Source organism: Oryctolagus cuniculus, chromosome 2, assembly GCF_051225735.1.
Source record: "Oryctolagus cuniculus isolate XC-2025 breed Fujian yellow rabbit chromosome 2, ASM5122573v1, whole genome shotgun sequence".
In the NCBI taxonomy this organism is placed as follows: Eukaryota; Metazoa; Chordata; class Mammalia; order Lagomorpha; family Leporidae; genus Oryctolagus; species Oryctolagus cuniculus.
This window is the reverse complement of record NC_142868.1, coordinates 28,529,196-28,601,284: the sequence shown is the minus strand read 5'-3', so window position 1 is coordinate 28,601,284 and position 72,089 is coordinate 28,529,196. Positions and strand designations below refer to the sequence as shown.

General features: G+C 37.4%; 2 pseudogenes across 1 annotated transcript; one reads left to right on the top strand and one right to left on the bottom strand.

Moving 5' to 3' along the window:
* Positions 1 to 48,750: 48,750 nt before the first annotated feature.
* LOC149127710 (U2 spliceosomal RNA) lies at positions 48,751 to 48,822 on the bottom strand (annotated as a pseudogene).
* A 621-nt stretch (positions 48,823 to 49,443) lies between these two features.
* On the top strand, positions 49,444 to 50,553 carry LOC100348805 (claudin domain-containing protein 1 pseudogene; annotated as a pseudogene). Its single transcript, XR_016229582.1, has one exon. The product of XR_016229582.1 is annotated as a claudin domain-containing protein 1 pseudogene (transcript).
* Positions 50,554 to 72,089: the final 21,536 nt, after the last annotated feature.

The window sequence follows — 72,089 nt, the reverse complement described above, 5'->3', positions numbered from 1 at the left end:
ACCAGACTTCAGGACATACTACAGGGCAGTTGTAATCAAAACAGCATGGTACTGGTACAGAAACAGATGGATAGACCAATGGAACAGAATTGAAACACCAGAAATCAACCCAAACATCTACAGCCAACTTATATTTGATCAAGGATCTAAAACTAATTCCTGGAGCAAGGACAGTCTATTCAATAAATGGTGCTGGGAAAACTGGATTTCCACGTGCAGAAGCATGAAGCAAGACCCCTACCTTACACCTTACACAAAAATCCACTCAACGTGGATTAAAGACCTAAATCTACGACCTGACACCATTAAGTTATTAGAGAACATTGGAGAAACCCTTCAAGATATTGGCACAGGCAAAGAATTTCTGGAAAAGACCCGGGAGGCACAGACAGTCAAAGCCAAAATCAACTATTGGGATTGCATCAAATTGAGAAGTTTCTGTGCTGCAAAAGAAACAGTCAGGAGAGTGAAGAGACAACCGACAGAATGGGAAAAAATATTTGCAAACTATGCAACAGATAAAGGGTTAATAACCAGAATCTACAAAGAGATCAAGAAACTCCACAAAAACAAAACCAACAACCCACTTAAGAGATGGGCCAAGGACTTCAATAGACATTTTTCAAAAGAGGAAATCCAAATGGCCAACAGGCACATGAAAAAATGTTCAAGGTCATTAGCAATCAGGGAAATGCAAATCAAAACCACAATGAGGTTTCACCTCACCCCGGTTAGAATGGCTCACATTCAGAAATCTACCAACAACAGATGCTGGCGAGGATGTGGGGAAAAAGGGACACTAACCCACTGTTGGTGGGAATGCAAACTGGTCAAGCCACTATGGAAATCAGTCTGGAGATTCCTCAGAAACCTGAATATAACCCTACCGTTCGACCCAGCCATCCCACTCCTTGGAATTTACCCAAAGGAGTTTAAATTGATAAACAAAAAAGCGGTCTGCACCCTAATGTTTATTGCAGCACAATTCACAATAGCCAAGACCTGGAACCAACCTAAATGCCCATCAACGGTAGACTGGATAAAGAAATTATGGGATATGTATTCTTTAGAATACTATACCGCAGTAAGAAACAACGAAATCCAGTCATTTGCAACAAAATGGAGGAATCTGGAACACATCATGCTGAGTGAAGTAAGCCAGTCCCAAAGGGACAAATACCATATGTTCTCCCTGATCGGTGACAACTGACTGAACACCAAAAAGGAAACCTCCTGAAGTGAAATGGACACTATGAGAAATGGTGACTTGATCAGCATAGCCCTGACTGCTAATGGACAACTTAATACATTATCCCTCATAGTATTTTTTTTTTGTCTGTTCTACTTAATATGACTGGTTTAATTCTGTAATTATCACACAGTTATTCTTAAGTGTTGAAAATTAACTGAAATGTGATCCCTGTTAAACATAAGAGTGGGAATAAGAGAGGGAAGAGATGTATAATTTGGGACATGCTCGGGCTGACTTGCCCCAATTGGTAGAGTTGGAAACATACCAGGGGATTCCAATTCAATCCCATCAAGGTGGCATGTGCCAATGCCATCTCACTACTGCAAGTGATCAATTTCAGTTCACAATTGATCATAATGAAAGGACTAAGAGTCAAAGGGAGCACATAAACAAGTCTAGTACCTGCTAACACCAACCGATAGAATAAATAAAGGGGAGAGTGATCCAACATGGGAAGTGAGATACTCAGCAGACTCATAGAATGGCGGATGTCCTAAATAGCACTGTGGCCTCAGAATCAACCCTAAAGGCACTCGGATCTGGCTGAAAAGCCCATGAGAGTATTTCAGGCATGGAAAGCCAAGACACTCTGGCAAAAAGATCTCTGTGAGTGAGATCCCAGTGGAAAGAACAGGTCTTCAAAGAGGGAGGTGCCTTTCTCTGAAGGGAGGAGAGAACCTCCACTTTGACTATGACCGTGTCTAAACAAGATAAGAGTCGGAGAACTCAAGGGGCTTCCATAGCCTTGGAAACTCATAACTGGTGCATAGGGAGATTACTGATGCCATAAACAGGAGTGTCAATTGGTAAAGTCAACAACAGGAGTCACTGTGCACTTACTCCTCATGTAGGATCTCTGTCCTTAATGTGCTGTACACTGAGGCTTAATGCTATAACGAGTACTCAAACAGTATATTTCACTTTGTGTTTCTATGGGGGTGCAAACGACTGAAATCTTTACTTAATGTACACTAAACTGATCTTCTGTTAAAAAAAAAAAAAAAAAAAGAAATTATCAATTCCCAACTTGACTCTCACTGGGATTAAACATGACAATAGGTCTGATCTGATTTCATCATCATTTAAAAAAAATCATCTATTATTTTTCACTTTATGTTTCTGTGTGGGAGCAAACTGTTGAAATACTTACTTAAGGTATACTAAGCTGATCTTCTGTATATTAAGATAATCGAAAATGAATCTTGATGTGAATGGAAGGGGAGAGGGAGTGGGAAAGGGGAGGGTTGTGGGTGGGAGGGACGGTATGGGGGGGAAGCCATTGTAACACATGAGTCGTACTTTGGAAATTTATATTCATTAAATAAAAGATTAAAAAAAAAAAAAAAAAAAACAAATGATACTTAAGGATATACTATATACAGAAACTGTGAAGGAGATCAGGATCATAGAGGAATGCAAAGATAAGAAACTTACTAACAAAACAACAACAGAGATTCGAAATAAGTATTAGGAGTCTTTATGTAAAATGGCAGGACCAAGTCATTACTTATCAATAATAACTTTTAATTAGACTAAATCCCCCAATTAAAAGATGCATTCCACTGAATGCATAGAAAACAGGACCCAACCATATACTGTCTACAAAAAGCACACTTCACCAATAAATATATACATAGGCTAAAAGTGAAAGAATGGGAAAATCTATTTCATGCAAATGGGAATAAAAAAATCAGGAGTCACTATACCTATTTCATGGAAAATTGACTTTAAAACAAAACAGAAAAGTGAAAAGTTAAAGATCCAAGGTCACTATGTAATGATCAAGTGATCACAAGATAATTATGAAAATTATATAAATTTATATGCATCTAATGCTAAGGCATAGAGTTTATAAAACAAATGTCAATGGAGTTAAACAGAGGCATAAAATCCAACAGAAGGGACCTGCATGTGTCTCCCAGTCCCCAGGACAGTGGTGGTTCATTCACTGATTACCTGATTACAGCCCAGACTTGGGGGAGTGCTGCGCCTTCTCCTGCACTCACCGGGTGTCTTGCTCTACACCTGAAATTACCGGCAGATTGGGAGCACACACCCATGTCAGACATCCCTTGCTTCTGCTCCTGCTGCCTCTGCTGATACTGGTCCCCCATGTCGGACTTTTCCTGCCCTACAGTCCCCACCTCGCGTGTTCTGGGGGGAGTGGCCTGTCTGTTCTACTTCCAATCCCGCTTACTGGAAATATATAGAATATTCCAAGAAGTAAGCAGAAGATGGCACTAGTTTTTTGACTGCTGCCAACCACATGGGAGATCAACATGGAAATTCTGGTCCCTTGCTTCTTTACATGTATTAGCTTATTTAACCTAAAATGCAAAGGAACTAGGAAAGAGAATAAATGTGTAAGAAAGAGGTAGTGAAAAGAATGAGAGTAAAACTGAATCTAAAACTTCAATGAACAAAACTTCTGTCTTTAACAGCACAAAATTTTCAATCAGGAACTTCTTTTAGTGCTTCATAAATATACTAAATTAGGAATGAGATAAATGTATATCTGAAAACAAAACAATGCATCATTTTACTGAGATAGTTTACACAGCCTCAAAGAGCAGATGTTTTGGCTCTATCAAACTGTAGTTGACAAATTCCCTAGCAGTGGGAGTGGAAAATTAGTTTTCATTTTTGGAAATTATTTGAAACCATTCACAGACCTTTGCCATTTATCATACTGATTAAAAGCTGTCATTTGCAGCATTTATAGTCTTCAAGTACATGTCATAGCTGTTTTGATAGAACACAAATGTTCATCTAAAAAGGCATATAAAACCAAACCAGGGAATATATTTTTTTCATAGGCAACATATCAAAACCACATAGTATGTACTTTCAAATATTGCACTGAGAATTTTGTTGATTAAAACTGGAAAGATTTTTTGTCTGTGACTGACAGAATTTAGAAGATCTTTAGAACCAAAAATAAATATGAAAAGGTAAGAAATACTGCCTTAGAGTGTCATGGTAAGATGTCTACACTTTCCATAAAAGCAACAATACCTCAAATACATTTATCACATGAGAACACATCTTCTTGTCAGAAATAAACCAAGATTGCTGTAGCTTTAAATCAGAAGGTGAGTTTTCATAAGGATTTTTCATGATCACCAAGAAGCTTCTTTTGTAGATGCAAGAAAAATCTGTGGAAGACACACATCTACTGCCCCTTTACTATTTTTTTTAATATTTATTATTTGAAAGAGTTACACAGAGAGAGAAAGAAGGAGAGTCAGAGAGAGAAAGGTCTTCCATCATCTGGTTCATCCCCATAATGGCCACTAGGGCCGGAAAAGAAGTCAGGAGCCAGGATATTCTTCCAGGTCTCCCACATGGGTGCAGAGGCCCAAGGACTTGTGCCATCTTCTACTGCTTTCCCAGGCTGTAACAGAGATCTGGATCAGAGGAAGAGCAGCCGGGACTCGAACTCACACCCATTTGTGATGCCAGTACTGCAGGTGGTGGCTTTACCCACTATGCCACAGTGCCAGACCCACCCCTTTACTATTTAATCTGAAAAGATTTGTCATGAGTTGAAAATGTATGCATTTATTTTAGATAGAAATCTTTAATGCAATGTTTATTTTCAATGTGTATTTTTAGCTTACTGAATAATTGTTATGTTAAAGAAGGGTTGAATATGGAGCTGGAGCTGCTTTTTGTAAAGTCTTGAATGATAATTACATTTAGGGCACAATTTGTAATACAGTGAATTAGGCTGCCACCTGCAATCCCAGCATTCCATTCAGAAGCACTGGTTCAAATCTTGACTGTTCAGTTTCCAACCAGCTCCTTTCTGATGTCCTGAAGGATAAGGAGGATAGTCCAAGTACTTGGGCCCCATCTACCCATGTAGGAGAACCAGATACGGAGTTCCATTTTCTTTTCTTCAGCCTGGGCTAACAACAGCTAGTGTGGCCATTTGGGAAGTGAAACGGTGGATGGAAAATCTCTCTCTTTGTCCCTCTCTCTCTCTCTCCACCTCTTTCTCTCTCCCTCTATCAGTCTGCCTTTAAAATACATAAATACAACTTTTAAAAAGTGACACTTAACAATTACTTAAAAATTCAAATTTAGTAGGATAAGTTGAATTCTGTACTAACAATATTTTAACATGATATAGTATTGAAGGGTTAAAAAGTTAAAAGCCGCTTCCCCCCAACCTCCTCTGGTGAACTTTCCTGACCTTGTTAGATTTGCTCTGCATAGCCATTAGTCAGTAAATTACCCCAATGTGAGCGTAACCTCAGTTTCACCTAAGTGAGATAGAAGAAGTCACCATATATCTCTGCCTCCTGGACCCCTGACTCCACCATGTGTCCCTTATCGCCATTCGGCTGCATTCCTAGGTATCACTCCCTGTATTCATAAATCAACTGGTTGTAAAATCACTTAACTTGTATCAATTGTTTACTCTATACCACTGTCTGCTCTATGCAATGATTGATTTTCTTTGTTTCAATGTGTATAAAAACCCCAACCCAAGACTATTCGAGGCCGCTCGCCTGTACTGGGACGGGGGCCCCGACATGTCGGAACATCAATAAACTTTACCCTTTGTTAATTACATGAGAGAAGGTCTCTTGGAGCGTTTTTGGGGTGGCAAGAGCAATTCAACTCTAATTCGACTGTAACAGTATTATATAAAATGTTTGATAGCTTTTTTTTAGCTTGGTATAGATAGCCCCAACCTTAAAAACAAATTATCAAGTTGGATAATTTTTAAAGATTTATTTATTTATTTAAAAGTCATATTTACAAAGAAAGAAGGAAAGATAGAGAAATAGAAATTTTCCATCTGCTGGTTCACTCCCCAGATGGCCATAATGGCTGTGACTGTGCCAGTCCAAAGCCAGGAGCTAGGGACTTCTTCTGGTTCTCCTATGAGGGTGCAGGAGCCCATGGACTTGGACCATATTCTGCTGCTTTCTCAGGCTTGCTAGCAGGGAGCAGAATCAGAAGTGAAGCAGTCAGTATGTGAACCTGCACTCATATGAGATGCTGGTACTGCAGACTGAGGCTTAACCTACTGCACCATAGCACTGGCTCCTAAAGTTGGATTTTGGCTTGTAGGCATTTTCTAAGTGAGTTCTTTAATGAAGAGTATGTGCTAAGAACATGTGAGGGTTCTTTAAATCAGTATTTGCCAAATCAAACTAAAAAGGAAAAATAGAAAGAATGGATCTGAAAGTAGTCCTTAACAAATAACAAAACTGAATGAAAACCTCTCTAAAATGGGGAAAAAGGAATGTTGGGAGTATGGAAGATATTTCTCAGGATGTGTCAATTTGCAGAAGCTTTCATAAATGAGTTAACCTTATGTTGGATATCCTAATAGTTTTAGGAAACAGATTTGTGTTTAATAAAGTATAAGCTTCATCTAGTCTCTTTTTCTTGCCTTCAATAATGCCTTTGCACATCTCAAAATTTTCTACTGGTCTTTCATTGTTTAAATGTGCTAAAGAAATTTGAAATACACCATCTTTAATCGTTGATCAATAGTGTTATTCCTATTTTCCTTCTCATTATCTTTTATTGATGAATATGTATATTCTAAAATGTTATAAGAAAAAAGTTGATATGGAGTTTGTGTAGGTTTTGCTAAAATTACATACAAAATATGGACATTACAGGATAGTTTAATCTTATGCGGATATATAACAGGAGCTGAGATTTAATTTACTCTCAACTCAAGGAATGTTATGGACAATACATTTTATTTTTTTAAAGATTTATATTTTATTTACATGAAAGTTAGAGTTACACACAGAGAGAAGGAGAGGCAGAGAGAGAGAGAGAGAGAGAGAGAGAGAGAAAAGTCTTCCATCCACTGGTTTACTCCCCAGATGGCTGCAACTGCTGGAGCTGTGCCAATCGGAAGCCAAGAGCCAGGATCTTCTTCTGGGCCTAAGGGTGCAGAGACCCAAGGATTTTGGCTATCCTCTACTGCTTTCCCAGGTCATAGCAGAGAGATTGATTAGAAGTGGAGCAGCCAGGACTTAAACCGGTGCCCATATGGGATGCCGGCACTACAGGCGGCAGCTTTACCTGCTACACCACAGCGCTGGCCCCTATGGACAATATTTTTAATGTGAAGTGATGAATTACTAAAATTAGCACTGAAATTCAAATGTATACATAGGAAAATATATATATGTATATATATATATGTGTGTGTGTGTGGTGTATAAATATGTGTGTGTGTGTGTGTGTGTGTGTAAGAACAGGCAATAATAATATTACAAGATGGAGGATGGATCAAACACTGTTGGTTAACTTTGTATTGAGGGCTATTTTAATGTGACAAGTTCTCTATGTTTGAATATAGAGTATTTAGTATTTATTGATATTGCTGTTATCTTTTAGGAGATGCTTACTTTAATCCATTAAAAAATACCACCCACATTTTTCAGAATCTTCACCATTGTATTCTAAGGTATTTTTACTCAGAGACAATATTAGATACTTAGTACAGGCTGACTGAAAACAGTTTTTTACTTATTTTAAGAATTGATTTAAGTTGAGCAAATAAATGTATGAGAGTTGCCAAATATAGCATAACAAAGATTTTGAAAAATATTTATTATTTATTTACATATTAAAGATTTATATTTTTTGAAAGTCAGATTCAGAGAGAAAAATCTTCCATCTGCTGGCTCACTCCCCAGATGTGTGCAAAGGCCAGGACTGTGTATGTGTAAGAGGCCCAAATACTTGGACCATCTTTAGCTGCTTTTTCCAGGACATTAGCAGAGAGCTAGATCAGAATTGGATCAGCAAGCACAAAAATATCACCCAAATAGGATGCTGTCATTACAGATGGTGATTATACCTGCTATGCCACATGCCAGCCACCTCAATTAAACTTTGATTCTTAGGAAACTTATTTTCTTGAATTATGCTGGATCAAGTGACAAAGTCATGTCTATAAATATCTTTAGGATCCTGGCTACTGTTGTGGCCTACGAGCTTAAGCCACAGCCTGCACTACTGGCATCTCATAAGTATGCAGATTCCAGTAATGGCTGCTCTACTTCAGATACAGTTCCCTGCTAATGCTCCTGGGAAAGTAACAGAGGAAGAACCAAGTCCTTGGGCCCCTGCACCCATGTGGGAGAACAAAATGAAACTCCTGGATCCTGGCATAAGCCTGACCGAGTCCTGGCCATTGTAATGCATTCTCTCTCTCTCTCTCTCTCTCTCTCTCTCTCTCTCTTTCTCTCTCTCTCTCTCTCTTTCCCTCCCTGCCTCTCTCTCTCTTTCTCTTCCTCCCTCTCTCTATAACTCTGACTTTCAAATAAATAAAACAAATATTAAAAAAAAACATTAGAACACATGAATATCTGTTAACTGCATAAACATTCTTTCCTGTGAGTTGTGAGTTCTTTGCCTTTTCTCTCTATTTTCCTATGCATTTGTTATTCCATGAAGATAATAAAAGCAGAATTTTCTTCCTATTTTATTTATTGATAGGCACTCTACATGATTGGCTTGCAGAACAGGAAATTGCAAATGCACACACACATATCTATATACATATATTATAAATACATAGACATGTATATATGTCAGCTTTTCTTCTCTTTAACTTTTTTGGTGTTTTTTTCTTTAATTACAGTCAACTTTGAGAAGAACAGTCTCCTTTCAGCATATAATGGATGCAATTTGTTATATAAAAGCAAGAAAGAATTTAGTTATGTGAATGACAATGAACTGAATCAGAATGCCATCCTAAAGATACATGATTTAGATAACAATCCAAAATGAAATATACTGCATGGATACATCTGGAGTGCAAAGTTAGAATCAGCCTCATTATGCCTCTGCCCTCCAAACAAGCACAACTTTTCTAATAAAACTAAATTATTGGGCCTACTGTTTTTCAAATGGGATATAGATGACAGATGGATCAACAGATTAATAAAGATAAATATTAAACAGATCTACACATGTACTATTTTTGTGCTATGTGATATTTACTAATGGATTTAGTTAACAAATATTAACAGCCTACTTTATGAAAGGTACTAATCTAAGCAGTGGGTATACAGCATTAGATAAGCCAAATCTATTCTTACATGGAAATATTTTGGAGATACTGGTAGATGATAATTAAGCCTATATAATGGGAAGTGGAGAACATTTTTTTAAGCTAGACAAAAATTTCCCTTCAGGAAAGTTAATGCTTATGTGTAGACCTAAATGAAATCAAGGAATAATACTATTTTTTTATAAAATATTGAGGAAGATTCTAAGATGGCAGAATAGGGAAGGGTATACTGCTCTAGGTAGGGGTAAACAGTGAAAATAAATAAATAAATAAAGTGAAGGAAGTACAGTCACGGGGGGAGTTAGAGAAAAAAACATAGTGAAAATCATACAAAAGGAAGACGAATGTTATGCATCGGTGTGCAAGGTAAGGACATGTAGCAATAGTATCCGCAAAACACATGAACTCAGAAGAGGAGAGCCAAAGAAAGCATCAGCTTTGCAGAGTGAGTAGAGTTCATATGTCAGCGGCCTGTGCTACTGGTGACAGCCAGAAGGAGAGCTTCTAACACAGTAAAAAAAAAGGAGGGACATATTTCTCTCTCCCCATCCCCCCCACAACAAGGGTGGCTTGCAACTGGCTGAGAGAAGGCAGGTGCCATTTAAGGGCATAAACAGCCATGTGCAGAAGCTCTTGCTCTCACACCCAGCAACTGGCTGGGAGAAGGTCCTATCTTGGCAGCGGTAGCAGAGGCAGCAGCTTGGGTGCACACACCTAGCAACCAGAGAGAAGGAGCCATTCTAACATTAGTACCAGTAGCAGAAGCTCTTGTCACTGCCCAGCAACTAGCAAGGAGAAGGAAAAATTGTGAAATGAATGGGGCTGTGGCCAGAGCTCTTATACAAGCATCTTATCCAATTATTCTTATCCAATAATTCTACTAGAGGGGAAAATCTGTGTTCCTCACTTACTTTAAGCCTGTTCATGAGGATCTAATATATATATGTATATATATATATATATATATATATATATGTTGTGTATAAATATGTGTGTGTGTGTGAGTAAGAACAGGCAATAATATTACAAGATGGAGGATGGATCAAACAATGTTGGTTAACTTTGTATTGAGGGCTACAGACAGAAGGCTAGGCACCCACATCTCACAGGATTGTGAGATGCCACCGGATTCTCAACATATCACAGGCTCCATGGCTCAAATCACCTTGGTGGAGCAGTCACAGGATGTTCACTCTGGGAACATCTCTACCTCTCTTTGGACAGGCTAGCAGGGCAGAGAGGATCCTCTGCACCACATGACTGTGACAACCTTGCATATTGTGACTTTGGGAACTCTGTGAATGCAGGAGAGGGTGCAGGATATAGCTGGGTCTCTGAAGCAATCAATGTGAACACCTCAACACAGTCAAGCTCTAATTTGGTGGCATAGATCATTACAATAGGATATATACTCACAATAAGAATTGCACAGATCCTTTGTGAGGTTCATATGGCAGTATGGATGAGTTTTGCACCAATTGTGGGCTAACATCTGGGCATTGATCATCACAGAAGAAAAAAGCTGAGGTTGTGATTATTCCAACACAAGTGATTATATTTGCCTTTCTGCTACAAAGAGGAGCTCTACTGTGTCCAACTTGGGTTTCACCGTGGATATTTGTCCTACCTTAGAGCAATCAACAGAGTTCTCTGGCCACACCCAGAACACACCTCTGAGTATTCACTGAGAGAGCAGACACTCCACTAAGGCACATAGTAATAGTTCAAAGATAAAGCCATCAGAGGAAAAAACCAATTAATATCTCCACAAATGCCTAACAATAAATGCAGAAATTCAATAAACAAGAATAAGGAAGACAAAATGACCCCTCCGAAGGATCACAACAACTCTTCAATATTAAAATGTAAAGATGAAGAGACTGATGAAAAATCTGAAATGAAATTCAAAAGATTAATCATAGGAACTCTGAAGCAATGAGAAGCAAATTCAAAAATTAAAGAAATTCATAAATGACATGAGTGAAAAATTCTCCTATGAACTTGTTATTTTAAGAGAAATCAAAAGGAAATATTAGAAATAAAGAATTCAATACATCAAATAAAAATTTGGTGGAAAGTCTTAACAACAGATTTGGTGAAGTAGAAGAAAGAATATATAAGCTGGAAGACAAATCTTTGGGAATTTTCAGTCTGATCAGAAGAAAAAAAAGATAAGAAATTAGAAAAATTAAAGACATTATTGGAGATATATGGGAAACCATCAAATGATCCAACATATTAATCTCAAGAGTTCCTGAAATTCTGGAAGGAGACAATGAATTACAAGGCTTATGCAGTGAAATAACTACAGAAAACTTCCCCATTTTGGAGAAAGAAAGGAGTGTCAAAGTACATAAGGCACATATAACTTCTTACAGACATGATCAGAAAGAATTTTCACCATGACAGATTGTAGTCAAACTTTCAACAAAAAAAATCATGTTTCTAAAATGTGCACAAGAGAAACACCAGATTACTTTCAAATGATCTCTAATTAGACTCACAGCTGATTTCTCATCAGAAACCCTGCAGGGTAGGAGACAATGGAGAGACATAGTCCAAGTCTTAAGTTAAAAAAACTGTTGACCCAGAAATGTGGTATCTTACAAAACTCTCATTTATGAATGAAGATGAAATAAAGACCTTCCATGAAAAAGAGGCACTGAAAGAATTTATCACCACTCATATAGCCTTACAAAAGATGCTTAAGGATGTGCTACATACAGAAACACAGAGCAATAGTCATTATTATGAAAGATGCAACAGAGAAAGAGAATCGCAGACCAATTTCCCTGATGAACATAGAGGCAAAAATCCATAGATGAAAAAATTCTAGCCAATTTAATCCAACAACACATCAAAAATATAATCTACCCAGACCAAGTAGGATTTATCCCTGGTATGCAGGGATGGTTCAACATTTGCAAATCAATCAATGTGATACATCACATTAATAAACTGCTGAACAAAAACCATATGATTATCTCAATAGATGCCGAGAAAGTATTTGATAAAATAAAACTCCCCTTCATGATGAAAACTCTGAGAAAATTGGGTATAGAAGGAATATTACTCCACAAAATCAAGGCAATTTATGACAGACCCACAGATAATGTCCTACTGAATTGGAAAATTTGGAAGAATTCCCATTGAGATCTAGAATCAGACAAGGATGCCCACTGTTACCATTGCTATTCAATATAGTCCTGGAAATTTTAGTCAGAACCATTAGGCAAGAGAAAGAAATCAATGGGATAGAAACTGAGAAGGAGGAAGTCATACTACTATCCCTATTTGCAGATTACATGATTCCATATAAAAGGATCCAAAAGATTCAACTAAGAGACTGCAGGAACTCATAGAAGAGTTTGGCAAAGTGGCAGGACATAAAATCAACACAGAAAAATCAATAGTCTTTGTGTACACAGATAATGCCATAGTAGAGAAAGAACTTCTAATATCAATCCCATTCATAATATCTACAGAAATCAAATATCATTGAATAAATTGAACCAAGGATGTCAAAGATCTCTACAATGAGAATCACAAAATATAAAAGAAAGAAATAGAAGAAGACACAAAACAATGGGAAAATCTTCTATGTTCATGGATTGGAGGAATGAATATCATCAAAATGCCCAATACTGCTGAAATCAATTTACAGATTCAATGCAATACCGATCAAAAACAAGGACATTTTTATCAGATGTAGAAAAAATGCTATAATTCATATGGAAAAACAGGAGACCCTCGAATAGTTAAAGTAATTTTATACTACAAAACAACATTGGGAAAACCCTGCAAGACATTGGCAAGGACAGAGAGTTCTTGGGAAAAACCCCAGAGGCATGGGCAATCAAAACCAAAAATTGACAAATGGGATTTCATCAAATTAAGAAGCTTCTGCACTGCAAATGAAACACTCAAAAGTGTAAAGAGATAACTGATAAAAATGGGAGAAATTATTTGCATACTATGCAACTAATAACAGATTAATAACCAGAATATAAAAGAGATCAAGAAATTCAAGAAAGACAAAAACAAGCAGCTCAATTAATAAATGGGCAATGGACTTAAATAGACATTTCAAAACTAGAAATCCAAATATCCAAGAGACACATGAAAAAATGCTCAGGATCACTAGCCATCAGATAAATGCAACTCACCACTGCTGAAATGGAGTTTCAACTCACCAACAATTTGCACTGTGGTTCATATAGAAATCAACATGCACATACAACCAAAAGCAATTTACAGGAGTCAATGTAATCCCAATAAAAATACCATTGACATTCTTCTCAGAGCTAGAAAAGATGATACTAAAACTCATATGGAAACAAAAGAGACTCCAAATAACTAAAGCAATCTTACACAACAAAAACAAAGTTGAAGATATCACAATACCAAATTTCACAATATGTTATAGGGTAGTTATAATCAAACAGCCTGATACTGCCAAAAATAAACATTAGACCAATGAAACAGAATAGAAACTTCAGAAACCAATCCACACATTTATAATCAATTGTCTTTGACAAAGTGGCTAAAATTAATCCTGGAGCTAGGACACCATCTTCAACAAATGGTGTTTGGAAATTTGGATCCCTGTGAGCTGAAATATGAAACAAGACCTGTACCTTACACATTTCACAGATAACCAGTCAAAATTGATCAAGAACCTAAATCTACAACCTGATAAATTCAAATTATTAGAGAACATTGAGGAAACCCTGTAATACATGGGCATAAGCAAAGAGTTCCTAGAAAAGACCCCAGAGGCAGAGTAAATCAAAAGCCAAAATCAACAAATGGAATCACATAAAGCTGAGGAACTTCTGCACTAGAAAACACTCAGCAAAGTGAAGAGGCAAACAACCAAATGTGAGAAGATATGTGCAAGCTATGAAACTGACAATGGACTAATTTTCAGACTAACTTTCAGAATTCATAAAGAGCTCAAGAATCTCAACAACAACAAAACAAACTATCCAAGTAAGAATTGGGTAAGGACTTGAACAGGCATTTTTCAAAAGAGGAAATTCAAATGCCCAACAGACAGATGAAAAAATGTTCAATATCACTAACATAAGAGAAATGGAAATCAAAACCACAGTGAGTTTTCTTTTATTCTTTTTTAGAAAAAGATTTATATTTATTTATTTATTTGAGAGATAGAGTTACTGACAGAGAGAAGGAAAGACAGACAGAATGGTCTTCCTCCACTGGTTCATTCTCCAAATGGCAGCATTATCCAGAACTTGTCCCATCTGAAGCCAGGAGCCAGGAGCTTCTTCTGGGTCTCCACATGGGTGCAGGATCCCAAGTAGTTGGGCCATCTTCTACTGCTTTCCTAGGCCATGGCAGAGAGCTGGGTAAGAAGAGGAGGAGCCAAGACTCAAACCAGAGCCCCCAATGGGATTCTGGTGCTGCAGGTGGTGGTTTTATCTGCTACTCCACAGTGCCAGCCCCCAAAATGAAGTTTCACCTCATCCCCATTAGAATTACTCTCATATAGAAATAAACAAGCAACAAATACTGGTTAGTATGTGGGGGAGAAGGCATCTTAATCCATGGTTGGTGGGAATGTAAGCTGGTGTAGCCATTGTGGGAAACAGCATGGAGATACCTCAGAAAGCTGAAAATAGATTTGCCATATGACTCAGCAATCTAACCCCTATGAATTTACCAAAACAAAATGAAATCAGCAGATTTATCAGTATCTTTATGTTTATTGCAGCTCAATTCACAATAGTAAAGATATGGAATCAACCCTGATGTCCATCAACTGATGACTCGATTAAAAGAAATTATGGTATATATACACTATAGATCAATACTCAGTAGTTAAAAAATGAAATCCTGCCTTTTACAACAAGTAGAGGCAATTTAAAATCTTTATAATTACTTAAATAAGCCAATCCCAAAAAGACAGATACCATGTTTTTCCTGATCTCTGGTAACTAACTGAATACATAAAATGCAATATATTTGAATGAAATTGACCTTTTGAGATTCAGTTATCATTCACTCCCTTGTCTTTAATGTTGAGGAGCAGTGTTTTTCTTTCTTCATGCTGTTTGTTGATCTCTTTACTTATTGTAGCGTTAATCTTAGGAGTATAAAGTAAGCTGAAAATAGATCTTTGTAAAAATTAAGAGTTTGAAATGGGAGAGGGAGGAGGAAGAAAGGCTTATTTGTGGGCAGAAAGGAGGGTAGCTTCAGAAGAATCACTTTGTTCCTAAATCTGTATATATGAAATAAATGAAATTTGTATACATTAATTAAATTTTAAAAGAAAATATTTATTTATTTAATCCATTTATTTGAAAGTCAGGGTGACAGAGGGAGAGGGAAGACAGAAAAATCTTCCAGCAGGCTGTTTATTTCCTCAAATGTCTGCAAGAGCAGAAAGTAGGCCAGACTGAAGCCATTAGCTCATAATTTCATTTGTGTCTCACATGTGGGTGTCAGGAACCCAAGTACTTGTAGCAGGATGCTGCTTTGAAGACATAGAATAGCCTGTATGTGAATTATGCATTCGAATATAGGAAAGGACATCCCAAGTTGCATCTTGACCTGCTTTGCCACATTGGTCACCTCAGGGAATAATTTCTGATTTAATAAAAAATAACATGATAGCTATTGTCCATATATGTCTCTCAGCAAATTATTTCTCCCAGTGTGGATGCCTTGGATTGAACCTAGCAGGATCTGTGACAGTATTCATCAATGGAACACAGTGGCAAGGACAATTGTCATATTGTCACATGATAGCTTTTTCTGCTCTCTTTGAAATCTTGTTATTGAGAGCTCCAGGAAGCCCTGCCACCTCAGAAATTGCAATTTTATTCTTCTGGAAAGGCCTCCTGGAAATACCATATGAGGAGGACAGGCAGGGAAGAGAAACACTGGGAAGACACTTAGAAGGAATGAGTGAGGTCCAGAGTTCATCAATTCAGTCGAGCCGAAAGAAGACTCGCTCTCTTGCCAACATCCAGGGCCTGTTTTGTGAGCAAATGACCCGTATAGTTTTACAAGGCTTCAAGCTTAACTTCGCCCGTAGATAGGTCCTACTCTTTGTTAAATGTTTTACTGTTGCAGTCATAAGACTCAGTAATTTTTAACCAGGGTGAGGCTACACTTTCAATGTTATTGGCACTGCAAATTATTTAGCTGACTCTGTCTATAACCCACTGTCATTGTCAAGGTACAGTGGGAGCATCACAAGTACTGGGAAGTAAAATTCAGTCAGCATCCATGGAATTCTATGGAATTCTTAGAGAGAGCATCTTTCCATTTGAATAACCATATTTAACATGAAAGGTAGTTGTGTAACTGTAATAAAAAACCTGAATAGTTTTGATGGAAAACACAGTGTTTGAAACAGTTTCTCATTCTTCATGTCATAGCCTGTTTTTAAACCACAGTTACAGTCATGGCAAGTGAAAGGATCTTATCAAGTTCAAAATTTATTAAGAATTACAATACAAAGCATTTTTTAAAGAGTAAGAACAGAGAAACAATTATATTAAGGTGTTACTTATGTAGGAGCAGACAAGACAACATAATCCTGAATACCAGTAATAGAATTTACAGTCTAATGTCTTTGTAAAGTTGTAAATTTACTTAAACATAAGTGAGTTGTCCTCTAATGCAAGGATTGGCATAGAATCAGAATTCACTAGTGCTAACTGAAGAAACCATATTTTGTTAATTAATCTGCATTGCTTCAGATTTCTTCATGAAGCACAAAAAGTTTATCATATTATATATCATGATTCATTCTAGCCCTAAATTCCTTAATATTTCCTTTTTAAGTTTTATTCCCATATTTATTTTAAAGTCAGATTTGAAGAGAGATCTGGAGAGACAGGGAGAGATGATAAATTTCTATCTGCTGGTTCACTCCCCAGTTGGCCACAAAGCCCAGGACTGGGTCAGGCTGAAGCCATGAGCCAGGAGCTTCCTCCTGGTCTCCCATGCAGGTGCAGGGCCCAAGGACCTGAGCCATCCTCCACTGCACTCCCAGGCCACAGCAGAGAGCTGGACTGGAAGAGAAGCAACTGGGACAGAATCCAGCGCCCCAACCGGGACTAGAACCAGGGGTGCCAGCACCGCAGGCAAGGATTAGCCTAGTGAGCCGCGGCGCCGGCCAGAATAGTCTTTTGTCACTTTCTCTTTATAATTCCTTTATCTGATATCTATTTCTCCACATTTTATTACAACTAGAACTTGGAATATATAAGATATAATGTGATTTAAAATCTTTCAGGAAAATTTAGGCTTCCTTTTAGTCCACTGCAAATCTCTTAATCTTCGTCCCCATCTCCTGAGGCCTTTTACTTTTTATTTCTGCCAAGTAAATGTAAACACTTATAAAAATCATGGAAGTAACTTTTTATCTTGTCAATAGCACTGTAGCTCACGGTGAACTTATTATGTTCAGTGCATTATGATCAAAAACATGCTCAATCCATGAGTTGTAATGTTTCAATTTCCATATACATTTTCTTTTATATTGCTACAGGAAGCTCATCTGTCCTCACTGTGATCCAATAATAACATTTTCAGCAGATCACAGAAAGCATTTTTCTTGTTGATTTAACGATCTATTCCTGGTATAATCACTTCTTCACATTAATTATCAAAGTAAAATAGATTGTGAAAATTATTCCAATAATGAGATTCCCTTATCATATTTGCACCTCTGTTTCTTCGTATGTAGAATGAAAGCAAATATATAGCTTTTTATAGTTACAGTAAATAACTTTCATGCACTCATAGTTACCATATTAAAAACTTACACTATGAATCACCTCCACAGCCCTCTGGTCTCTTCCCCTTACACTAGCTTCTTCACTCACTGAAATATAGGCAGTCTGACTTGCTAAATTTGGAAAAAATAGCATCTGTGTTTCTACCCTAGATGTCTCTTATCTTTCTTCCCTCTGATTGGAAGATACATTCCCCAAATGGTTATCTTGCTTTACTCTAGTAATTCCTCTACTGTATACTATCTTCATCTTTTACTCTCCAAATAATCTTGTCCTGACAACCTCCTAATTTTACATTTTGCCATCCATAATCCAGGTTTATTACTCTTATAACTCCCTAAAATTTGAATTTATATTTATTTTTACTTACTATCTTTTCCCAATAGAAATAATATTGTCTCAAAAATTGTTAAACTCACAACATCCAGCAATAACAATGGATAAATATTTAATATTCATTAAGTATATAAGTGAAATAGAGGAATGTGAGTGTGCAACATAGTTCTTAAGTTGATTCTATTCATGCTTTCAACCCATCTCCTTTCCTGTATCCCATCCCTTTTCATTGGATTTAGCAACTCAGGCAGGGACATTCTGCCCAATTTGACTTTCGACTCAGTCATCTAACTATATTGTCCAATGGAATGTTAGCAAATGTGAATAAGCAGAAGCAAGAATAAGCAGTTACTTATTTGCACTTATTTTTTCTTTAGCTTTTATTATGAGAGCAGACTAACTTGGATCAATCTTCTGAAACGTAAGATATGAAGGAGAGATGAGACATTTTTGCTATTTCAGCTAAAACCAAACATGTGAGTGAGTCCAGGCATGACAAAAAGAATTGCCTACCCTAGCTCATTTACTGGACTACATTGTGGTAGCAATGGATATCTGATTGACTAGCCAACAGACTTAACACATTTATTTTTAACACTTTATAATTTCTTTTTTAAAAATATTTATTTATTTATTTGAAAGGCAGAGTTACACAGAGAGAGGAGAGGCAGAGAAAGAGAGGTCTTCCATCCGATGGTTCACTCCCCAACTGGCTGCAACGGCCAGCGCTGCACTGAACTGAAGCCAGCAGCCAAGTGCCTCTTCCGGGTCTCACACGTAGGTGTAGGGGCCCAGGGACCTGGGCCATTTTCTGCTTTCCCAGGCCACAGCAGAGAGCCAGATAGGAAGTGGAGCAGCCAGGACTGAAACCAACAACCATACAGGATGCCGGCGCTTCAGGCCAGGGCTTTAACCCACTGCACCACAGCACCAGCCCCAACATTTTATAATTTCATTGCAAAAGTATTATATTTCTTTTGTGACAAAGAAAACATGAAATATTTCACTGAAATTTTTTAAATGATTTCAGAACAGCTAAGGTTTCCAAAAGTTTATGAAAATAAGCATGTGTATATTTCAGTGTATAATAGGACTTTGATTTTTTTTAAAAAGGTAGACAAGTTACAATTTTGATTTTCTCATGACTCGTATTTCATGAATGTAAAAATATATATTCATATAAAGTATGCAGAAATTCATCAACATGACAAATTTAATTAAATTTATAAATGATTTATCATGCATAATTTGTTTATATATGACATTTAATTTGTGAATAAATGGTACTTTAAGAAACTTGAAAAATGTTTAAAGCTTATATCAAACTATTTCATCTCAGTTCATTTTGCTGTGCAATTGTTCAACAGTTTATTAGGTTTGTGATGGCTAACTTTAGGTTTGAACTTGTCTCAAGGAATACTTAGAATCCTGGAAAGTATTATGTTGGATGTGTTGGTGAGGGTGTTCGCTAATGAAAGAAGCAGGTGAGACTGCATGGACTAGCTGGGAAGACCTGTACTCAATGAGGGAGGGACCATCCATTGGCTATTGTTCTGGAAAAAAATAAATAGAGAAGGCAAATTAGACTTTGATAGTGGGGAAGCGCTCAGCTGCAGTACTGGATATTAGCTGCTGGCCTTTGGCCTCAGGACTTAACCAGCAGCCCTCATGCTGGTATCCAGGCTTTTAGCCTTGAACTAAGAATTACACCCTTGGCTTCCCTCAGACTTGGACTGAGATTCTCTACCAGCTTCCCAGATTCTCCAAGCTGCAGATGAATTACTGTTGGACTTCTTTCCTACCATAATCACAGAGACCAATTCTTTAATAAACCCCCCTTCATGTATCTATTTCTCAAATAACTATATCTTCATAAATCTATGTCATATTGATACTGTCTATAAAACTCTGGCTAATGCTACTAATTATTAGTCACTAAGCAAAATTGCTGATTAAAAATAGTTCTTTCCTCTACTCTTATAAAACTTTGGATCTACTGGAAAGTGGTTTACAGAAAAAGGGACATGGTAGCCAGAAAAAATTTGGAGCCATGAACTTCAAAATTTACTGGTATTAAAAATCACCTAAATTTAAAAATTCAATGGAAGATTCTATTTCTATAACTGAAAAAAATCAGCTTTCTAACAAATTTCCAGTTTATGTAAACAATGTTGATCTGCATAATACACGTTGATTAAAAAGGATACAGAGATCAAAACAACCTTCCAAAATAAGTCCTGTGTGATATAGATCCCATGAAAAAAATAGTTATTATAAAAAAGGAAAACTAGTTCAATACAGGAACTGAAAGCCTACTAAGAAAATTAAAAGAATATGTAAAAAGAACATCTGGATTATAGATCCAGAAGAATAAGTGGAGAAAAATGGGGTATAATATCTTCGAGTTGTCTTGTGATCCATATTCAGTTCTTTGGTGTAAAGAAAAATAAAGTTTACTCACATTGTCATTAGAGGAGTGACATCAGTATATTTTATTGTGAATATATCCGCTGACTGTACCACAAATAATGAATGGCAAAGAAAGAAAAATTGATTGTAAAATCAAACAACACTTTGAAGGACTGTACAGTAATCCAGTGTCCTTGATATTTCTCTCATGAGATTTTTTTAATAATTTACAAAGTAAAAAACCTTTAGTTCTTTGGTTGAATTTATTTATAAATATGTAAAATATTTGTAGATGTTTTGAATGATATTTCCTTGTTGATTTCTTTCTACACAAGATAACAAGATCATTGCTAATACATAAAAATGCTGCTAGTTTTACATGCTGATTTTGAATCCTGTGACTTTTCTGTATTGGTTTTAAAGGTTTTTTTGTGTTATTTTATTATTCATAGAATAAAATGTCATTTATAAATAAATTTACGGACAATAAATAGAATGATTAGGTTTTCCCGTGTACAAAATCACGTCATCTGTAAATGAATATTTTTATTTCCTCCTTTCCCATTTTAGTCCCCTTTTATTTTAAAAATTTTTTTACTTATTTGAAAGAGAATTATAGAGAAGTTAGAGGCAGAGAGAGAAAGAGAGAGGGAGAGAGAAATATCTTCCGTCCACTGGTTCACTCTCCCAGGTGACAACAATGACCAGAGCTGAGCTGACCCAAAGGCAGGAGTCAGGAGCTTATTCTACTGCTTTCCCACGGTATAGCAGAGAAATGGATCAGAAGTGGAGCAGCTGGGACTAGAATGGCGCCCATACAGGATGCTGCACTGCAGGCCAGGGCTTTAACCCACTATGCCACAGCGCTGGTCCAGGTCCCCTTTATTTATGTCTTGTCTTTTTTTTTTTTTAAGCCTCTAAGCTAATACTTCCAGTGCTATCTTGAATAAGGTGGTAAAAGTGGACATTGTTGTCTTCCTATACATCTGAAGAGTTATGGAGATATTTAGGAGAGATTTAGGAACAATAATCATAGTGATATACATGTGAAAGAAAAAGCATTTAGGGAAAGAAGTAAAACTGGTTCTATTGTCTTTGGCTTCAGTAACAACATATTGTTATACATTCTGATAGGATCACAGAAGAGGCATCAAGTTTGGGAGAATCAGTAATAAGCATAGCTTGATATTTTAGATTTGACATGCTTCTTGTACCCAATTTGGAAGCTCAGTTGTCTCTTACATGTTTGAATTATTTACTCAAAAGAACAGATTTGGGTTGAACATACAGAGACTCATATTCATCTGCATAGTAACTGAAACAATTAGAGCACAGATGACAGTGTATATAGTGTATATTAAGGTGAGACAAAGAACATATTAAAAGACAGGGAAAAATCATGAGTTTTATGGTAACCCAGAGAAGAAACAGTCCCAGAGGTATGAGGAACATCAGAAAAACTATTTGAATTTTTTATTTTTTTAACTTTTATTTAATAAATATAAATTTCCAAAGTACAACTTTTGAATTATAGAAGCTTTTCCACAATATCCTCCCTCCCACCCACAACTGCCCCATCTCCCACTCCCTCTCACATTCCATTCTTCATCAAGATTCATTTTCAATTATCTTTATATACAGAAAATCAACTTAGAATATACTAAGTAAAAATTTCAAGAGATTGCACCCACAAAGACACAGAAAGTATAGAGTACTGCTTGAGTAGTAGTTTTACCAATAATTCTCATAGTACAACACATTAATGGCAGAGGTCCTAAATGGGGAGAAGGTGCAAGTGCACAGTGACTCCTGTTGTTGATTTTTCTATTTTGACAGGCAGAGTTAGTGAGAGAGAGAGACAGAGAGAAAGGTCTTCCTTTTCTGTTGGTTCACCCCCAAAGGGCCTCCATTGACAGCATGCTGCGGCCGGCTCACTGAGCCGATCTGAAGCCAGGAGCCAGGTGCTTCCTCCTGGTCTCCCATGCGGGTGCAGAGCTCAAGCACCTGGGCTATCTTCAAATGCCTTCCTGGGACACAGCAGAGAACTTTTTTTTTTTTAACTTTTATTTAATGAATATAAATTTCCAAAGTACGGCTTATGGATTGCAATGGCTTCCCCCCATAACGTCCCTCCCACCCACAACCCTCGCCTCTCCAACTCCCTCTCCCCTTCCATTCACATGAGGATTCATTTTCGATTCTCTTTATATACAGAAGATCATCTTAGTATACATTAAGTAAGGATTTCAACAGTTTGCTCCCACACAGAAACATAAAGTGAAAAATAATAGATGATTTTTTTTAAATGATGATGAAATCAGAGCAGACCTATTGTCATGTTTAATCCCAGTGAGAGTCAAGTTGGGAATTGATAATTTCTTCATTTTTTTTTTTTACAGAAGATCAGTTTAGTATACATTAAGTAAAGATTTCAACAGTTTGCACCCCCATAGAAACACAAAGTGAAATATACTGTTTGAGTACTCGTTATAGCAATAAGTCTCAATGTACAGCACATTAAGGACAGAGATCCTATATGAGGAGTAAGTGCACAGTGACTCCTGTTGTTGACTTTACAAATTGACACTCTTGTTTATGGCCTCAGTAATCTCCCCATACTCCAGTCATGAGTTTCCAAGGCTATGGAAGCCCCTTGAGTTCTCCGACTCTTATCTTGTTTAGACAAGGTCATAGTCAAAGTGGAGGTTCTCTCCTCCCTTCAGAGAAAGGTACCTCCTTCTTTGAAGACCTGTTCTTTCCACTGGGAACTCACTCACAGAGATCTTTCATTTATGTGGTTTTTTTTTTTTTTTTTTTTTTTTTTTTTTTTTTTTTTTTTTTTTTTTTTTTTTTTTTTTGCCAGAGTGTCTTGGCTTTCCATGCCTGAAATACTCTCATGGGCTTTTCAGCCAGATTGGAATGCCTTTAGGGCTGATTCTGAGGCCAGAGTGCTGTTTAGGACATCCGCCATTCTATGAGTCTGCTGAGTATCTCGCTTCCCATGTTGGATCACTCTCCCCTTTATTTATTCTATCGGTTAGTATTAGCAGGTACTAGACTTGTTTATGTGCTCCCTTTGACTCTAGGTCCTTTCATTATGATCAATTTTGAACAGAAATTGATCACTGGGACTAGTGAGATGGCATTGGTACATGCCACCTTGATGGGATTGAATTGGAGTCCCAGCCGGCGCCGTGGCTAAATAGGCTAATCCTCCACCTTGCGGCGCCGGCAAACCGGGTTCTAGTCCCGGTTGGGGCGCCGGATTCTGTCCCGGTTGCCCCTCTTCCAGGCCAGCTCTCTGCTATGGCCAGGGAGTGCAGTGGAGGATGGCCCAGGTGCTTGGGCCCTGCACCCCATGGGAGACCAGGAAAAGCACCTGGCTCCTGGCTCCTGCCAGGATCAGCGCGGTGCGCCGGCTGCAGCGGCGGCCATTGGAGGGTGAACCAGCGGCAAAGGAAGACCTTTCTCTCTCTGTCTCTCTCTCTCACTGTCCACTCTGCCTGTCAAAAAAAAAAAAAAAAAAAAGAATTGGAGTCCCTTGGTATGTTTCTAACTCTACCATTTGGGGCAAGTCAGCTTGAGCATGTCCCAAATTGTACATCTCTTCCCTCTCTTATTCCCACTCTTATATTTAACAGTGATCACTTTTCAGTTAAGTTTCAACACTTGAAAATAACTGTGTATTAATTACAGAATTAAACCAGTAGTATTAAGTAGAACAGACAAAAAAACTACTAAGAGGGATAATGTATTAAGTTGTTCATTAACAGTCAGGGCTATGCTGATCAAGTCACCGTTTCTCATAGTGTCCATTTCACTTCAACAGGTTTCCTTTTTGGTGTTCAGTCAGTTATCACCAATCAGGGAGAACATATGGTATTTGTCCCTTTGGGACTGGCTTATTTCACTCAGCATGATGTGTTCCAGATTCCTCTATTTTCTTGCAAATGACCAGATTTCATTTTTTTTACTGCTGCATAGTATTCTATAGAGTACATATCCCTTAATTTCTTTATCCAGTCACTGTTGATGGGCATTTAGGTTGGTTCCAGGTCTTGGCTATTGTGAACTGTGCTGCAATAAACATTAGGGTGCAGACCACTTTTTTGTTTGCCAATTTAAATTCCTTTGGGTAAATCTCAAGGAGTGGGAGGCTGGGTCAAACAGTAGGGTTATATTCAGGTTTCTGAGGAATCTCCAGACTGACTTCCATAGTGGCTTGAACAGTTTGCATTCCCACCAACAGTGGGTTAGTGTCCCTTTTTCCCCACATCCTCGCCAGCATCTGTTGTTGGTAGATTTCTGCATGTGAGCCATTCTAACCAGGGTGAGGTGAAACCTCATTGTGGTTTTGATTTGCATTTCCCGGATTGCTGGTGATCCTGAACATTTTTTCATGTGTCTGTTGGCCATTTGGATTTCCTCTTTTGAAAAATGTCCATTGAGGTCCTTGGCTCATCTCTTAAGTGGGTTGTTTGTTTTGTTTTTTTGTGGAGTTTCTTGATCTCTTTGTAGATTCTGGTTATTAGTCCTTTATCTTTTTTGTAGTTTGCAAATATTTTTTCCTATTCTGTCAGTTGTCTCTTCACTTTCCTGACTGTTTCTTTTGCAGTACAGAAACTTCTCAATTTGATGCAATCCCAATAGTTGATTTGGCTTTGACTGCCTGTGCCTCCCGGGTCTTTTCCAGAAATTCTTTGCCTGTGCCAATATCTTGAAGGGTTTCTCCAATGTTCTCTAATAACTTGATGGTGTCAGGTTGTAGATTTAGGTCTTTAATCCATGTTGAGTAGATTTTTGTGTAAGGTGTAAGGTAGGGATCTTGCTTCATGCTTCTGCACGTGGAAATCCAGTTTTCCCAGCACCATTTATTGAATAGATTGTCCTTGTTCCAGGAATTGGTTTTAGATCCTTAATCAAATATAAGTTGGCTGTAGATGTTTGGGTTGATTTCTGGTGTTTCAATTCTGTTCCATTGGTCTATCCATCTGTTTCTGTACCAGTACCATGCTGTTTTGATTACAACTCCCCTGTAGTATGTCCTGAAATCTGGTATTGTGATGCCTCTGGCTTTGTTTTTGTTGTACAAGATTGCTTTAGCTATTCGAGGTCTCTTGTGCCTCCATATGAATTTCAGCATCATTTTTTCTAGATCTGAGAAGAATGTCTTCGGTACCTTGATTGGGATTGCATTGAATCTATAAATTGCTTTTGGGAGAATGGACATTTTGATGATGTTGATTCTTCCAATCCATGAGTATGGAAGATTTTTCCATTTTTTGGTGTCCTCTTCTATTTCTTTCTTTAAGATTTTGTAATTTTCATCGTAGAGATCTTTAACATCCTTGGTTAAGTTTATTCCAAGGTATTTGATTGTTTTTGTAGCTATTGTGAATGGGATTGATCTTAGCAGTTCTTTCTCAGCCAAGGCATTGCCTGTGTATACAAAGGCTGTTGATTTTTGTGCATTGATTTTATATCCTCCCACTTTGCCAAACTCCTCTATGAGTTCCAATAGTCTCTTAGTAGAGTTCTTTGGATCCCCTAAGTAAAGAATCATATCATCTGCAAAGAGGGATAGTTTGACTTCTTCCTTCTCAATTTGTATTCCTTTAATTTCTTTTTCTTCTCTGATGGCTCTGGCTAAAACTTCCTGAACTATGTTAAATAGCAGTGGTGAGAGTGGGCATCCCTGTCTGGTACCAGATCTCAGTGGAAATGCTTCCAACTTTTCCCCATTCAATAGGATGCTGGCTGTGGGCTTTTCATAAATTGCTTTGATTATATTGAGGAATGTTCCTTCTATACCCAATTTGCTTAGAGTTTTCATCATGAAAGGGTGTTAAATCTTATTCAATGCTTTCTCTGCATCTATTGAGATAATCATATGGTTTTTCTTCTGCAGTCTGTTAATGTGGTGAATCACATTGATTGATTTGCGAACACTGAACCATCCCTGCATACCAGGGTTAAATCCACCTTGGTCTGGGTGGATGATTTTCCTGATGTGTTGTTGCATTCTACTGGCGAGAATTTTATTGAGGATTTTTGCATCTATGTTCATCAGGGATATTGGTCTATAATTTTCTTTCAGTGGTGCATCATTCTCTGGCTTAGGGATTAAGGTGATGCTGGCTTCATAGAAAGAATTTGGGAGGATTCAATCTTTTTTGATTGTTCTGAATAGTTTGAGAAGAATTGGAGTCAGTTCTTCTTTAAATGTCTGGTAGAATTCTGCAGTGAATCCATCTGGTCCTGGGCTTTTCTTTGTTGGGGGGCCTTTATTACAGTTTCAATTTCTGTCTCAGTTATGGATCTATTTACGTTTTCTATGTCTTCATGGTTCAATTTAGGTAGATTGCATGTGTCCAGGAATCTATCCATTTCTGATAGGTTTCCCTGTTTGCTGGCATACAAGTCCTTGTAGTAATTTCTGATGATTCTTTTTATTTCTGTGGTGTCTGTTGTTATGTTTCCTTTTTCATCTCTGATTTTATTGATTTGGGTCTTTCTCTTCTTTTTTTAGTTAGTTGGGCCAATGGGGTGTCAATTTTGTTTATTTTTTCAAATTACCAGCTCTTCGCTTGGCTGATTTTTTGTAATTTTTTTTTATTCAATCCTGTTAATTTCTTCTCTGATTTTAATTATTTCTCTTCTCCTACTAGATTTGGGTCTGGTTTGCTGCAAATTTTCTAGGTCCTTGAGATGCGCTGAAAGTTCATTTATTTGGTGCCTTTCCAATTTCTTGATATAGGCCCCTATTGCTATAAACTTGCCTCTCAATACTGCACAGCAGAGAACTTGACTGGAAGATGAGCAACCAGGACAGAATCTGGTGCCCCAACGTGGACTAGAATCTGGGGTATTGGCACTGCAGGCAGAGGATTAGCCAAGTGAGCTGCAGCACAGGCCCCGTTGATGATTTAACAATGGACACTATTATTTATTACATCAGTAATCACCCAAGGCTCTTGTCATGAGATACCAAGGCTATGGAAGCCTCTTGAATTCACCAACTCCAATCTTATTTAAACAAGGTTATATTCAAAGTGGAAGTTCTCTCCTCTCTTCAGAGAAAGTTACTACCTTATTTGATGGCCTGTTCTTTCCTCTGGGTTGTCACTCACAGATATCTTTCATTTAGGTTATTTTTTTTTCTTTTTTCTGCCACAATGTTTTCTTTGCCACATTGTCTTGGCTGTCCATGCCTGCAAAACTCTCATGGGCTTTTTAGCCAGATCTGAATGCCTTCAGGACTGATTCTGAGGCCAGAGTGCTGTTTAGGGCTTTTGCCATTCTATGATTCTGCTGGGTATCCTGCTTCCCATGTAGAATAATTCTCTCCTTTTTAATTCTATCAATAATTTGCAGGCACTAGACTTATTCATGTAATCCCTTTGACACTTATCCTAACTTTTTGATCAATTATGAATGGAAACTGATCACTTTAACAAGTAAAATGGCACTGGGACATGCCACCTTGATGGGATTGTATTGGAATCCCCTGGCACGATTCTAACTCCACCGTTTGTGGTAAGTCCGATTGAGCATGTCCCAAATTGTACATCTCCTCCCTCTCTTATTCCCACTCTTATATTTAACAGGGATCACTTTTCAGTTAAAATTTAAAAACCTAAGAATAATTGTGTGTTAATTACAGAGTTCAGCCAATGGTATAAAGTAGAACAAAAAAAAAAACACTAAAAGGAATAAAATATTAAGTTATTCATCGACAGTGAAGACAAGAGCTGATCAAGTCTATGCTTCTCATAGTTTCCATTTCACTTCAACAGGTGTCCTTTCAGTTGTCACCAATCAGGGAGAACATATGATATTTGTCCCTTTGGGACTGGCTTATTTCACTCAGCATGATGTGTTCCAGATTCCTCCATTTTCTTGCAAATGACCAGATTTCATTTTTTTTACTGCTGCATAGTATTCTATAGAGTACATATCCCTTAATTTCTTTATCCAGTCTTCTGTTGATGGGCATTTAGGTTGATTCTGTGTCTTAGCTATTGTGAATTGAGCTGCAATAAACATTGAGGTGCAGACAGCTTTTTTGTTTGCCAATTTAATTTCCTTTGGGTAAATCTCAAGGAGTGGGGTGGCTAGATTGAATGGTAGGGTTATATTCAGGTTTCTGAGGAATCTCCAGACTGACTTCCATAGTGGCTTGAACAGTTTGCATTCCCACCAACAGTGGGTTAGTGTCCCTTTTTCCCCACATCCTCGCCAGCATCTGTTGTTGGTAGATTTCTGCATGTGAGCCATTCTAACCGGGGTGAGGTGAAACCTCATTGTGGTTTTGATTTGCATTTCCCGGATTGCTAGTGACCATGAACATTTTTTCATGTGTCTGTTGGCCATTTGGATTTCCTCTTTTGAAAAATGTCTATTGAGATCCTTGGCCCATTTCTTAAGTGGATCGTTTGTTCTGTTGTGGAGTTTCTTGATCTCTTTGTAGATTCTGGTTATTAGCCCTTTATCTTTTGTGTAGTTTGCAAATATTTTTTCCTATTCTGTCGGTTGCCTCTTCACTTACCTGTTTCTTTGCAGTACAGAAACTTCTCAATTTATGTAATCCCAATTGTTAATTTTGGCTTTGACTGCCTGTGTCTCTGGGGTCTTTTCTAAGAAGTCTTTTCCTGTGCCTATATTTTGCAGGGTTTCTCCAATATTCTCTAATGATATGATGGTGTTGGGTCATAGATTTAGATCTTTAATCCATGTTGAGTGGATTGTTGTGTAAGGTGTAAGGCAGGGGTCTTGCTTCATGATTCTGTACGTGGAAATCCGGTTTTCAGCACTATTTGTTGAACAGACAGTCCTTGCTCCAGGAATTGGTTTTAGATCTTTGATCAAATATGAGTTGGCTATAGATGGTTCAATTGATTTCTGGTGTTTCTATTCTGTTCCATTGGTCTATCCATCTGTTTCTGTACCAGTACCATGCTGTTTTGATTACAACTCCCCTGTAGTATGTCCTGAAATCTGGTATTGTGATGCCTCTGGCTTTGTTTTTGTTGTACAAGATTGCTTTAGCTATTCGAGGTCTCTTGTGCCTCCATATGAATTTCAGCATCATTTTTTCTAGATGTGAGAAGAATGTCTTCGGTACCTTGATTGGGATTGCATTGAATCTATAAATTGCTTTTGGGAGAATGGACATTTTGATGATGTTGATTCTTCCAATCCATGTGCACAGTTGATTTTTTTTTTCATTTTTTGCTACCCTCTTCTATTTATTTCTTGAATATTTTGTGATTCTCATCACAGAGATCTTTGATGTCCTTGGTTAAGTTTATTCCAAGTTATGATTGTTTTTGTAGCTATTGTAAATGGGATTGATTTTAGCAGATCTTTCTAACATAACATTTTCATAACATTTTCATAACATTGCCTGTGTATACAAAGGCTGTTGATTTTTTTGCATTGATTTTATACCCTGCTGTTTTGCCAAAATCTTCTATGAGTTCCAATAGACTCTTAGTAGAGTTCTTTGGATCCCCTAAATAAACAATCATATCATCTGCAAAGAGGGGTAGTTTGAGTTCTTCCTTCCCAATTGGTATCCCTTTAATTTCCTTTTCTTGCCTAATATCTCTGGATAAAACTTGCAGTACTATATTGAATAGCAGTGGTGAGAGTGGGCATCCCTGTCTGGTACCAGATCTCAGTGGAAATGCTTCCAACTTTTCCCCATTCAATAGGATGCTGGCTGTGGGCTTTTCATAAATTGCTTTGATTGTATTGAGGAATGTTTCTTTCATACCCAGTTTGCTTACAGTTTTCATCATGAAAGAGTGTTGTATTTTATCAAATGCTTTCTCTGCATCAATTGAGATAATCATATGGTTTTTCTTCTGTGGTCTGTTAATGTGGTGTATCATGTTGATTGTTTTGCGAACACTGAACCATTCCTGCATACCAGGGATAAATCCACCTTGGTCTGGGTGGAAGATCTTTCTGATGTGTTGTTGCCTTTTATTGTCCGGAATTTTATTGAGGATTTTTGCTTCTATGTTCATCAGGGAAATTGATCTGTAATTTTCTTTCAATGCTTCATCTTTCTCTGGCTTAGGGATTAAGGTGATACTGGCTTCATAGAAATAATTTCGGACGATTCCCTCTTTTTCAATTGTTCTTAGTTTGAGACAAATTGGAGTTATTTCTTCTTTAAATATCTGTTAGAATTCAGCAATGAATCTGTCTGGTCCTGGGCTTTTATTTGTTGGGAAGGCCTTTATTACTGATTCAATTTCTGACTTGGTTATGGGTCTTTTTAGGTTTTCTGTGAGTTCATAGTTCAATTTAGTTAGGTTGTATTGATTTGGATCTTTTCCTTTTTATTTAGTTGGCCAATGGTACTCTTCATTTGGCTGATATTTTGTAATGTTTTTTTTTTGATAATTTTAATTATTTTTCTTTTCCTACTAGTTTTGGGTCTTGTTTGCTGAGACTTGCTTTATGGCCTAGTATGTGGTCAATCCTAGAGTAGGTTCCATGTACTGCTGAGAAAAATGTGTGTTCTTTAAGTGTAGGATGAAAAGTTCTGTAGATATCCGTTGGATCCATTTGGACTATAGTGTTGATTAAATCTCTTGTTTCCTTGTTGATCTTCTGTCCAGTTGATCTGTCTATTGCTGAAAGTGAAGTATTGAAGTCCCCCAATACTATTGTATTAGAGTCTAAGTCTTCCTTTAAGTTCCTTAACACGTCTTTTAAATAAATTAGTGCCCTGTAATTAAGTGCATATACATTTATAAAAGTTACATCTTGCTGTTGAATCGATCCCTCAATCATTATATAGTGCCCCTCTTTGTCTCTCTTAACAGTTTTTGTGTTAAAGTTTATTTTGTTTTATATTAAGATGGCTACACCAGCTCTTTTTTGGTGTCTGTTGGCATGGAATATCTTTTTCCAACCTTTCACTTTCAGTCTGCATGCATCTTTGCTGGGAAGATGTGTTTCTTATAAGCAGCAAATAGATCTGTTTTGTTTTTTAATGCATTCAGCCAGTCCGTGTCTTTTAACTGGAGAGTTGAGGCCATTTACATCAATGTGACTATTGATAAGTAGTGATATGCCCTGCCATCTTTCCCAAACTTTTCTAATATATGCTTTGAGCTTCCTGTGATCTTTTACTGAGAGATTTTCTTCCTTTACCTTATTTCATATTGATAGCCGTGTTTCTGTGTGTAACACATCTTTAAGCATCTTTTGCAGGGCTGGATGAGTGGTGACAAATTCTTTCAATTTTTGTTTGCTATGAAACATCTTTATTTCACCTTCATTCACAAATGAGATCTTTGCAGGATGTAATATTCTAGGCAGGCAGTTTGGTTTTATTTTTCTCTCTGAGTACCTGGGCTATATCTTGCCATTCCCTCCTAGCCTGTACGGTTTCTGATGAGAAGTCTACTGAGTCTGATTGGAGATCCTCTGAGTGTAACTTGATGTTTCTCTCTTGCAAATTTTAGAATATTTTTCTTTATGTTTCACTGTGGTGAGTTTAATTACAACGTGTCGTGGTGAGGATCTCTTTTGGTCATGTTTTTTGGGGGTTCTATGTGCTTCATGTACTTGGATGTCTCCTTCTCCAAACCCGGGAAGTTTTCTGCTAGTATCTCACTAAATAGACCTTCTAATCCTTTCTCTCTTTCCATGCCTTCAGGAACTCCTAGAACCTGAATGTTGGTTTTTTTAATAGTATCCTGTAGATTCCCGACAATATTTTTTAGATTTCTAATTTCCTCTTCTTTTCTTTGGTTTGACTGTATACTTTCCTGTGTTCTGTCTTCTAAGTCTGATACTCTCTCTTCTGCCTCACTGATTCTGTTTTTAAGGCTCTCAAATGTGCTTTTGTTGTTGTTGTTGTTGTTCTATTGAAATCTTCATTTCATTTTGGTTTCTCTTCAATATCTCAGTTTCATGTTCTACTAAATTCCTCATTTCATTTTGATTCCTCCTTAAAATATCATTTTCATGAGAGAGATTTTCTGTCCTGTCCCGTATGAATTTTTGTAATTCATGCATTTGTTTTTGATAACTTCTAAATCTTTTTATCATAAATTTTATGAAATCCGTGTCTTGCATTTCTTGTATCTCATCATCTTCATAATCTTGTATTGGAGTGTCATGTTCATTTGGGAGTGTCATGATGTCTTCCTTGTTCTTGTTTCTCGGTTTCTGTGTTTATTGTTTGGCATTGTGGAGATATTCTTTGGTTTCTTCTTTTGTTATTCTCACTGTGGTGGTTGTTCTCGTTATACTATGACTTTAGATTAAGTGGACTCTCTGCTTTTGGTGAATCTCTAGAGGCTTGTGGTAGGTGTGGCCAGAGAGCTCTGTTTAGTTATTCATGATTAAGGCTGTGCCAAAGGTGACATACCCAGGTTTGGTGTGGTAAATCTTCTCTCTTTCTCACATTTTTTTTTTTTATTCAGAAGGGAAGTAATTCCACTCAGCTGAGTTCTTTTCTTCAATGGCAATCAGTGCCTGAGTACTAGCCACAGTGGGTATAATATTTGTCTGCTCTGTCCCAAGGACCACACAAAGGATCTATGTAGTCCTCAGTGTAAGCTCAGATTCCCCTGCAGTGAGAGGCTACCCCTCTCAATGGGTGGCCAAGACTGCCTGAATTTGTGGCATCTTCCACTGAGACTATTTACATCTCCACCACACCGTGAGTTTTCCCACACATCCACAGTTTTTTTTGTTTGTTTGTTTGTTTCACAATCCCAGTTCGTAAGCTCCACACATTCACTAGGTCTTAGTCTTCTGTTATTTCTCCTCACCAGAGTCAGGTTTTTCTGTTTGGCTGAGAGCAGGTGCAGCCCCGAACTGGTGCAGCTATTATGTATGTCCAAAATGGTGCCTGCTCTATTGTCTCGCTCGCCTTTATAAGGTGAGTGGAGAGGGATAATCGTGTCCGTACTGGTCCCTTTTATTTTTCTCTCCTCTAGTTAGGCCTGTGTAGCCTCTTCCTTTTCCGCTGGTGTCTTGGGCTACTGAAGTTTTGCCTCACCTCCCTTTCCAGCACTGGAGTGGAGACTCTCTTGGCAGCTGAGTTGCTGAGCCGTGGGTGCCTGTGTCCTCCACATATGTACACCATGTCCCTTTAATTCCAGAAGAGTTTCATCTGCAGTTTTTTCCCTAACTCTTCCCTGAGACTACAGTATCTCCACTTTTATTAAACTATCTTTTCCTGGACTATCTGTGGGCAGCCACAAGTAGTCGCTCCCTTTGTGTGCATGTCTTTAATATGCTTTATTATTTCTCTTAAGGATGTTTCTCTTAAGGATGAAGATCTTTTCAAAGTTGTAAATATGCACTAGTGACTGTTGCTGCTCAAGTGGTGTTATCCTTTTGTTACTTAAAAGCATGGAAATGTAATTTTGACTTTTAATTCAGATAATGGTGTGGTATTCATTAATAGCTCAGTGTCTTAAGTTATCTAGGCATCAGTGCTAAGTAAAACGTGAAAAATGTATTATGTGTACTTTTCACATCTTTGTTAAGAGACTGTTTGAGTTTGTCAGCATGTATTCTCAGAGGTTGTCCATTCATGACAATTCAAAACTATAGAAAAGTAACTACGGGTGTAAAGTTTCAGAAGGTGTGAGCAAGTCATGAAAAGTTGTAAAAAGTTTACGATCTTAAAACATTGTTTACGGAGTTTTCTATAAGTTAAATGTTAATGCCAAAATTACACTAACCTTAAATTGAAGTCTGATCTTCTGTTATAACAATGTTTTTTTTTTTTTTTTAAATGTGTACTAATGTTAGTTAGTAATTATCTGGAAATGATCTCAATCTTAAATCTTTTTTTTTTTTTTTTTTTTTTTGACAGGCAGAGTGGACAGTGAGAGAGAGAGAGAGAGACAGAGAGAAAGGTCTTCCTTTGCCATTGGTTCACCCTCCAATGGCCGCCACGGCCGGCGCACCACGCTGATCCGATGGCAGGAGCCAGGAGCCAGGTGCTTTTCCTGGTCTCCCATGGGGTGCAGGGCCCAAGCACCTGGGCCATCCTCCACTGCACTCCCTGGCCACAGCAGAGAGCTGGCCTGGAAGAGGGGCAACCGGGACAGAAACCGGCGCCCCGACCGGGACTAGAACCCGGTGTGCCGGCGCCACTAGGCGGAGGATTAGCCTAGTGAGCCGCGGCGCCGGCTCAATCGTAAATCTTAAAATCTGTTGTTGCAAAAACTGTAATGTCTCCTTAACAGTGTCTGCTTAATCAGTTACTCTGCCATTTCTAAAGTTAGGTCGTGTAAGCTCTTTTTAACTCTGTTAAATAGTTCCAAGTTATGTGATAATTTTGTGTGCTAATTCCTACATCCAAGGTTTTTATTTCTGGTTTATTCAACAACAAGAAACAGAATCCATATTCTGCCAAAGTAATCTGTGTACTCTATTGTCTGTTAAGTTATGATTGATAAAAAGCATTAAGTCTTAAAAAGTTATGTTAAATAACATTATGATCAGATGTGGTCTAAAAGTGTTAAAATTGCCCTGACTAAATTCTATTTTGACCAGATACTCTAAATTCTCTTGGCACCTTTAACAGACTTTCTGAAAATCAAAGTTTTAAATTTTCTGGACTTTTGATACCTCCAGAGGGCCCCTGGAGATGTCAAAAGATATATCTCTCATCTTGCAGAGATAATAACCAATCGGGCTGTTTAGATTAAAAGTGGTGCCAAGATGTGAAATGATGCTAAACTTCAGTTATAAACGTGTTTCTTTCTAGCTGCTCCAGTCTCTGGCTCAGTAGCCAGATCCTTTAAAGAGGGACTGACAAAGTCTAAAAAGCATCCCGTGGTCATGATTTGCATCACCTCAATGCCCAGACCTTACCAGTAAGATAGGGAATCACCCGGGAACAGGCAAGGCAAATTGTAAAATCCTGCCCTTCCTGTGTCACATTTCTCCCAGTCCCTCATTATGATGTAAATCCTAGAGGTTTTATGCCTAATCAGCTTTGGCAGATGGATGTTACCCATTTCCCTGAATTTGGTAAACTAAAATACATACATGTCTCTTTAGATGTATGTTCAGGTTTTGTTTTTGCCACCCCGCAATCCGGCGAGTCTGCCAAACATCTCTCATTGCCTTCAGGCCTTTGCTGTTCTAGGAACCCCTATACAGATAAAAACTGATAATGGCCCAGCGTATACTTCCAACTCTTTTAAGCGCTTCTGTACTAACTTCCACATCTCTCATCACCGGGATTCCTTATAATCCCCAGGGACAAGGTATTGTGGAACGAGCACATGCCACATTAAAAATTATTTATAAAAAATAAAAAAGGGGGAATACAGGACCATGGCATATTCCCCACAAAAATGGCTATCACATGCTCTTTTCATTTTAAATTTTTTAATACTGGATAATCAAGGGAAATCTGCAGCTGATCGTCACTGGCATCCTGAAACCGAAAGACAACAAGTCTACGTGAAGTGGAAAGACCCTCTAACTGCTCAATGGTATGGACCTGACCCTGTTTTAATATGGGGATGTGGACATGTTTCTATACTCTTGCAAAAAGACAATGAAGTACGATGGTTACCTGAGCGACTGGTGCGGCAAACAATGTCTCGAAGCAACCCCTCGATCTTCATTATGATAACATTGCTGATCGGAATCCCCCTGAAGATGAATGAAGCTTGCTGGCTCACTTCAAGCCAAACCTACGTTACCACCTCTGTTGGTGCACACCAGTAGTTCAAAATTGTTCATGCACTTATGATAATGGAATTAAAATAGCAGAATTTGTACAATGGGTAAGGAACAATCAAACCTTGTTCCGTACTGGGAGGGTTATAGTTGAAAATCAATGGCTTAATGTGACTGATCAGTCGAAAAGGGAGAATACTGATTTTAGCATATCAAAACTGGTCACCTTGACAGATTCCAGTATACCTTTGTCAGTTCTAGAAAAGAGGCCTGGTTGATGTATTGGTCAAAACTGTTAAAGTAACTCTTATGGTCAATTCCTCCTTCTCTGTTGAAAGTAGCAATTTCTGGCTACATTTAGCTGCCATTTACTTACTACTGAAAGGTCTTATAAGCTGTGACTTGATTCCTGGAAGTTGCTGCTTTAATATCTCAAATAATGTTCCTTACATAAAATATCTGGTACAGCAGCTAAAAGGTGAACTTCAGCATATGTTTCTAACTAATCCCCTTTCTTTTGGTGGATCTCAATGGACCCACTGGCTTTTGATGTTGCTGGGTCCTTTATTGCTGCTCCTGCCTTTTTGTCTGTGCCTCCCCTGTATATTCCAAGGCCTCTCTGTGCCATTTGGTACCTTTTGGTCTGAGATTTTAAAGTTGCATTCACAGCTTCACCCCCGAGCCAAAAAGGATGGCATTGAATTCCAATGACGGGTAAGACTCGGTCTCCTTGTACCAACCTAAGACAGGAGCCTCAGAGAATGTCTGGGGTGTCCAATGACGGGTAAGGACAAGAAGAGACACGGGCAACCTAAGACAGGAACAATGCCTCAAAAAATAAAAAAGGGGGAAATGTGGGCAGCCACAAGTAGTCACTCCCTTTGTGTACACTTAAACATATGAATGGAGACTTCCTGGCAGAGACAATTGGGCTAGGGAGATTCCGGGAAGAGGCAGGAAGAACCTAAACCTCTCACAAGAGATAATATAGATAATCAGTCACACCTGAAACCTGCATTTATCACCTAAGTGTTTTATTGTAACCTTAAGAGCCTTTTTGATATGTAAATCTTTTGTGCTCCTTCTTGTAAACAACTGGTCATGTTTAAATACTACTGGATTTATTCAATAAACGAGCCTTGATCAGGACTTGTCTTGGCCCCATTCTTTGCGTCCTTGTCCCCGCATTCCCACTCTCTGTTTCAGGAAAACCCAGTTCATTGTGCCGCAGGCCGGCACAACTATCAGTGAGCTCCCTCCCTCTTCTGCCATCCTGGAGCCCTCTTGAAAATTTATATTTTGTTAAAATATCAAGCATGGTAGAGATTGAATCATCATCACTAATTTAGTAATTGGAAGTCCAGTTAGGATGTTTTGAAAGAAACATTTTGCTTTTTGTTATTGATGTTAGATGCAGTTTATATTTTAATGCTGTGACTTCACTCTTATAATGTAGCACACTTATAATGACGTTTACTCTGTTTTCCTTATAATCTTATGAACTATCCAGTAAACCAGGCACCTATGTCTTAAGTGTGCAACTAATCATTTAGATAAGCTGTTTAATTCCTTTCTTCCTAATATATTGTAATGAAAACTCATCGTATTTAAAAAATGTGTTACAACAAATAAATTCCTCTCCAAAAAAGTAACACTTCTATGTATATTGTTTACTCAAACAATAATTGTGAATGGATGCATGGGTCTTCTTTTTTCTTAAACTATTTTAGTTATTGTTCAACAGTATTACCCAGCAAGTGGTCTACTCTTTTTTTGTCATTAATCAAATACATTTTCATATACATATACTTAAATTTTGAGAATTACAGTTCTAGGGGATGCTCTCTAAAGTAAGTACAAATTAAAAACTACATGCCATAGGTTTATGGTAAATTTATAAATGGTGTTATTTCTTATAAACTAAATACTTCTTTGAAATCATGATTAAGGAGCCAGGTACATATGTATTTTTGTATCACAATGACAAAACTAGTACATTGAATTTATTCTGAAAAGAATTTAATTGGATTATCAATGACATAGCTCTCATTGGCGGTCATCCAAACTCCTGAAATTCATATTAAATATGCACACATTCCATGCATTTTAGTTCATTATTAGCTATCCTTTTTTATTCTTTTGACAAGTAGACATAAATTATGAAATTGCACCTTCTGCTTTTGTCCTTAACACAAATTCAACATCAATATGAATATTTCATTTAAAATGAATTAAAAATGCTTTAAGGAAAAACAGAGGGCAGAAGGACTTCAACAGAGGACAAGCCTGACATCAGCTCTCAAGGACCTCCTGCCAACTGTGTCTGTCACTTAACGTTTGATCCATGAATTAGCAGGAGAGGTGTCACAAAGGGGTGTCCTAGAAGTGAAGAAAGTCAGGCTCCTCCTAGTGCATCTGGATATCAACACATCCATATGTGATTGGCGGACAAGCAGCAGATGAAAAATCAATGAAGCATCTAATCAAAAGATCAAGAGTTGGCCCTGGGCTTCTGTATCTAAGCTGGAAGACCATGATTTTAGTTACAGTCCCTGAACCAGTTTGAGTGTTGGATCAAAAGAACTATAGCATTCATCACCCTTGACTACTTTCCAAGTGTGGAAATAACCTCTTTTGTGGTATTCGGTATGACTCATATGTTTCTTAATATTCTAAGTACCCTTCCATAATCATTTTTCATGTTTTCCTTAAGTCAGTTTACTCAATATACCAATAAAAATTCATGCCATTTTCTTTCAATTTTGTTTTGTCCACTTTCATTTTGCTTATTTATATTCTGGTTTTTGTTAAAGATTTATTTATTTATTTGAAAGGCAGAGTTGGGGAAGCAAAGATAGAAAAAGAGAGAGATTTCCATCTGTTGGTTCATTCCCAAGATGGCTGCAACAGTCAGAACTGTGCCCATCCAAAGGCAGGAGCCAGGAGCTTCTTCTGGGTCTCCCACATGGCTGCAGGGGCCCAAGGACTTGGACCATCTTCCACTACTTTTCCAGCCATAGCAGAGAGCTTGATTGGAAATGGAGCTGCCGGGTCTCAAATTGGTGCCCATATGGGATGCCAGCACTGTAGGTGGTGGCTTTACCTTCTAAGCTGCAGCACCAGGACTATAGTGTTGTCATCATATCAATATATGTGACTTTAACCTCAGAACTGATGCTAATGACAGTCTATACCTCTCTTTAAATTAATCAACTACTTCCAACTACTGCAAACTTCTATGTTTTACCTGAAGACATCTCCAACCTAATTTTTCCAAAATGTAGTTAATCTCTTTCTTACCTGTCTCTTCATTTGCTCTCCATTTTACATCACTGATACTCATTAATAAAATTGCCATTTAACCAAATATATTAGCTAGAAATATTGAAGGTATCCAAAACACTTCTTCCTTGTTCATTTCTCCCAATTCACTTTTTAAGCCCTCCACATGTGTTAAAGCCTAGTTGTTTAGTTTTTTACTCTTTAAAAAACATATATTGTAGTTTGCATTTTTGTGCAGCAGGTTAAGCTACTGCTTGTGACACTGTAATCCCTTATTAGACTGTGGGTTTGACTTTCTCAAATTCCAATGCAGCTCCCTCTTAATGTACCTGGGAAAGCAGTGGAAGACGGCCAAGATACTTGGACCCCTGCCATCCATGTGGGAGACCAGGACGGAGGTCCTGACTCCTGGCTTTGGCCTGGCGTAGACCTGCCTTTTGCAGTCATTTTGGGAGTGAACCAGTGCACTGAAGATCTCTTTCTCTCTCTGTCTCTTCACATCTCTCTCTGTCACTCTGCATTTCAATTAAATTAAAATAAGTTTAAAATGTGCCTTACAGTGATATATTTCTTTATTTTTTATTTATATAAAGAGAACAGGTGTCATGTATTTCATAGATGCAATTTTAAGTCCATAATAATTTCCACTCACCTACTCTCATTTTATGCTTTTCTCTTTCCAATTTTCATTCTCTTTTTTCTCTCTGTAGCTTACCATCAGGAAGTTGTATCTCTGTTCCCATAAGGCACTAGTAAGCTAAAATTATGTGGTTGAAGTTTGGTTAGAAGGCATTCCATGCCACCATTCTCCTGATATAAGTGGGGTCAAACAATGAATTAAACTTACACCACTAATCAGAGACACATAAACAATGATAGCCATGAACTACTTTTACTAGGAGTGTCAACAAAGGCTGGAGCTGTGTTTCTGCCCTACCAATCTGGAATGAGGATGTGTAAATGAGTGTTTCACTTTTCTTAGAGTGATATTGATGAAACTCAAGAGAAGGCCCAAACATACACACCTACCGTGTTCTTGTGGTACAAATCAACAAAGAGAATACATAGCAAAAAGATTAAACAGGATTGAGTGATGGGTAACATAATGTTCAAAATATACAGCATTTCATTTGCTATACCAAGAACCAGGAAAATCACAATTTGAATGGGAAAAATTGATCAACAACAGACAGGACAACTAAGATGAATCAGATGTTGCAATAATCTGACAAGATATTAAGCTATTATGAAAACAATAGAACAATCAGCTAGGAACTCTTTTAAACAAAAAGATGGAAAATGCTTCCAAAGAAATAAAATTAACCAAAAAAAAAAAAAAAACAATGAGAATATACCAATTGTGATATTGCTAGAGCAAGTCTATTTCTATGGTTTTACACAAATCTCCATACTTTTTTTCACAGTGATCACACTAAAATATACCTACAAGACCCTGTTTATAGCAGTACTGTTTTCAGTACCCAAAAAATGGAATTAATCAAGATGCTCATAACCAGATGAAAAGAAAAAGAAAATATATATAAATTTATATATAACACGTAAGAATAGTGGTATACATAATACATAGTAATAATGAAATATTCATCTTTAAAAAGAATGAAATTCTATCATTTGCCTCAAAATGGTTGCAACTGGAGGATATTAAGTTGAGGGAAATGTGCTCAAATATATTTTCTCCTTTATATGCAGTAGCTAAACATTTTAAGAAGATATAAAAAAACACAGATATTGTTTTGTCAAACTCTGTTTTAAATTCTGGTCATAAATTGTTAAGAATTATATACTATTATAGTTTTAATGATCTATGACTGCTTTAAAAATTACTTTATATGAGTGAAGTTGAACATCATTTTATTTGTTTATAACCCTTGCCTATTACCTTGCTCAACTATGGTCTTTTGCTTTTTATTTGTTGAACTCTATGTAGTAGAGCACTACCCTTTGGCTACAATTTAAATTTAAAAATATTATCTCAAAAATGAAAAAAATAATAATTAAAAAAATATTGTGTGAAAGTAATAAAAGAGTCACATTCAAATCATTGTGGTCCTAGAGGAAAAATAGAAAATCAAGTTGAATAAGTATTTAAAGAAATAATGGATAAAACCATCCCAAATAGGAAAAATCTCAAAAGTCTTCAAAAAACCACTTAATACAAAACTTGAAAAAGTAATAGTACAAAAAAATACTAAAATGGATAAAGTATTACATTGTACATCAACCGTCAGGACAAGAGCTGATCAAGTCACTGTTTCTCATAGTGTCCATTTCACTTCAACAAGTTTCCCCTTTGGTGCTGTTAGTTGTCGCCAATCAGGGAGAACATATGATATTTGTCCCTTTGGGACTGGCTTAATTCACTCAGCATAATGTTTTCCAAATTTCTCCATCTTGTTGAAAATGACCGGGTTTTGTTGTTTTTGACTTCTGTATAGTATTCTATAGAGTACATGTCCCATAATTTCTTTATCCAGTCACTGTTGATGGGCATTTGGGTTGGTTCCAGGTCTTAGCTATTGTGAATAGAGCTGCAATAAACATTAATGTGCAATCAGCTTTTTTGTTTGCCAATTTCATTTCCTGTGGGTAAATTCCAAGGAGTGGGATGGCTGGGTTGAATGGTAGGGTTATATTCAGGTTTCTAAGGAATCTCCAGACTGACTTCCATAGTGGCTTGACCAGTTTGCATTCCCACCAATAGTGGGTTAGTGTCCCTTTTTCCCCACATCCTCTCCAGAATCTATTGTTGGTAGATTTCTGTATGTGAGCCATTCTACCTGGGGTGAGGTGAAACCTCATTGTGGTTTTGATTTGCATTTCCCTGATTGCTAATGATATTGAACATTTTTTCATGTGTCTGTTGGCCATTTGGATTTCCTCTTTTGAAAAATGTCTATTGAGGTCCTTGAACCATCTCTTAAGTGTGTTGTTTGTTTTGATGTTGTGGAGTTTCTTGATTTCTTTGTAGTTTCTGGTTATCAACCCTTTATCAGTTGCATAGTTTGCAAATATATTTTCCCATTCTGTTGGTTGCCTCTTCACTTTCCTGACTGTTTCTTCTACAGTACAGAAACTTCTCAATTTGATGCAATCCCAAATGTTAATTTTGGCTTTGACTGCCTGTGCTTCTGTGACAACTAACTGAGCACCAAAAAGGAAACCTGTTAATGTGACATGAACACTATGAGAAACAGTGACTTGATCAGCCCTTGCCCTGACTGTTGATGAACAACTTAATATGTTATCGCTCTTAGTATTTTATTTGTTTGTTCTACTTAATACTTTTTGTTGAATACTGTAATCAATGCACAGTTATTCTCAAGTGTTGAAACTTATCTGAAAATTGATCGCTGTTAATTATAAGAGTGGGAATAAGAGAGGGAAGAGATGTGCAATTCGGGACATGCTCAAGCTGACTTGCCCAAACGGTAGAGGTAGAATCATACCAGGGGATTCGAATTCAATCCCATCAAGGTGGCATGTACCAATGCCATCTCAATAGTCCCAGTGATCAATTTCTGTTCACAATTGACCATAATGATAGGACTAAGAACCAAAGGGAGCACATAAACAAGACTAGTGTCTGCAAATACTAGCTGATAGAATAAAAAAGGGAGAGAATGATCCAACATGGGAAGTGAGATACTTAGCAGACTCATAGAATGGCGGATGTCCTAAACAGCACTCTGGCCTCAGAATCAGCCCTAAAGGCATTCCGATCTGGCTGAAAAGCCCATGAGAGTATTTCAGGCAAGGAAAGCCAAGACACTCCGGCAATAAAAAAAAACAAAAACAAAAACAAAAACAAAAAACAAACAAACAAAAAAAAACAAAACCCTAAATGAAAGATCTCCACGAGTAAGATCCCAGTGGAAAGAACAGGTCATCAAAGAAGGAGGTACCTTTCTCTTAAGGGAGGAGAGAACTTCCACTTTGACCATGGCCTTGTCTAAATATGATCAGAGTCGGTGAACTCAGTGGGCTTCCATAGTGTCGCTCCCCCTCTTCATGGAGGAACGACACTAAACCCTGCCCAGGCTTCATATCCGAATCACGGCACCATTACATTATGTCGCTCCCCATTTTCGTGGAGGAGCGACACTAAACCCTGCCTAGGCTTCATATCCGAGTCACGGCACCATTATGTCGCTCCCCCTCTTCGTGGAGGAACGACACAGGACCCTGCGCTGTTCTTTCGTCTGCTCGGCCCTCCCCGGGTTTGCTGCTGGTTCTTCCCGGGTTGGCTGCTGGTCCTTCCACCTCCGTGGAAGGGCGGTTCCCCCTGCCACATTCCCCACTTCCGCAGGGGAGCGGCACACCGCCGGCCGGCTCTCTCGGGGGCTGCACAGGTGTTCCTTCAGATGTTCCTCTTAGATGTTCCTGGTGCATGCCGTCTCTCTCCTCCTTTATAGTCCTCCTCTGCCAATCCCAACTCGGCTGCCCACACGCCGAGTACGCTGCTCTCCTCCAATCAGGAGCAAGTCCTGCTGTTTATTGGTTGAACTGGAGGCAGCTGTGCAGAAGCTGTTTTCTCCTCTCCCAGCGCCATATTGTGGGAGAGCAGATGCATAGAATAAGTCTTAATTCCAGTAACTTAGTCTAGTCCGGATTGCTCCCCACAGATCCCCCTTTCTTTTTATTTTTTGGCGTTGATACGCGCCTGTCTTCGGTGTCCCACGGCACACACTCTGCTCTACTTGCTAGAGTTGCCACAGGTTCTTACAAGTCCTATCAATCAGGCAAACCGAATCCGGGTCCTCTCTTCGCCATGTTGTGAGGAGGTTTTTAGGCACTGATGCGTGCCTGTGTTCGGTGACCTGCAGCTCACACTCTGGTTGAGCCGCTTGCTGGTGCTTACCGCCTTAATCAGGCAGACCGAATCCAAGCCTCCTAATTGCTGTATTGTGGGGAGGCCTTACTGATGTTAATTCGTGCCTGTCTTCGGTGACCTGCGGCGCGTAAGCTGCTAGCCGCCCGCAGGTGCTCATCGCCTCACTTAATCAGGCAGACCAAATCCAAGCTCTCACATTGCAGTGTTGTGGGGAGGCCTTATTGATGTTAATTCGTGCCTGTCTTCGGTGACCCGCGGCGCATAAGCTGCTAGCCGCCGCAGGTGCTCATCGCCTCACTAATCAGGCAGACCGAATCCAAGCTTTCTCATTGCCATGTTGAGGGGAGGCCTTTCTATTTCTCTATCTCCGGGCATTCCTATTTCTCCCATTTTACTTCTATCTTCCAGCATTCCTATTTCTCTCATTTTACTTCTAAACTTCTGTTTCTCTTATCCCTGCGGCTTCCCGGCGGCGCTCGCCCCGAGGCTGCTTCTCGGCACCTCGCCCCGCGGCAGCTTCACGGCTCTGCGCAGCTTCCCGGCGCCTCGCCCCGCCGGCGGGTTCCCGGCTCTGCGCGCACGCTCTGCGGTCTCCATGCACTTCGTGCCCGCACCACGGCCTCGCGCCAGTCCCGCATTCCCTATCTATTCATGCCCCGTGCTCTCTCTGCACGCGGCGGCTTCCGCGAATGTTTCTGCCACCACCGGCATTCAGTCCAAGTTCCCCGGACTAACCTGGCGAATCCTGGCGGCCCACGTCTCTGCCTCTGGTTCCAGATCTTCGCCTCTTGCTCCCCGGGGTGACTTGAAGAATTCCAAGGTGGCTTATGTCTCCGCCTCGGCCTGCACTCGCAGCTTCATCCTCCCTAACATTTTTCTCTACCCGGTATGTTTCCTTAAGTTTTCTTCCAACAATATTCCTCTCATTTCTCCTGGCTTCTCCCCACAGTCCGTATCCGAGTCCAAGCCTCCTCCAGGTTTCACTTTCGCTTTCAATCTCCTAGCTTCCCCGCCATAGTCCGCATCCGAGTCTATGAAAGCTTTCACTTCCGCTTTCAATCCTAACTTCTTTCCCACAGTCCATATCCGAGTCTATGCCTAGGCTTTCAATAGCTTCTTCCGGCACCTTTTTCGTCCGGCTTTTCCCTAGGCTGTTTGCTAGTCTCTCTCTCCGGTATTTTCCCAGTTCTTCCCGTTTCTTCCCTCCTAGGTTTCATATCCGTCCTAAGTTTCCTATCCGTCCTAGGTTTCCTATCCAAGTCACGGCACCATTATGTTGCTCCCCATTTTCTTGGAGGAGCGACACTAAACCCTGCCTAGGCTTCATATCCGAGTCACGGCACCATTATGTCGCTCCCCCTCTTCGTGGAGGAACGACACAGGACCCTGCGCTGTTCTTTCGTCTGCTCGGCCCTCCCCGGGTTTGCTGCTGGTTCTTCCCAGGTTGGCTGCTGGTCCTTCCACCTCCGTGGAAGGGCGGTTCCCCCTGCCACATTCCCCACTTCCGCAGGGGAGCGGCACACCGCCGGCCGGCTCTCTCGGGGGCTGCACAGGTGTTCCTTCAGATGTTCCTCTTAGATGTTCCTGGTGCATGCCGTCTCTCTCCTCCTTTATAGTCCTCCTCTGCCAATCCCAACTCGGCTGCCCACACGCCGAGTACGCTGCTCTCCTCCAATCAGGAGCAAGTCCTGCTGTTTATTGGTTGAACTGGAGGCAGCTGTGCAGAAGCTGTTTTCTCCTCTCCCAGCGCCATATTGTGGGAGAGCAGATGCATAGAATAAGTCTTAATTCCAGTAACTTAGTCTAGTCCGGATTGCTCCCCACACCATAGCCTTGGCAGCTCATGACAAGAGCCTAGGGTGATTACTGAGGCCATAAGCAAGAGTGTCAATTTGTTAAGTCAACAACAGGAGTCACTGTGCACTTACTCCTCATGTAGGATCTCTGTCCTTAGTGTGCTGTACATTGAGATCTAATGCTATAACTAGTACTCAAACAGTATTTTTCAATTTATGTTTCTGTGTGGGAGCAAACTGTTGAAATCTTTACTTATTGTATGCTAAACTGATCTTCTGTATATAAAGAGAATCGAAAATGAATCTTGATGTGAATGGAAGGGGAGAGGGAGTGAGAAAGGGGAGGGTTGCGGGTTGGAGGGACGTTATGGGGGGGGGAGGCATTGTAATCCATAAGCTGTACTTTGGAAATTTATATTCATTAAATAAAAGTTAGAAAAAAAAGAAAAAAAAACTTGAAATGAATCTTTTGAAACCTAAAGAGAAAGGAAAATACAGATGAATCCAGGGAGAGAAACAATGCATTACTAACAGAGGAATACCGATTTGAATGACTACAGATTTCTTTCTCAGTTAAAATCTTAGGAGTGAAAAGCAAGAGGCATGAAAGATAGAATTGTCACCCATAGATACTACACCCAGTGAAAACATTCTCAAGAATAAAGAGAAAATAGAACCATCTTCAGATGTAATCAAAGTAGCAAATTTTATTATCAAATTTAACTATAATAATGACTAGGGATTTTTTAAATAGAAAAATGATAAAAGAAAAAATGCTTGGAATTTCAGAAAAAGATAAAACATTTTCAGAATGAGTAACATAGACTACACAATTCAACTTCTCATGGATTTCCTGAACCATATTTAAAGGTTGAATTAAAAGTATAGCATGATTAGGCGTGGAAAAATAATTAAAGCAATCATATTTCAAAAGTGTTGAGTTACAGAGGACTGTAAAGGTAAGCAAAGTTCCTGTACTCCACTGTAAGTGGTAAAACCTCACTGCCAGCATACAGGGATAAGCAGAGTAACCATTAAGAAAATTATACAATACAAAATACTCAAAAACTGTACAAACATCAGGATCGAGCCTTCAAAATTTCAAATAATTAGAGAGGAATAATCAAATAGAGGAATAAGCAACAGAAAAAATTTAGACAGAATATTCAAAATAACAACTTCCCTAATATTCTAGGGCCGTTTGGTTTGAAGTGATCATACTTTATACACTTGGACAATTTCATGACTTTGATATTATTTTGAAATTAACTATTTGACTCAAAGTGGCTAAGCTTCAAGAGAGTAAAAAGCACTTTTTTGTAATCATCTCTTTATTGTGGATGCAATATCATTTAATTTCTAGCAAAGGGTCCATCCAGATGACATAAAGAGTGGCTCCTGAAGGGAAAGATTTGTCCTTTCACAATCCTATCATCAATCTGCTTCCACCAATTAATCTAAGTAAAAATATTTTGCATGCTATTCAAATGCAACTTCAAGAGAATTCCCCTAACCCCCTTTTATAAAACAGTGTTAACACCTCGGATTTTCACATATAGAAATCCATAATTCTCAATATGTCAATTAGGTTTTTTTGCATGTGTTCTAGCATGTTTTGGAATGTTTCTTACTTCCTATTGAATGGGTTTTTATAGTGAGTTATAAATATTTTGAGATTTATATCACAAATGACAATCTCTGTTACAAATTTGAAGTTCCTACATATAATATGTGAAAAGATGGATTGCATTACCTAGTTTCACTTTGTTAATTTAGCACTATTTTTTCACTTCTTCCCATTAAATTTGATGAAATAGAATTCATTTATCTATGCTTTTGTCTGAGCTTTTAATATAGGTTAGTAGCTGAAATAAAAACAAACAGTTTGAAGAGAGAACAATGGCCAAAGAAGCAGATGCTGCATAAATTTGGGATGATTGCTGTTAATTTTTTATAGTGCATACTTCTATTGGATTAAAAATGCTTTTTATTATACACTAGCAAACGCTCTTTAACAGGAACTGTATGATGTGCTGTTCTTTGATTTCGTCTTTTATTTAAGATCTTTCCTTTAAAAGCCTCACTATTTGTTTTTCCTTCCATGGCAAAAATTTGTAATTTTGTTATATCTATTGTCTACTGAAACAAGGCTTGAATTTGGATTAGGTTCCTTTAAGCTGCAGATTTTGAATTTTCCTATTAGCTATTTTATTAGAGTCCAGGCATTATGACAAGAGACAATGTACATCCTAGCATTCCATTTCTTGAGTACACCCAGCATGCACTGTCTATAGTTCTTTGTTCTAAGGTCACATCTACAAAATTATCTTTTATCATTATTACACTTGATCTTAGCCAAAAGGCCGAGAAGCAATTCCTTAAATCCTTATTAAAAAATAAATAATTTACCATTGATATCTACGTTTCTGCTTGCCTTAATTCAGTCATATTTGAAATATAATGTATTTCTGTATTGTGTACTTTCCCCCTGTAAAATACAAGCTCTTTGAGATCAGTTACATTGTCTGCATGATTTAGCTCAGTACAAAGAAAGTGTATCTTATAGGTGTCTGATAAATAAATTGTTTAATTGGTACCAAGCCTTTTGAGATTGCAGGAACAAAATTGTTTCCAAGTTCCTTGTTTTATCTTTTTGTTTTCACAGGCTTGGTTAATCTTTATAATTTCTGATGCATACCAATTTGCCGTTCTAAAGAATTCTTCTGCTTACATTTTCTGCCAATTTTGCCCTTTCTAAATCCTCCTGCAATGTAATATTTTTTATTGAGTACTAACCACATAATCAAATAATTGCAGTTCATGAACGTGATTGCTCAATCTTGCATAATGCATTGTTTATACATTTATTAATTTGCATATGAATTCAGTCTCAAATATACACTGAGTATATGCTATGTAACAGTATTAAAAACACTAAGTAAATAGAATTTGAAAAAATGGCATTATAGTTCACAACAGTTGAAAATGAGACATTGGTGTCAGAGGAGGCGCGGGGAGAGTAGGGTGCTGTGGTCTGAGCTAGAGGGTGAAGCTGTTGGAGCAAGAGCGTGGGCGAGCAGTCTGAATGCCAGAATGGATAACCGTGTTGCTACAGCATTTGTAATTGCTTGTGTGCTTAGCTTCATTTCCACCATCTACATGGCAGCCTCAATTGGCACAGACTTTTGGTATGAGTATCGAAGTCCAGTTCAAGAGAATTCAAGTGATTGGAATAAAAGCATCTGGGAAGACTTCATTAGTGATGAGGCAGATGAAAAGACTTACAACGATGCACTTTTCCGATACAACGGCACAATGGGATTGTGGAGACGGTGTATCACCATACCCAAAAACACACATTGGTACAGTCCGCTAGAAAGGGCAGAGTCATTTGACGTGGTTACAAAATGCCTAAGTTTCACACTACATGAACAGTTCATGGAGAAAATTGTTGATCCCGGAAACCACAATAGTGGAATTTATCTACTTCGGACCTATCTTTGGCGTTTGCCAGTTCCTCTTCCCTTTTGTGAGTCTGGGTTTGATGTGCTTTGGGGATTTGACTGGACTTTGTGCCTGTATCTGTCGAAGCTTGTATCCCACCGTTGCCACGGGCATTCTCCATCTCCTTGCAGGTCTTTGTACACTGGGCTCAGTAAGTTGTTATGTTGCTGGAATTGAACTACTTCGTCAGAAACCTGAGCTGCCTGAGAATGTGTCTGGTGAATTTGGATGGTCCTTCTGCCTGGCTTGCGTCTCAGCTCCCTTACAGTTCATGGCTTCTGCCCTCTTCATCTGGGCTGCTCACACCAACCGGAAAGAGTACACCTTCATGAAGGCATATCGTGTGGCGTGAATGGAAACTGCCAGCTTTACAATTGCCATTTTTATTATTTTTTAATACTGACATTTTACCTGGCCTCCCTCCCAGTTTTTAATTTTAATTTTCTTTGTGGATATACCATTTTATCTGGAAAATCCATTGAATTTATACATATATGACACTAGATAACAATACCACTAAAATTTATGTGGTTTATTCTGAGTGATTCCGTCATTTAAACACACTAATCTAAGTTCAGAGTCCAGACACAAAGACATGGATAGAGACTTGGCACAAATTTGTGAAAGAAAATTGGCAGCAGCAAATTGACCCAGAACAAATTCTGCTGATTCCTGTTAGCAAAAAAACTACAAAAACTACATCTTTACAGCTAGAAACTTTTCAGTTTCTTTGGGAGACCTCTTGTTGTTGTTAGAACTTCATGTTTACTTTGCTGCTGTAGATAGCTAGTCAACCAGTGGTATCAGGGTTTTTTTAAGACCTGGGCTCCATAAAGTTGGGAAACTATCTAAAATCCTTTTCCCTAGACATTGGCACATGAGTTCCTTTGAAGTGAGATGTAGCAGCTATTTATACTTACACTGTGTCTGCCTATAAGAAAACGAAAAAATACAGTGTTTACTTACATTTAATTTTTTAAAATAGATTTATTTATTTATTTATTTATTTAACAGATAGGGTTATAGACAGTGAGAGAGAGAGACAAAGGTCTTCCTTCTGTTGGTTCACTCCCCAAATAGCCGCCATGACCAGTGCTGCACCGATCCTCAGCCAGGATCCAAGTGCTTCCTCCTGGTCTCCCATGTGGGTGCAGGGCCCAAGCACTTGGGCCATCCTCCACTGCCCTCCCGGGCCACAGCAGAGAGCTGGACTGGAAGAGGAGCAGCCGGGACTAGAACCCGGCGCCCATATGGGATGCCGGTGCTGCAGGTGGAGGATTAACCAAGTAACCCACAGCACCGGCCCACTTACATTTAATTTTGTAACTGTAAGAATTTCAATTCAGCCAGACAAGAAGGTTGATCTTATTTTATTATTTAGATCTCTTCATTAGGATTTTCAGTGCTACCAAGCCACTTTGAATTTTTGCTCCTTCCCTCTTCACGCTAGGTTTTTTAAGACTGTGTTTTTTTTTTTTAACTTTACATTAAGATTTCAGAGTAAATTCCCCAACTGCTTTTATTTATTCCAAGTACCATACAGAAGTGTCCACCACAAAGACCCTCCAGAGCTGGGTAAACTACCACAAGATCTAAAGCTTTATCCATTAACCTCCAAGAATGGTCTTTATTTCTAGTGGTGAATCTATGTGCCTTTCCTTCCCTAACCCCTTTCTGGTTTGTGTCAACATTATTTAATGTCTTCTAATTGAGTCATTTTTTATAAATATGTCTAAACATTGAGCTTTTAAAAATTTATTTATTCCATTACTGCAGCACTTGACAGATTTAAAAAAAATGTAAGAGTAATTTCTTACCATATCCTAAATCTGTCTTTTTTAAAAAAAAATTAAATTAAAAATGAGAAGAGACTAAAAAAAAAAAAAGAAAATGAGACATTAAGACTGCAAGTGAAACATTTTGAAATTATTATTTTTTCTACTTAAGAACTTGTTGAAGACAGATACCTAAAAAGATGGTTTGGGGACCGGCGCCATGGCTCACTTGGTTAATCCTTAGCCTGTGGCACCAGCATCCCATATGGGCTAGAGGTTCTGGTTCCAGTTGCTCCTCTCCCAGTCCAGCTCTCTGCTGTGGCCCGGGAAGGCAGTGGAGGATGGCCCAAGTGCTTGGACCCCTGCACCCGCATGGGAGACCAGGAGAAATCACCTGGCTCCTGGCTTCAGATTGGCACAGCGTGCTGGCCATAGTGGCAATTTGGGGGGTGAACCAATGGAGGGAAACCTTTCTCTCAGTCTCTCTCTTTCACTAACTCTGCCTGTCAAATAAAAAAAAAAGATGGTTTGACTATTGATATTTAAGAAAACTAGGTTTTCTTTCTCTTTAAGTTTATTATTTGATTTTTAAATAATCAAATAATTGTAAATCTTATAATTTGGAAATAATATGATAAATTTTTAGTACTACTTTGGTTAATATCTACGAATATTTAGACGTGGTCCATTTTATGTCATCTTCTAAACAGGATCTTTGGTAAAACTTCCTTTGTTGTGTTGTGCTAAGTAAACTGCATTTTCATCTATCGACAAGGTATATGTACACAGTTATGCACAGTGACTGTGCTAATGAACTTTTACGGTTTTATCCGGTATTATTTTGTTGCCAATTCTCTGTAACCTCTTAGATTTTCATCTAGCCCGCATTAAAAGTTTATTTTACAGTATAGAATTTATATGTTCACTTATCTATTTGCTAGTGCCATACAACATGGATACTACATGAATCTGAATTTGGTCTTTGTTAGCCAATTCTACATTGTCCGGCAAATTGCATTTAACCACCCTAAAATATTTGTGAGATTAATGAAGAATGCATATGAAATATTTATTTTGAAGTTATTTGGAAAAAAGTGAGTGGTATTCCTAGGAACAGACTATTAGACTATTATGTCCCATTCTTATATTGAAATCAAGCAAAAGTAAAAAGAAAATCTCATTGTTGTTCTGACTGTTGATGTACAATTTAATACTTTATCCCTTTTAGTATTTTTTTGTTCTAGTTAATACTATTGGTTGAACTCTGCAATTAACACACAATTTTTTTTATGTGTTTAAATTTAACTGAAAAGTGATCCCTGTTAAATATAAGAATGGGAAAAAGAGAGGGAGGAGATTACAATTTGGGACATGCTCAACTGGACTTGCCCCAAATGGTGGAGTTAGAAATGTGCCAGGGGATTCCAATACAATCCCATCAAGGTTGCATGTACCAATGCCATTTCACTAGTTCAAGTGATCAATTTCAGTTCACAATTGATCACACTGATAGGTCTAAGAGTCAAAGGGATCACACAAACAAGACTAGTGTCTGCTAATACTAATTGATAGACTAGAAAAATGGAGAGAACAATCCAACATGGGAAGTGAGATACACAGGAAACCCATAGAATGGCAGATGTCCTAAACAGCACTCTGGCCTCAGAATCAGCCCTTAAGTCATTTGGATCTGGCTGAACAGCCCATGAGAGTATTTTAGGCATGGAAAGCCAAGACATTCTGGAAAAAAAAAAAAAAAAAAAAAAAAAAAAAAAAAAAAAAAAAACAGAAAAAAAAAAAAACCTAAATGAAAGATCTCTGTGAGTGAGATCCCAGTGGAAACAATAGGGCCATCAAACATCAAAGAAGGAGGTCCCTTTCTCTGAAGAGAGGAGAGAACTTCCACTTTCACTATGACCTTGTCTAAATAAGATCGAAGTTGGCGAACTCCAGAGGCTTCCATAGCCTTGGCAACTCATGACTAGAGCCTAGGGAGATTACTGACACCACAAACGAGAGTGTCAATATTTTAAGTCAACAACAGGAGTCACTGTGTACTTACACCTCATGTGGGATCTCTGTCCTTAATGTGTTGTCCAATGTGAAGTAATGCTATAACTAGTACTGAAACAATATTTTACACTTTATGTTCTATGTGGGTGCAAACTGATGAAATGTTTACTTAATATATACTAAATTGATCTTCTGTATATAAAGAGAATTGAAAATGAATCGACGTGAATGGAATGGAAGAGGGATTGGGAGATGGGATGGTTGCAGGTGGGAGGGAAGTTATGGGAGGGAAAAGCCATTGTAATCCATAAACTGTACTTTGGAAATTTATATTTACTAAATAAACCTTTAAAAAAAGAAAATCTCATTGTTGTACTTGAAACTTCATTAAAAATTTAAACTTCTCATTCTAAATCTCCTATCTTCTAAAAGTTACCATTCATATATTGTTATGAGTCTAACACGAACTGTGAGAAATGGCCCTCCATTCTTTAAGTCACCGTGTCTATTGCATGTTGTAGCAGTTGCTAGAGATAAGACATATTCACTGTGGCAGTGACTCCAGGGATCCTGTAGATATTCCGGGTGGTCACAAGAGTAGTTCTAGTTATTACAATGTGAATGAATGTGGGAGATCTGACTCTAGGTCATAGTATCTTAAAAAAGGGGGTGTACCTTCCACTTTTCCTCTTTCCTCCCTTCAATTTAATGCCCACTAGCCAGACATGCTTGCACACAAGTAGTTCATTGGGAAAAATTCTCAGGAGCAGTATTTGAAGGAGAATGAAGGAATCATGAGTGACAGTGGAGCTGAACATTTCTCTCTGCAACAGACGCTGTACTGGCGACTGAAGCCAATCCCACAATGAGTTCTCAGGTTGAATGACCTTTTAGAAAACAACAGCTGAGGCAATCCAAAGACCCTTTATAGCTGATTTTGACTTGTCATTGTTTCTTCTCCTCTGAGGCAAACCACTTTAGTTAAGGATTATTTTTTTCAGCCCAGAGCAATTTTTGCGAAATTCTTAGATTTCTGCTTTCAAAGACCAAGATTCCTGTTAACTGGAGAAATTTTTGTACTGCAAAGTTAGAAGACCAGACTATTTACTATCTTTCTACCATCAAGGTGCAGGTTGTACTGGAGCTTGCATGAAGGGTACAATCATGTGACAGGAGACCGGTGGCTGCATTTCTCTGTGGAGGGAAGCAACCCCAAAGCAAGCATTTAGGTCTCACGTGTTTTATCTGATGAAAGGCCTCAGTACAACTATTTATTTGATATGCATGTTTATGATAATTTGTTCAGAGATTTTCTAATATTTTTTCTAATATTTCCTCCCCCCATTTTTTAAAAAATGATTTCTGCCTTTCATGGAAAAGGGGTGAAAAACTGCACAGAGCAATTATGCAGATGGCATAATGTTTACCAATGTTGCATGGAAACTCCTGTGAGAGGCTGTATTTCAGAAACATAATATCTGATGTCATTAATTCAAAATTACTGATCCCTGAGGGGTTTAAAACTACAAATTTTCTACTGGGACTGTTTTCACGTGAGGTATTGAAATGTGATAATTCTATACATGTATTCATTGTCTGAGTGGTATCTAGTTACAAGAATAAATGTTTATTACTAACCACAGCACTTTAAGCTGAAGTTATAATTTAGTCTGAAGTTTTTCTATTCCTCAAAGGGAAACAATGTAGATATAGATATCTATATATATTATTGCTCTTGAGAAATAATTCTTAAACTCTTACAATTTTCATTTAGAGATTTAAAATCAAGATCCGCCACTAAAAGAATAATGTGTACTTCAGAGAAATTGTTCACCAGACAAACATTTCAAGCATCAGAGATAAATTATCATCTTTCTCATGTTGGTGGATGTAGTTCTGAATATTAGATGTGTTTACATTCCATGCCAAGTCAATCAAATGATTCAGAGCTGAACCTTTATCCAAGACATTGAAATGTTTGGAAGGGGGGTGGTGCTTAAGTAACAACTATAGATTTTCTTTCTGAGACAAATTATAAGGTCTCAAGTCTTAAAATGCATAAATATTTTCCAAAATCTAGGAAAATTTAGAGATTTAATTAAATCTTCTGAATTTAATTTAACCTCTTACTAGAATATAAAATGAATACTATCAGCCCATCATACCTACAAGTTAAATATACATGGATTCAAACAAATATGGTGTAAAATTATTCTTAAAAATGAGCCTGTTCTGAATATTATAGACTTTATGTTTTAGTCATTATAGCATAATAATCTAGGATTGATTTAATTATTTAATTAAATGGGAAGATTCTTAAGGGTTATATGCAATATTGCTCCATTTTATTCAAACAGATTTGTGTATCCCTTAGTTTTAATATTCATGAGAGCGTTCTTGAAACAATCTTTGATGGATACCAAGGGGTGACATTAATGATTAGTATTGAGATTAAGCACATGGTTTTTGAAATAAGAGTAAGCCTCGATGGTAATCCTTAATAAAATCCTTATCAGTTTCTTGCAGATTTTTTACATCTTAATTTTCTTATTTCAAGTCCTCTGATAGTTTTCCACCCACTTAAAAGTCCAGTTACCTGTATTCCATCTACTTAAACTTGCTTGCAGTCTCTGGTCACCACCCTTTGCTTGAATCACTCTGGTTGACTTATCTCTCCTTGATAATATCAAGGAACATCTCAGGGCCTTTGTATATGATGACTTTGTATTTAAGAGAAATGGCTCTTCTAATACAGAGATATGTTTACTTCAGGGTCTAATGAAATGTTACTCCCTCAGATATTTCTTCCTTGCTCTTCCAATGGAAGTTACCCATTCATTGTTGAGTATAACTTTTGTGCATCTAACTCTTTTTTCACTCAAAGCACATGCCCATTACTGACATATGCATACATACATATGTCCTCCACAGAAAAATATAAGACCATGGATGGGCACTGTGGCCTAATGGATTAAACTACTGACTGGGACACCTATAACCCGTATTGGAGTGCTCAGATTCGGTACTGCATCCACTTCAATCTAGCTTGTTGCTATTGCACCTGAGAGGCATCAGATGACAGCTCAAGTACTTGTGTTCCTGCTATGCATGTGGGAGACACGGATATTTTCTGGCTCTTGCCATAGGCCTGGCCTAACTCTGGCAGTAGCTTGCATTTGGAGAGTGAGAGAGTGGTTAGAAGACCTCTCTCTCTCTCTTTCCTCTCTCTCACTCTTCTTTCTGTGACTTTGCCTTTCAAATAAATAAATCTTTAAAAAAATTATACAATAAATGAAACCCATGTCCAAAATGTAAGGGAAAAGAATTTGCTTGATTTGTTCTTAAATCCAACACTAGTGATAACCCACTGATGGGCAGCAAAATTTCAAATATTTGCTTGGTAAATGAATTTGTTAATTTATCGGGGAATCATTACTTATCATAAGGCAAACTCAGTTGATGGAATTCAATGTAAAATTTATTAATGCATTGGAAATTTTGAGAGTAGAATCACTTTATAAAATATAATCACAATTATAAAAATACATTATCTTTAATTTTGTGCTTTTAGCATTTTCAGTCTTCCAATAAACATCTATTATTCTTGTACTAATTACCATATAATACCCCAAATATATAAAGATGAGTCTTTGAAATACAATTTAACTTAATTCAATTTAATAATCTGCCACAAAGGCGGTATGTGTATATATATATATATGTATATACATATACATACATATATACATATACATACATATATACATATATATATATACACATATATATATATGTATCTCCATATTCTTTAAGGAAAAGTAAGCCAAAATCTGTTTTAAAATCTTCACATATTTCTTTTTATTATGTTGCTTTAACAATATTATTTTCTTTTTCAAAATGTTTACTTATTTATTTGAAAGAATTACAGAAAAGCAGAGAGAGAGATCTTCCATCTGTTGGTTTACTCCTCAAATGGCATCAATGAACAGGCTGGGTCAAATGCAAGGCAGGAGCCAGGAGCTTCATCAGAGTTTCCCACATGGATGCAGGGACCCAAGGACTTAGGCCATCTTCCACTGTTGTCCCAGGCACATTAGTAGGGAGCTGGACAGGAAGTAGAGCAGTCTGGACTGGAACTGGTGCCCATAGGGGATGCTAGCATTGCTGTTTCCTAATGTTTCATGATTTTAGAAGTATGCACTCTTTAATTCAAATTTTGTATATATATCTGTAGATTGCTATATGATATTTGTTGTCCTTTGTCTATTTAAGTGACATAATTAAGTTGACTACAATAAAGTTATAAATATACAGTCAATGTAATTTTAAAATGCTGAGGGGCCGGCACTGTGGAATAACGGGTAAAGCCACCACCTGCAGTGCCGACATCCAATATGGGTGCCGGTTCGAGACCTGGCTGCTACACTTCTGATCTGGATCTCTGCTGTGGTCTGGGATAGCAGTGGAAGATGGCCCAAGTATGTGGCCCCCTGCACCCATGTGGGAGACCCAGAGGAGGTTCTTGGCTCCTGGCTTAGGATCGGCGCAGCTCTGGGCATTGCGGTCATCTGGAGAGTGAACCAGTGGATGGCGGACCTCTCTCTCTCTCTCTCTCTCTCTGCTCTCTGTATAACTGTGACTTTCAAGTAAAATAAATAAATCTTAAAAAAAAAATGCTGAAGTTACACAATTATAGCTCTGCTATTGATGATGCAGCTTTTCTTTGTTTGCAAAAGAACCCATCTTAATTCAAAAACCAAAATTACTCTCTCCTCTCATTTTCTTTTCTCCATTTTAGAAGACTTAATAAATTTAACAAAAAAAAATCCATACTTTACGTGAGATTCAATTAGAATTAATCAACCAGAATTCTCTATGTAAGCATTAGTGATAAGTTGTGCTGGATGATTTCCCTCTGGAAGAAGGGAAAAATCTGCCTGTGCATTGCCTGACAGCATTCTGGCCCTCATCCAACAGGGAGTGGTATTGATTCTCCACCTCCATCCCCAACTCTACCCACTTATATATGATAAATTAATGTTTATCCACATATTTCCAAATAGCACTCCAAGCTGAAGAATAGAAGTGAGTAGAGGGAATATACAATAAATCCAAAGTTTATTTCAAGTAGGAAATAAGTGCTTACTTGTAAATAACATATATAATTTACAAGCAAGTAAGTTAAGATATTAACATTAAAGAACTTTGTTGACCTTCCTTTGTTTATGATGCATTCATTTATAATTCATGCATACATAGACTCTCACTATATTTAAATGGCTTTCAATTCATGAAAGAGTGTGCTTTGGTTCTATTACACAGTTTTACTTCAGTTAAAAAGGATGCCTGAAATTTACTAGTTCCCATTCTGTCAATATATCCCATTAAATAGACATATTCTATTTTCCATTTCCACAAAATAGAGTGCTGATGAAATTAAACATCTAATTAGGCAGCATACCAATATTTGATTAATTTATCATTTTGTTTGCTCACATTTTATTGAATTTAGTTTTACTGCAAAACAGAGCACAATCTGTATTTCGGCATAGAATGTTCCAGTTTCTCAGAGGCACTTTTTTCCCCTGTTGTAAGCCTGTCACGTTCATTTTTACACCAAATGCTTATTTAGGATAGAGGATTTTGCTTCCTACATTTTGGGTTAAGCTGATAAGAAGTGAATATATTTTTTTGCCTGCTAGCTTGCTTTGAAGGAAGATTAAAAACATAAAAAAACATGTTTAATGTATTTTAGCTGAACTCAGGGATCAAGTCAACTGAGTCTGCGATATATCCTGCGTCTAAAGATCTCCTCCCTCCATAACAAGTAATTGATTCTGCCAGAGAAAGACCTCCCTCTGACCAGGGTTGACAAAGTTGTATAGAATGAAAAAAGAATCTTAAGATGAGGAAAGAATTATATAATTTTACTAATAGAATACAAAATGTTTTATTAAATTCTATCTAACTTTTCTAATTTTACCATGAGGCACAGAGAGATTAAAAGACACAATTAATGACTCACATATCTAATTAATTGTAAAGCTGGGATTTGAACCAGCTTCCAGAAGTGTAAGTCACTATCAATTCCCACCAACCCAAAATTGCTATTAGGAGAAGATTCATTGTAATATAGCTTTAATTTCTATAATTAGATGCTTGAGGAAATAGTTGAAGAGAAATACTCCTGATTGATTCACACCTTAAGATACCAGGCTACTGAGTAATCATTAATTACTAATTTAGTAAAATTACATTCATACCATTAATCTATTTTTGTCTGCCACAGTCACAGGCCTAAATCAATAAATCTAACAAAAGGAATATGTATATATACACATATCCATATTTCTATATGTATATACACAGGAAGTCTCCAAAAGTGCATATTATAAAACTAGGCATGGATTTCAAATGTTTTTGTATCATAATAAATTTATGTTTTAATTACATTTCTTTATAAATATTTTGAATTTTCTTTATATTTTATTATGAATTTAGCATTGATTCTGTTATGTGTGAATTTGTTCTAAATAAGTGGAATAAGCTAAATTATCTACAGATATCTATAATTAATAAAGACAAACACAATCTGAAATTGAAAAAAATAAACTCTTCAAACAAATACATCAAAAGTCTTTGAATTTTGTTATGTCATATATATATCAAGGTACAATGTCATAATGAAAGAAGTAACAATTGTAGTAGAGAGGTGGATTTAGATATCATTTTTGTCCTTCTAGTTATGTCCTTGATATCTATAGCTCTTCATTCCACCAAATTATTTTAAAAATTTTCCACAGAACAAACGATACAATATAACAATTTAAATTAAATTTCAGTTACTAAGATGATCTTCACTGATTGGCAAATCCATTTTCAAAAATAAGATTGTAGAGTCTTTAAATATTAGCAAGTTTACACTACACATATCCTCCTTTCCATACAGACTAAATTTCTGCCACTAAAACTTTCGTAACACTGCACGTGTCTGCTTTGTAGTCATCATCACAATTTAACTATATAAACTTAGTTATTATTATTTATGCTTCCTTTTTTTTTCCTATCATAGAAACTCAATGAGACAGGGTTCATGTCTGCCTCTGAATTGTACTACATGATATTCAATAGACCTATGATAACCTGAAACTTTAATAAGAGAAAATAAACTAAGTTTGAATCACAAGAAAGCATGTTTAGAGTGGTCAAGTTTTCATTGCAATTATTTCCACTGACAAACATAATCTAAACCAAAATTAATGTTAGAAAATATTTGCAAGCAGGCTATATGAAGGGCATCATTGCATAAAATCTATAAAATTACATGGCTTTTCCACAACAGTCACAATGGATTTATTTAGATTTTTGTTCTTTGTTTTTGCACTTAACAAAGATTTTTACAGTCCAAGTAATTACAATGAGTTAATTTTTCTGATATTTGAATAGAAATCTCTGGGGAACATTCCTTGATGAGTCCTATCCTGCAAAATAAGGCTTCCCTTGGTTCTCGACTCTATAATCTGTATTTTACATTCTTTGTTCATTTCATGTCTTGCCTCCAATATTCTTTTGTGTAGATAACATTTGTCTCACTATATCCAAACATATATAAGCCAGTATTATAACTCTATCTATCCTCAAATAACTCCATCTTAGTGTATCAATATGAAATTGGTTCCATTATAAGACTGTATCTGCTCTCCTTTCATAGTGTTAAATGAATTATTTAAAAATCACTGAATGGCAATAATCAATGGATAGGAAGAAGAAAAAGTTAACCTATACTGTAATGAAAACTCATTGAAAATGCATGTAAGTATCCTAGAAATATATTCTCCGTGACACAAAGATAATTTTAAAACATTTTAATTCTTTAAAGTTAATTAAATTGTGATACACATTATATGTTTTGTAGTTCAAATAAAATAAAATTCTCACTTGGATATGAAAAGGAAAGTAAAAAATCCACTATCTCCTCCATGTTCAACTTTTTCATGTATATGAGAATTGAACTAATTATGTTACATGATTTATTCCATTTATATAATATTTTCTGTCTAACTGAAAATGATATGTTTTCACAATAAAACACTATAGTTATTGCATTCTAATTTAATTCTAATAAATAAAATGATAGGACTATTGGGTTACCTTTTTTATGGTGATAGAAAACTGAAACTTTTAGAATATTTGGTTATGCTATGTTCTGTGCACTCTTAGTGTCTAATTACTTGTACCTTTGACACACAGCTATGAATGATTTGCCTTCCTAGTTGGTTTGGAATAAAACTGAAAATGTATCACCACTAGTTATAGTAATTTTCTCTCTATTTTTCGAAACTCAGGCCTCCCTGTTTCCCATTCACTCAGGATCTTTGTTGGCAGCGATTGCCTTCTGTTCTACACTCCACACCCTTTTCTAATTCTAATGTGCCCTGACTCCTTTATGTCTCATTATCATCCTTCAGGTTTTAATGTAAATGTCACCTACACAGGGAGCATTTCCTGTATCAACAGAAAATAATTAGTGGGAAGTTTATTTTGGTTTGTGAGCCACAATTTTAATGATTACTCCTTGAATGACTGTTTCTTGTAATGAATGTGAATGATTCCCATGTTTTTCGTCCAAATAATTCTCAATAGTTTTGGATAATATGTGATAATGCATGAGGGAATTTGATGTGGCAGCAAAAGTGAACCCATGGAACTTTGCACTGCTGGAATGGAGGTTGTGGCTTCTGTAAGCCATTAAAGTACATAGATGCACTTTATATCATTTATATATATTGTAAAAAAGCCACCAAATTAATCAATTTCAAGATTATTAACTATTTAACTGATAACTAGTATAGTTAAGTAAATAACACCAAATCTTTCTGAGATAAATTCCATGTGAATCTATGACAGCTGTTTAAAATTCTATTTTATCAGAAATTACAAACTCCTTAAGTTTTCATTGTATGGGTAGAAAGCTTTTCACTTGCACAGATGTCCTTTATGAAAATATCATTTTTTTTAATTTTTCTATTCAAATAACACACTTATGCTTGGTTGATGTATTTCTAACATGGAATGTTACAACAGAGGGGATGCATAGTTAGGATGTATAAAACACTTCAGCAGATACTTCATTCAAGAATTATAGACAGTTGATTTTATGCTTATTAATGAAAATACAGAAAACACAGTTTCTTTATAATAAGCTAAGAAAATAAAATTAACTATCACCCAAATGCAGAATTTAAATGTACAAATTAAAGATCATCATTGAACTATAAATAGTTAAGTTAGTGTTTCTCTATTTCTCATTTTTCACTAAATCTGAACTTTTCATTGGAATGCTTACTTGTCACTTCTCTGGAAAAAGACACAATAATATTTATTCTAGAGCCTAATTTTATAAATTATTATTAAAATTCTTATATATTTTAAAGAATTGACATGGCTATAAATTTTTGCTAGATATTCCAGAAGCTATCTTTATACATTGCTAGGTAACCACTTAGAATCACAAATGTGAAGAATAGTCTGATAGCCTTGAAATTTGTAGGTTTATGCTCATAGACTTTGTTGAAGCAAAATATCTAGACCCACGTAATACTGCCAACTGACTTCTGACAAAGAGACCCACAGAATAAAATGAAGCAGATAACCTGTTAAAAAAGTGTTATTAGAACAAATGAACATCTCCAAACAAAAAAGAAAGAAAAAAAATCTTTACACAACTCTTAATACATAAATTGATGAATCAAAGACTTCATGTAAAATGCAAAACTTATAGGAGATAATGTAGAAAAGATAGATAATGTAGAATTTGGCAATGGTTTTTTGCATACAATCTCAAAATCATGGACTTCATTAAAATTAAAAAATTCAATTCTCTAAAAGCCCTATATGAAGGTAGGGGCTGCAGTTGTAATGTAGTGAATAAAGCCACTGCCTAAGATACCAGCATCTCATGTGGGTGCCAGTTGGAATCCTGACTGCTCCATTTACTATCCAGCTCCTTGTTAACAGCCTGGGAAAATGCAGCAGAAGATGTCCCAGGAGTTTGGGTCCCTGTCTCCCACATGGGAGACCCAGATGAAGCTCCTAGCTCCCTCTGGCTCAGTACAGACCATTGGGGCCATCTGAGGAGTGTATCAGGAGATTCTAAAATCTCTCTCTCTCTCTCTCTCTCTCTCTCCCTGTCTCTTCCTCTCTCTCTTTCTGTAACTCTTTCAAATAAATAAATGAAACTTAAAAATGAAAGAAAGAAAATTGAAGCCACTGACTCAGCGAAAACATTTGCAGCATACATTAATAAAGGATTATTTCCTATAATATACAATGAATTTTTAAAACTCAACAATAAGAAAACAAACACACTAAATACAAAATGGGCAAAAGACTAACGGACACTCCCCCAAGGAAGATATACAGGGGTGAGTGTTGTGCCACAGTAAGATTAAGCAGCTGCTTGGGACAGTTGTAGATTATTTCAGAGTACCAGATCAAATTCTGGTTATTCTGCTTTGGTAAGGCACCTGGGAATGAGGGGGCAATGGTTCACATATCCATGTAGGAGATCCATATGGATGGAGTTCGTTGTTCCTGGGATCTGTCAGGCCCAACACTAGCTGTTGCAGTCAATGTGAGAGTGAATCAGCTGATAAAATCTCTCTCTCTCTCTCTCTCTCTCTCTCTCCCCTCCACATGAAAAGTCACCAGGAAAATGCAAATTAAGACAAAGACAACAACCATTACATATCTGTTAGACTAACCAAATCCAGAACAATGCCAACATTAAATGCTGGTGAGAAAGTGGAATAAGACTTTCATGCATTGTTAGTGGGAATGTACATAATAGAAAGAGTTTCTAGGGGCCTGCCCTGTGGTACACAGTAGGTGCAATGGCATCCCTTATGGGCCCTGATTCTAGTCCCGCCTGCTCCTTTTCCAATCCAGCTCTCTGCTATGGCCTGGGAAAGCAGTAGAAGATGGTCCAACTCCTTGGGCCCCTGTACCTGCGTGGGAGACCAGGAAGAGGCACCTGGCTCCTGGCTTTGGATCAGCGCAGCTCCGGGCATTGCAGCCATTTGGGGAGTGAACCGATGGACGGAAGACCTCTCTCTCTGTCTCTCCCTCTCATTGTCTGTAACTGTACTTCTTAAATAAATAAATAAAATCTTAAAAAAAAGAGTTTCTAATATTTGGGAAGTTTCTTACAAAACCACACACACTGTTAAAGGATCTAGCAATTATACTTCTTGATATTAAACCAAAGGATTTAATAGCTATGTATACAAGAATAACCTGAAGACAGATGTTACAGCGGGTATATTTATAATTGCCAAAATTTGCAAGCAAACACACTATCTTTCAAAGGATTAATGGATACACAATGAGGTATCTAGAGAGTAGAAATCATTCAGTGCTAAATAGAAATAAGCTACAAAGCCATGAAAAAAAAGGTATGTAGGAAGATTAAACTGATATTAATAAGTAAAAGAAATCAGTCTGAAAAGGCTGTATAGTATATAATGACTTGGTTCTGGAAAGATAAATCTATGGAAAGTAAAAACATCAGTTAGTACTAGGGTTTAGGGAGGAGAGATAAATAAATAATAACATCACAGAAGACTTTTTAGGATGGTAAATAGTGAAGGACACTATCGTGGTGGATATATGCTACTATAAATAAATAAAAAACGTGAACACCAAGGTAAAATATAGACTGTGAGTGATGTTTGTACTAATTTAGGTACACCAATTCTGATAAATGTTTATGGTAGGGGATGTTGATCATTGGAGAGAGTGTGCATGTGTGGGTTCGATGGGAAGCCTCTGTAATTTCTGCTCCATTTTGTTGTGAAACTATAACTTCTCTAAAAAGAGTCCATTTAAAAAAGATTGAAATACTTTATAGCATGGGAAAGAGAATAGCTTCATATATGCACTTAATCATGTGAAGCATAACAAAATCAATACACCAATTGAAATTATTTCTCCCTATTTGAACCAAATTATTTTTCAACCTTTGCTTAATGTTATGTAAATAATCCTTTTATACTCAAGAAAAGTTTACATATCCCTTGAATGCCTTGATTATTAGATTTATAGACATTATGCTCATCCACAGCTAGAAAACTCACCACAACATATTTAACTCAACAATTTTCATCATTTTTTCCACCAAGTCAAAATCTTATGAGATGATTTCTCAGGATAAGTTTGCATGACTTACAGAAAAATTGTTATAACTTTACAAAAATATTTTATAGTCTCAAAACAAGAGTAATATTACAAACAGGCCCCAACACTGCCTTATCATTGTATGTTTCTACTTTGTGGTAGGGCACTGTCACCAAATAAGTTATAATGGCCAATTCTAATAGAGGGATAATGAATTTGTGACTCCAGACTTATGTAATGAGAACTAAAATAACATCTCTGAAGAAGCACTGAAATGAAGTTGGAAAATAAAGTAAATGCGGTTATACTGAAATAAAGGAGAATTAGCATGGAGAAACGAAACAAAACACTGCATGTTTGTAGTACAGCAGCAAAGATGGGTAAAATTTAAGACAGCACATGGATATTCCTGTTGGGGCATCAAATCACCTGTTTTTTGTCCACGCGTGGATTTTTCTCAAGAAGCCCTAGACTTATCCTCGGATTCTTTTGAAACAATTCGGAACTTATCATATCCTCAGCAGTTCCCAGTATGGTTCCATTTACTTTCTCCCATTTGTTTACCTCCTAGAAAAGTGAAATTTGGCTTTCAGTCCTCACTGATCTTTACCTTCTGTCAGATCAGATGGCATTCCTCAGCCTGACTGAGCTCTCTCTTTCAAGGGGGGAGTTTTCTCACAATTGTTTTCCGAAAATTCCTTCCTTCAGTGCCATTTGTGCTATAACACCAAAATGAATAGCATGCACCATGTACGACCCTTTCCTCCACCCTATCTTATATAATATTTGTTTTGAATGTGAAAGGATTCAATTCTGATATCTTAGCAGCAAAACAATGTGTAACACTGCCCAAAATAAGTATTTTCTCCAAATATATGCATCACTAAAACAACATGCTTTGCAATGTTTAATTTCTGAAAAATAAGTGAGGCAAAATGTTTTTAATCATTTAAAATATTTAAAACATGGATGAGTGATATACATTTTAGTAATGTTTTCTAGTGAGTGACATAAATTATTGCAAACATGTTAGATAAAATTGGCATCAACTTTAATGCTGAACTGACCATGTGCTGTCCAGTTGTGCTACATTTTGTTACGTTTTTCAATCAGAGTAAATTTATTGGATCCAAGAAATTATTTTTGTTTTTACAACTAATAGAAATTCCTTGATTTATTTCAGCCACATCTTTAGGATATATGTGATCATAACCTAGTTTATGTTTCAGCCATAAATTTTTTTTTTTAGAATCTTCTCCCCTTCCTTTCTGATATTAAGAACATAGCAATTCTCTCATAACAATATTTTTCTTTGTAAACATCTTTCTTCCTGCATGCTTACAAAATTCCCTTGCAATCAAAACATATAATACTCTGGTTGAAGAACTATAAATAAGTTCAAACCAAATTAACAATTAGATAATTGTTTGGGTCCTAATGAGTATTTCCTTTTAAGAGAGGAAACATGAAGTTAAAAATATGAGATTAACCTTTATATAAAGAATGGTATTCAAAATGCTATTAAGTCATTAACTTCGGTAAATAAGCATTTAACCTTTGTCAAAATGCAACAGTGTTTAACCTTTGTGTTTAAAATAGTGCTTCTATTAGGTATGCTTCAACTGCTGCAGATCAAATAAGAAGCAAGCTGCCTCCTGACCTGAAATTTAAACTAATCTGCAAGCGACCTTTGCAGCAAGTGAAGTTTGTTGAACTTTATTTTTAAAACAGCAGCCTTTTTTTTTTTTCTTTCTTTTTTTTTTTCAGTTTTGCAGACCTTTGCATATATCTCACTTCATGCCAGGTGAGGATGGCTCCAAAATTCTACAACAAAAAGCTGTTGCTGTTGTATTTGCAGTTTTTTGGGGGGAAGCTGCAAGCAAAGTAAACTCTCTTGAGAAAGTATGCTTTCACAGTATTTCAGCCAGATTTTGCAAACTCAGGAGATTCAGATTAACTTTTATACTTTTTCTTGTGGAAAAATCACAGTCCCAATGCCTTGTCAGTTACTTGCTGCTAATTTACAGTCATGCTGAAGAAAAGGCATAATTTGATTTACCTATTATTTTTGGACACATCAGTTGTGTAGAAACTATTATTTCAGATTGGAAAGAGTTCTTTTCCTCCAACCATTTGCATCAGTCATTTTTAGTGATCCACTGAAACATTTCAGGTAATTTTTCTCTCTAATTAGAGCACACAGCCCTGTCTTCTGTGTGTTCTGCAACAGATGTGATATTTGCAAGCATCTCTGGGGAAGATGTGTTTTTCAGAAATATGCTTACCTGCACAACCTCAGAGTTTTCAGGAAACTCTGAAAATCTAAACTAAACTGCGCAATTTTCCCATAAAAAGAACAAGTGAAAATTGAGTGACCAAGTCCTTCTGTTCTTGATTGCTTCCTCCCCTGGTGAGCAGATCTTCACACAGACAATATGAGCCATAGAGTGGGCTTTCAAAGTGAACTTGGAAAAGATAAATGTTAAGAAAATGTGTTCTCTTAAAGGAAAATGTTTCCATTTCAGAATGTGTCTCTGCAATTTAGCCTTTTGCATTGAGGTGAGACCCATTAACATACTTGCACTTCTATATTCTATATATTTTAGAAGCAAAAGTTTCCAGACATCTCAATTCCCAGAAAGAAAAAGCAAAGCCTTATTGCAAGTAGCTCCTAGTGTAGACCAGTACACATGCAGGAAGCAGAAACATCCTTAAAGTTCTCAAGTAGGTGAAGTCAGTATTGCACATTTAAGGGCCTGTAGTATTTTTTTTTTTTTTTTTGGCATCTAGTAACTGTGCACCAGAGACTGCTCATTGCTTTTTAGAAAGTACAATAAGTACAATTTCAGTCTACGGCCATACCACCCTGAACATGCCAGATCTTCTCTGATCTCTGAAGCTAATCAGGGTCGGGCCTGGCTAGTACTTGAATGGGAGAAAATACAATTTCAGAAAAGTTAAGAGTGGGTGTGCTTTATTTATTTATTTTTTCTTTTTCTTTTCTCTTTTTGACAGGCAGAGTGGACAGTGAAAGAGTGAGAGACAGAGAGAAAGGTCTTCCTTTTCCATTGGTTCACCCCCTCAATGGCCACTGCAGAGCCAGGAGCCAGGTACTTCCTCCTGGTCTCCCATGGGGGTGCAAGGCCCAAGGACTTGAGCCATCCTCCACTGCACTCCCAGGCCACAGCAGAGAGCTGGACTGGTGTGCTGGGATTAGCCTATTGAACCACGGCACTGGCCTATTTATTTATTTTTAAAGATTTATTTTATTTGAAAGACAGAGTTACAGAGAGAGGTAGAGACAGAGAAAGAGGTCTTCCATCCTCTGGTTCACTCCCCAAATGGCTGCAACAGCAATAGCTGCATTGATCCGAAGCTGGGAGCCAGGTGCTTCTCCTGGTCTGCCATGCGGGTGCAGAGGACCAAGCACTTGGGCCATCCTCCACTGCCTTCCTGGGGCACAGCAGAGAGCTGGACTGAAAGAGGAGCAACCAGAACTAGAACCGGCGCCCATATGGGATGTCAGCTCTTCAGGCCAGGGTTTCAACCCACTGTGCCACAGCGCCGGCCCCATGGGTGTGCATTAAACTTTTGTCCCCAACAACTAGAGCAATATCTTGACTAGCAGAATGGCTTTTAGTAAAAGGTCAGTGAATAAAGAAATATATAAATACAACAATTAATAAATTAATGATGGTGTGAGAGTATTTCAAAAGGTTTGTGTAAAACTGAATTGAAAGGTAATTGTATTTTGGTGCCATCCGAAGTTGGAGCACTATATTGTGTCCTGGCTGCTCCGCTTCCAATCAAACTCCCTACTGATGGCCTGGGAAAAGCAGCAGAAGAGGACCCAAGCACTTGGGCCCCTGCCACTCATGGGAAAGACCTGGAAGAAAGCTCCTGGCTCCTGGCTCCTGGCTCTCGCCTGGCAGAGCCTCTGCCATGGTGGCCACTGGGGGAATAAACCAGAGGATATAAGACCTCTGTCTCTCCCTCTCTCTGTGTTACTTCTGACTTTCAAATAAATAGATAAATGTTAAAAGAGAGAGACACAGAGAAAGTGAGAGAGAGAATTAGCACCAGCTAATGAAAGTGTTTTTCATTCCCTAGGATTTGAGCAAGATGGTGCTACTGTTTTCCTCAGTCTAAACTTTAAACAGTCTTGTTCATGACTCTAGGCCTTCCTTGCCCTCCCTTTTTTGATGAGCTTTTAATTTCAAAAGCTTTCCAATGTAAACTCTTTCTCATCCATTGACAGACTATGCAGTATCTTTCTCAAGGGGATGAGAACTATTCTCGTGAAATGTCCTTCCAGGGACGATAGGGCCACTGTTGCGTTTTCTGTCTCCATGGTGAGATAGATGCCTAACTTCCATGGGCTTCAATTAGCAAGGTGAAACATTCGCAAACTCAGCTTTAACTCATGACTCCACACATCCCCTTAATCAACCTCTGGTTGTCCAAATGCTCTCTAGTATATTTTCACTAGTTTATTTCAGCAATTATAAAAATACTCACCCTGTATTTTAACAGAGTTGAGGTCAGATTGCGTTCTGGCATCTCTCCCCTATTACAACAGTTTGAATAAAGTCTTTTTTGCCTTCTAAATTTTGATATTATTTTTGCTTTTATGATTATACAAGAAACACTATTTTCACTGAGTTAAATGTCTTTGAGTTTGGTTTGGTTTGATAATGAATTAGATAAAATGTTTAAACCACCTTGAATAAACTGATTGATTTTAGTAAAAGTATTTTATAGTGTTGATGCAATTCCCAATAACTGAGGTCTCTGGTTGCATCCCCTAAATATTGACAAATTATGCTTCAATTTTAATTTGCTTCAAATTATTTTTTAATTTCTCTTGATTTTTTTATCAGTATCTTATTAAAAGTGTCATTTAATCTTTGTATTTTGGGGCAGCTTTTCAGTTGTCTCTTACTAATTTCAAGGAGAAACTCACTGTTACATGACTGTAGGCATCTCATGATGGTTATCACTGTACACTTGTTACAGAGTATTTTATCACCCAGAATGTGGTATACTTTTGTGAGCATTGGTTGAAATTTCAGGAAAATTTGAGACTATTAATTAATATCTCACACTATGAAAACTTTTTAAAACAGGTTCATATTTTGATGCGATGCATTTTTGGCTCTTTTGTTGTTCACTTATTTTTTCTTACTATTTTAAAAAGGCAGAATGACAAAGAAAGAGAACGATGGCTCTTCCATCCTGGGGTTCACTCTTTGAATCCCAACAGCAGCCAGGTTTGAAGCAGGTCAAAGCAAGGAGCCAGAAACTCCACTGAATCCTGCACTTGGTTCATCGTCTGCTGCAGGATGCATTATCTGGAGCTGAGTTGAAAAATATGTTTGCCATGCTTTTTTGTTAAGTGATATACAAAGTACAAAAAATGTAATGTATATGTGTTAAATTAATATTTTGAGATTTGCTTATTGTATATAGCCATTGTCTATACTCTTTAGGAATTCTACTTACTTGTTGAATTATTTATTTAGTGGAGGTTAAGCTTGTTATTATAACGTAAATTGAAAGTATGTCATTGTAAAAATTAAAAGAAAAATAAGAATGGAAGAAGTGGGCGGTGGAATGATAAGGAGGTCGTTATAATTATGTTCTTTTTTTAAAAAAAATTATTTGAGAGTCAGAGTTACACAGAGAGAGAAGGAGAGCCAGAGAGAGAGAGAAATGGAGAAAGAGGTCTTCCGTTCACTGGTTCACTCCCCAGTTGGCCACAACAGCCGGAGCTGAGCCAATCTGAAGCCAGGAGCCAGGAGCTTCTTCTGGGTCTCTCATGCTGGATCAGAAGTGGAGTAGCTGAGGCTTGAACTGGCACCCATATGGGATGCCGGCACAGCAGGTGGCAGCTCTATCTGCTTTGCCACACTCCGGCCCCCACTATATTTTTAAAACTGAATCTATGAAATATATGAAACTTCTCTTCCTTATATAAATTTTTTTAAAAAAATTACCCCAAAAAAAGAGAAAGTAGAGGTGGAATTCAATCTCAAGTATTCCAATATGGGATGTGGATGTCCCAAACTTCCTCTATAAAAACACTCGTATTCTTTGCTTCTTAGTTATTCTGAAGTTTTTCTGTACTTTGCAACAAAATTGATGCATCTGGAGGCCATTATGCTTACAGAAATAAG